This window comes from Sciurus carolinensis, chromosome 9, assembly GCF_902686445.1.
Source record: "Sciurus carolinensis chromosome 9, mSciCar1.2, whole genome shotgun sequence".
Taxonomy (NCBI): Eukaryota; Metazoa; Chordata; class Mammalia; order Rodentia; family Sciuridae; genus Sciurus; species Sciurus carolinensis.
This window is the reverse complement of record NC_062221.1, coordinates 101,029,162-101,101,250: the sequence shown is the minus strand read 5'-3', so window position 1 is coordinate 101,101,250 and position 72,089 is coordinate 101,029,162.

The window sequence follows — 72,089 nt, the reverse complement described above, 5'->3', positions numbered from 1 at the left end:
TGAAGAATGAAGGGATCTTCTCCACCGAAGTGGTCAAAATAGTTGACTAGATCAGTTTATCGATGTCTATGTCCAACGGTCTTTCCAATTTCTTGGTGCATGATAGAGCAAGGGGTAGGGGTTATTGACCCCTTCCTGTTTTTGTGTTGCTCTCTGAGTTCCCAGTTGGAATGGCGTGAGATGGAAGCTGTCTGATATATGACTCAGTTTTCCTTCTCACCAGTATGATGACATGTGATAGGTTAGGAAGTACTGTACATTGGAATTTTGTCCGTTCAGACCAGTTTAGTATACTCCCATGGCTTTCTGAGGGGAGTTCCATCAGGTGGGACTTAATTCCAATCAGAGCTCAGAGCCTTTGTTAGGTGATGTCTGCTCTGGAGAGATTAGATTGATCTTACCCTAGAACTTGAAAGTTGCCTATATCTGCTGTGGGTCTGGTTCCCAGGAGCCTCCCAGGAAGTCCACTCTGAGGGTGGTGGTGATACGCTACACACTGCTGCTCATGAGCACAGCCTTCCTTTTCTTTGTTCTCCAGTGAATTCACCGGTGTGCTCAGCTCCTAGCTTACTTCAGCTGGTCATGTGAGCTGCTAATCTCAAAGGAGAATTGACTCAGGCTCTCCTTAGCCCTTCGAACTCTAATCTCCCTGGGTACCGTCTCCTCCATGACTGTTCCACTCATGCTCTGCCAGGCACAGCTTAGGCCACCTTATTGGCACCTGGTGGGATATTGTGACAAGTTGAGATATAGAGAACACTTTTGAAGCACCAGTGTACAATGCAGCCTCTGGATCAGTTCAGGTTAGGCAGTTTTTTTTTTTTTTTTTTTTTTTTTTTTTTTTGTTCTCAGGATTTTCTGTATCAAATCTGTGTTTTTCTTCCCTCCGTTGTAAATTAGTACCACTATAGCTGCTTTCAGCACCAGTGTGGCACCCTGGTCAGCTCCCATATAGTCTTTCTTCTTTGTTTATTGTACTCAAATATCTGAGTCCCTAAGCTACTTTTAATGTCCAATATTGAATTTTAGTGAATAATATTTGGGACATGAATATTTAAAATATCTTTGGGTTGGACTGTTCCCTTTATTAATATGTAGTGACCTTCTTTGTCTCTTCTAACTAATTTTAGCTTAAAGTCTTTTATGGATATGAGAGTAGAGACTCCTATTTTCTTTCAAGTTTCATTTTCATGGAATATAATTTTTCATGTTTTCACTTTCAGTCTGTGCATGTCTCTACCTATCGGGTGTGTTTCTTGCAGGCAACAAATAGTTGGGTTTTGTTATTTAATGCAATCTGCCTGTTAATGTCTTTTAATTGGAGAACTGAGACCATTTATATTATTTTATTAGAGAGAGGTATATATTATTTCCTGTAATTTTTATTTCTAATGTATTCTTTGACTATTATTTTCATTTTCCTACCTACTTTTTAAATGAAATTTATTCATTCCTGAACTCTTGTTTTCATTATCTTCCATGCATAAGATTTCTGCAAGTATCTTGTGAAATGTTGGCTTAGTGGCCATGAACTTCTTTAATTTATGTTTATCTTGGAATGTTTTTACTTCTCCGATGATTCTGAAGTATGATTTTACTGGATATAGCAATTTTTCAGGGATTAAAATACACTTTTTCAAGAACCCCAGACCTAAGAGTTTCTCCTGTTAATCTGATTGGTTTTCCTTTAAATGTGATCTGGCAACTCTCAGATTTTATTTTTTTTCTTTGTTCTGGATTTTGGGCACTTTAGTTATAATGTGTCATGAAGAGATTCTTTTCTGGTCTGATCTATTTAAATTCTAAAGGCTTCTAATATCTGAATGTTCCACTCATTCCCAAGGTTTGGAAATTTTTCTGCTATTATTTCACTGAATAGGTTAATTAACCTGTATATTTTCTCTTTCTTCAATGCCTAAAGAACCTTAAATCTGGTTCTTAATGCTGTCCCCAAATTATAGTATATTCTTACCATAGCTTCTTTTTTTTCCTTTATTTTTTTTTTCTGATGTACAAGTCTATCCAGCTTCTTCAAGCTCTGAGAATTTCTGAAATTTTGTCTTCTACTTGATCTAATCTATCAGATGTTCAGCTGAGTTTTTTACTTGACTTTTTTGCCTTTTACTTCCAACTTTTCTGTCTGTCTGATTCTTTTCAAAAGTTTTTTTTTTTTTTTTTTTTCATGGTAGGGATTGAACCCAAGTTGCTTAACCACTGACGTAGATCCCCCCTTTTTATTTTTTATTTTGGGACAGGGTCTCACTAAATTGCTTTGGGCTTTCCTAAGTTGCTGAGGCTGACTCTAAACTTGAGATCTTCCTGCCTCAGCCTCCCAAGTCACTAGTTTTATAGGCATGTGCCACCATACTCAGCTCAAAAGTTCTCTTTATTGAAATATTTTTTCATATCTTATATTTTCACCCTTATTTCATTCATTAGGTCTTTTAATTCTTTGATAATTTTTAGCAATCAACATTTTATATTATGTGTCTAAATTTAATCTACTTGGGGTATTACAAACTTTTGGAGGAAACTTCTTGTTTTTTTTTTCCCTCAAATTTTCAGAGGTTCTATATCTGTTGTGATGGATTTGTCTTCTATTATGTGAGGGTCTTTTTTTTTTTTTTTTTCCATCTCTTTACAACTTGCCCTGAGCTGAGAATATATCTTGGCATCATAGTATCCAATAGTGTAACCATAGTGCTAAGTTCAGACACAATTCTTCTTTGAGAAGAGAGAATAACCATAGTAATACCAAGTGACTTAAGAACAAATCGTGTATCAACATGTATTTAAATAAACTTATTACTCACAATCTGTATAAGTCTACTAACCAATAAGAAAAATGGGTGAGAAATATTTCAGAATTGACTGAAAAGTTAAGCAGAAATTATGGTTTACTAAATAAATTAAATTGAAAGAAAAAAGTGTTATGGTTTAGATGTGAAGTGACCCCAAAAGCTCACATGTGAGACAACACAGGAAGGTTCAGAGGAGAAGTAACTGGGTTGTAAGAGTCTTAACCCAATCAGTGAATTAATTCCCTGATAGGAGGTGAGAATTGAGCCATGTCTATAGAGTACACATTTTATATCTGGAGAGTGGAGGTTCTTTCTCTCTCTCTCTGCTTTCTGATGATGCAAGCTGCTTCCCTCTGCCACACTCTTCTGCCATGATGTTCTGCCTCACCTTGCGCCCCAAGGATTGGAGCCAGCCTTCTATGGACTATGACCTCTGAAACTGTGAGTCCTCAAATAAACTTTTCCTCCTTTAAAATTGTTCTGGTCAGATCTTTTAGTCACAGCAGAGAAATAACTGACTAAAACAGAAAGAAAAAGAAAGAATAGAAGGAAAAATTGGGTGGGAGGGCAAACAAGATGAATGAGAGAAATAAGGATGAAAGAGAAGGCAGGGGAATGAAGTTTGGAATGAAGAAAAGAGACAAGAAAATAATTAATTAATTGAAAAAAGTACATAAAATTAGAACTATGAAAAAAACAATAAGGAGAGAAAGAATGAGTTCATTTACACAAAACAGCTAATGCAACAATCACAAAAGTATTTGGTTTTCTTCTTACAGAGGTATTTAAAATTGAGACATCTCTTTTTGGAGCATTGGTTTTAGAATTCCCCAGCTACAGGAAGGTTTGTAGTATTTAATTATTGTGCTGTTTCTTCATTTTCAATCCTGACCCAAACTGGCCAAACTTCTTAGTGGAATCTTTATGCTGCATTCTACTTCTCCATGACTGCGGGCAAGCATTGGTGGAGCTTTGTCTGTTTCAGAGAAGATTTAACCCCCAATATCACTGTGCTTTTGCATCTGGGGGTGGTGGTGTTACTATGGTTCTGACTGGTCTTCTTTCCTGGGTAGTCTGTGGATTGATCCAGATTGTGCCACACCCCTTGTTCCAAGAGTCACAGTCAATGTTCTGTGGGGAGGTGTGTGAGAAGTGCCAAGGACATGTCAACCAATTCTTTAGACATTTCTGGAAATGGGAGAGGTGGTCAGGCCTAGGGGAGAATGCTGCAGAATCCAGAACTGACCCACTTCCATTCCTTGTCATCCTGCTCCTTCTCATGGAGTTCAGATCATCAATTTCAAATGAAAGCATCCTTAGCTTTTCTCTGTTTTGCAGAGCTTGCAGCATGGCCCTTTCTGCTGCCCAGTTTGTCTTAAGTCCCTGCCATAGTCTCATTCCTGTACCAAGATTGACTCACCGATTGAATGCCCACTGATTCAGTGAAAAAGAAGGCATAGTGTGGGTCTTGAGTGCACAAAGAGAAAAATCAAGAATAGGACAAATCAAAACCAAAACCACACACACACACACACACACACACACACACACACAAATAAATAAATAAATAAAATAAAATAAAGGAAAAGGGATTTTGAATCTCCCATGCAATTTAAGCAATGAGGTTTTTAAAACTGATGCTTCTCCCTCACTTTCATTCAATCCACTTGTAAGTGCCTGGACTTTCTTCTGCACTGGATTGCTTTACAATATCTGAGTTCTATTTTGAACAGTTGGAGGTTGTACTGGACAGCAGAATCTGTTTTCCTTAAACTCTGGGAAACTTTCATTCACTGTGCACCTGGTACTGGTTTGGCCTATTCTCTTAATTAATTCTCTATCTATTTTATACAGTAGCATTCCTGAGATTTTCCTTGTTTCTAGCTCTCTTGGTTGACTTCTAGAATTTTGTCACAGGTTTTCTACCTCATTATGGACATGAAGAACAGATGTTTGACTTAATCCCTGAGAATTGTTGTGATATGGTGGGTTCCTCTACTCCCCAATTTTCCTGTCCCTGGTTTGGATTTTAAGTGTCTCCCAAAGGCTGTGTGCTCAAGTCTTGGTCACCAGCTCATGTGACCCTACTGGTAGATGGTGGAATCTTTAGGAGGTAGAGCTTAGAAGAAGGAAATTACATCATTGAGGGAATTCCCTAGGGGTTATTGGACCCCTGGTCTCTTCTTATTTCTCTCTTTGCTTCTTGAAATCAATGAAATGAATAGGTTTGCTCCACCACTTGCTCCCTGCCAAGAAGCAGTGCTTTGCCACAGGTTCAAAAGCTATGGAGCCAACCCAAACAGGGACTGAAATCTCTGAAACTATAAGTCAAGTATTTCCTTCTTTTAAATTGATTATCTTTGGTATTTTGTCATAGTGATGGAAGTCTGCCTTATATAGTAAACCCCATAAAATTTATAATTTTCTTTTATCCACATTAGGAAGTAAGAAGAAATGAATAAATTAATTTTAATAATGTATTTTACCTAACACCATATATATAAAAGTGTTCTATTTCAACATGTTCTCAACTAAGATTGATTTTACTCCCAGGGGTATTTGGCAATATTTGGTAACAGTAGAAATATTAGGATTATGGCACAAAAGCATTTTAAATGTTACTGGATACTGCTAAATTTCTCCTCAAAGTGTTTATATTAATATACATATCCACAAACAATCTATGTGAACTTCTATTGCTCCAATATCTTACCAACACTACCTCATTTTCAAACATTTCAATTCTTGGTTTATATTAATTATATATTATAATAATTATTTCCTTGAACTGTATGCTTAATTTTCACTTCTCTCATTGCTAGTTATTCTCTACATATTTTCATGCTTTCATGTTTTAGGGTTACTCTTGTGTAACTTGCCATTCATTGGCTTTGCCCATTGTTCTATTGAGAACTTTGTCTATTTTGTATTAGTTTGTAGTAATTCTCTATAGTTATATTTCTAACATATACTCCTTAGTTTAACTTGACATTAAATTGACTTTGTACTGTCTCAATGAATGCTACTTGGTCATAATGTGTTGCCATTATACTCTGCAGAATTGCAGAAGTCAATTTCTAAAATTGACTTAAATATTCATGTTCAAAAGTACAGTAGAAATAAGCAAAGACCAACCAAATGAGAACAAGCAAAGTATTTATTCAGAGATTTATGTAGCAAGGGAGCCATCACATGAATTAGGCAGAAACTCAACATTAGGCAGAGGAGTAGGAAGGCTTTCCAGTGGAAAATAGTCAAGGCTTCAGGTCTACTCTGGTTAGACATTGTTACTGAGAAGTATGTAGGAAGAATAAAACGTTAAGTGCATCTTCATATTTAGCTTTATATAAGTGTTCACACATTGAAAGTAGAGATAAAAATTGGGGAAGCTGTCAGTTATTAATCAAGTTCTGGGCTTTTGGAGATAACTGGTATAAGCAATGTGACTTGGATTTCTGGAATTCTAGTGATAGTGGTATAACCTTTTATAAGTCTGACTTATATATAGTATAAGTACTGGTTACTGCAGATTAATGGGTTGATTTCTTGGGCTGCTTATTGGAGATTATGGGTTAGAATCTTATTTTTATATATGATTTGGCCAAGGTCGGTCTGTATATTCAGTGCCTCTTCTTGAGAGCATTGTTATGGAATTATAAATGTATGCATAGTTTTCCTATGTTCACTTTCTTAAAAACTTTGTAATTATATTTTGATAGGAAATGATTTTTGTTTGATTCTTCCATTATTCTTAGCTATATGCAAAGAAAGTAATCTAAATTAATAATTTAGATTAGCATGATACTTAATATAGTGTAAATAATTTTTCTTTGCCTGAATTAATAGATTTTTCCTTTGTCACTTTTAAATTTAGTTTAAATTCATTTTAAAAATTGTTACAGAAAAACATATAGATCTATATATAAGAAAATATAATATTTTGATATATGTATACATTATATAATGTTTAAATTAAAGGCAACATACCTATGTCCCCAAACATTTATCACATATTTTAATGGTAAAATTTTTCAAAATCATTTTTTTTAGCTTTTTGAAATGTGGAGTACATTATTGTTATCTATAATCACCTTACTGTACAATAGCAAAACAGAAGTTCTTGATCCCACTTAACTATGACTTAGTAGCCATTTATTAACTTTTCTTCATCCCTCCCCACCCAGACTCCCAGGTATCAGATAACCTTCTTTCTGCTCTGAACTTTTTTGAGATCAACATTTTCAGATTCCACATATGAGTGAAGTCATGTAGTACTTGTGTTTCTGCACCTGACTTATTTTACTTAGCATAATGATGTCTAGTTCACCCATGTTGCTGCAAATGATAGAATTTTGTAATGTATATGCATCACATTTTTTTCCCATTCATCCATCAGTTGATGGACACTAGGTTATTTCCATTTCCTGGTTTTTGTGAATACTGCTGCAACAAACATAGGAGTGCAACATGCTGATTTCATTTCCTGTAGATACCCAGGAGAAGGATTGCATGATATAGTCATCCTACTTTTAATTTTTTGAGAAAATTTGTACTGTTTTTCATGATGTCTGTAGTAATTCACATTCCCTCCAACAATGTATAACCGTTCTCTTTTCTCCACATCCTCTCTAGCACTTGATGTGTTTTGTCTTTTTTATAATAGATGTTCTTCCTAGAAAGGGGTGATATCTCAATGTGGTTGTGATTTTCATTCCACTGATGATTAGTGATGGTGACTATTTTTTTCATACATCTATTGGCCATTTTTATGTCTTCTTTTGAGAAATAATCTGTTTAAATTTATTGTCCACTTTTAACTGGGTTATTTTTGTTTCATTGCAATTGAGGTTTTGAAATTTCTTATATATTCCAGATATTAGTGCCCTGTCAGATGTATATTTTTGAAATATTTTCTCTGATTCTGTAGGTTTTCTGTTTACTGTGTTTGAATTTTCCTTTATTCTAAAGAACTATTTTAATTTAATGTAATTGTGGTTTCTGTTGTTGTTGTTTGCTTGTTTCCTGTGCTTTTGAGGTCTTATCCCAAAATTCCTTGCCCATTCCAATGTCCACAAGGATTTCACTTATATTTGCCTCCAGTATTTTTGTAGCTTCAGATGTTATATTTAAGTCTTTAATCCATTTTGAGTTGATTTTTGCACCTAGTGAGAGATAGGGGTCTAGTTTCTTTCTTCTGCATGTGGATATACAATTTCCCCAGCAACATTTATTGAAAAAACATTATTTCTCCAATGCATATTATTAGCTCCTTTGTTCAAAATTTGTTGGCTATAGATTCATATGTTTATTTCGTGTCTCTCCATTCTGTTTAGTTGGTCTACATGTTTGTTCTTATTTCAATACCATCTGGTTTTGATGACCAGCTACATTTGTAAGTATGTGGTGTAGTATTTCCTTTTTTTCTTTTTGCTCAAGATTTCTTTGGCTACTCAGGTGTGTGTGTGTGTGTGTGTGTCCTTTCCAAATTCTTTTATCCACATTCTGTAGATTTCATAGTAGATATCTTTTACCTCTTTGGTTAAATTTATACCTAGGTATTATTTGTAACTTTATTTAGAATATAAATAGAATTACTTTATTGAATTGTTTCAGATATTTCACTATTGGTATTTAACAATGCTATTGATTTTTGTAAGTTAATTTTGTGTCCTATAAATTTTCTGACTACAGTTTTAATTCTAATATTGTTTATGTAGAACATTTGGCCTTTTTTCTGATATCATGTACTCTTCAAACAGGGACAGTTTGGAAGCCCTCATGTCTTTCTTTTGCCTAATTCCCTTGGCTAAGGAGTTCTAGTGTTGTATTGAAAAAATAAAGTGGTGAAACTGGGCATCCTTTTCTTGTTCCAGATCCTTGATAGGAAACTTTCAGCTTCTCCCTGTTCAGTATACTGTTAGCTCAAGACTTGTAATAAATGACTCTTATTATGTTGAGGTAAATTCCTTCTTCTATAGATATTTTTTCCAGTTATTATCATAAAGATGGTTAAATTATATTAGAGCTCTTTTTTGCATCTATGATGGTTATCATAAGCGTTTTGCCCTTCATTCTGTGGATGTGTGTATAGCACTTGTTTATATACATATATTGAACCATCCTTGTATTCCTCAAATAATCCCACGTGATCATCGGAGAACAGTCTATATAATGTGCTGCTGAATTCACTTCAAGATAATGTTATTGAGGATTTTTCATTAATATTTACTAAGGATATTGGCCTGTAGATTCCCTTTTAAAATATTTTATTAGTACATTATAGTTACACATAATGTTCGTATTCATTTTGACATAATTACTTATAAATTGAATATAATTTGCTCCATTTCAGTCCCTGTGTTTCCTCTGCACACCTTGTTCCCCCTCCTGTATTCTACTGGTTTTTCTTCTGTTTATTTATTGTTTTTTAAATGGTGCTTTATTGGTATGCATGAAGATGAAATTCACTGTGATATAGTCACATATATATATATATATATATATATACATAGCATAATTTGGGGAAATTTATTCCATAGTTCCTCACTTTTCCCATCCCTCCTCCCTCTCTCTCTATCCCCTTCATCTACTCTACTGCTCTCCCTTCTATTTTGATGGAATCCACTCTTTCATTTTCCTTTATTTTATGTTAGATTTTGCATATGAGAGAAAATATTGAATTCTTGACATTCTGAGTCTGGCTTAATTTCACTTAGCCTGATGTTCTCCATTTTCATCCATTTATCAGCAAATGCCATAATTTCATCCCTCTTTGGAGCTGAGTAAAACTCCGTTGAGTACATATACCACAATTTCTTAATCCATTCATCTCTTGATGGCACTTGGACAGTTTCATAACTTGCCTGTTTGTCATGAATTGTACTGCTATAAACACTGACATCGATGTGCCTGGATCACTATAGTGTCCTGACTTTAGTTCTCTGGGATAAATATCAAGGAGCGTAACTTAGTTTTTGTGTTGTATTTGTGTGTGGTTTTGGTATCAGAATAATGTTGGCCTCATAGACAAAGCTGAAAAGAAATGCCTACTCTTCAATTTTTTTTGAAATAATTTAATTACATTAATAAGGGTCTTTAAATGTTTGATAGAACTCAGTGGTGAAGTCATCTGTTCCTGAACTTTTCTTTGATGGAAGACTTTATTTTCTTTTTGTTGACTGAATTTCGTTTTTTAATTAGTCTATCTAGGTAGGCTGTATCCTCATCGTAAGGAATGTGTGTCCAGGGATTTGTCCGTTTCTTATAAGTTATCAAATTTATTATCATATAGTTGTTGATAATTATCTCTCAAATCCTTTGTGTTTGTGTAGTGTTAGTTGTAATGTTCTTTTTCACTTCTGATTTTACTTAATCTTGTTCTTTTTCTTAGTTACTTTAGCTAAGGGTTTGCAATATTGTTTGTCTTTTGAGAGAAACAGCTGTTCATTGATCTTTTGTACTGTTCTTTTAGTTTTAGTTCATGTATTTCTGCTCTGGTTTTTCTTTCCTTCTACTCATTTTGAGTTTGTTTTGTTCTTATTTTAATAGCTCCTGGGGTTACAATTATAGGTTTCTTCTAAAAAATCTTTTAACTTTCTTTTGATAGAAAAATCATTTAATCAAAACAAGTTTACACATTGACATTTAGGGCTTAACTAGAATAAAATTAGGGTATGCTTATGTGTTATTTGTTTCTTTTATCTTTTAGACTCTCTCTGATCTTACACCTTTGGGAGCTTGAATATAATATTTTATTTGTAGACTTGGTTGAGCTTATTCTGACTGATGACTTTTTGACCTTTCTGTACTTGAATATTTGTATCCTTGTCTAGATTTGAAAAATTTTTTTGTTATGCTCTCTTTGAGTAAGATTTTCACTGTTTTTGTATTTTTTAATTCCTTGAACCCCAGTAACCCAAATATTTGTCCTTTTAATGCTTGCTCACAGATCTTGTAGGCTGTTTTTACTCCTGTTCATTCTTTTTTCCCCTCGGACTATATATTTGCAAATAGCCTGTCTTCACTTCAAGCTTACTGATATTTTTTCTGTTTGATCTGTTTTACTATTGATGATTTCTATCATGTTTTTAATTTTGCTTAAATATATTACTCGAGTAGTTTGCTTTAAAAGAAAAAACTGCTTCCATCTCTTTGTTAGGTTTGTCAGAGTAATAAATTGGTTATATTTGTTCTCTTCAAGGTTTTTTGAATTTCTTTAAGACAACTGTTTTAAATTCTTCATCTTAGAGATTGCCTATTTTGGTTACTATGGGTTCAGTTTTTGGTATTGTGTTTTTTCCATTAGGTGAAGTCATGGTTCCCTAAAATTCTTGATACCTGCTGGTGTGCCCAGACATCATCTGGGCATTGAAAGATTAGGTGTCTTTTCAAGACAGTGTAAACTGTCTTTTCATCTCTTTTTAATAAACATGTACTTTCATTACTTGAGCACTGGATAGCACCCTAATCTATGTTTGCTAAGTCAGCTGTTGGTGTGGCATTGCTATTTCAGCACTGGAAGTTGATCAAACCTTTGCTTGTCCCCAGTCCGTAACTGGTATATTGAGAATGAACCGAGAGAGTATCTTAAGAGGGATGTTTATTCTTGTGAGCTTTTCCCTGGAATCAAGAGAGACCCAGGTGCCTCACTGTTAGTTCTTGGCCTGTGGATAGGCACTGATGGGTTCTGCTGACTCTGGACAGAGTCACTCTGGTGGGAAATGTCTCAGGATCCTAGCGGCAACTTGGTGCCCATCTTCCTTTTATTTTCCTCCAAGAAGACTTTCTGTCTCTATGTTATGCTGCACGGGGTTGCAGAAGTAATGGGGCAGGCAACCTTGTGGACACCAACATGTCACACCCTGAACTGATAGCCTGTAAAGAGCAGCACGACACTGGCCTATGTCCAAGGCATGCACTGCTGTGAGATGCTAACTACTGGTGATGTGGGACAGATGAGACTCAACACCTGAGGAATTGTCAGGAAGCAGGTTTCTCTAAGCTGCAGCAGTCCAGAGGGGCTAATGCCTAAAAAAAAATCTCTGGATCCTGAGTTCAAAAATCTGTTTAGATGTATACTCAGAGGGGTGGTTACATGACAATGGGTGGGTATATAGCACTTACTCTTTGTCCAATATTATTAGGCTTGACAGAGGTTTCACCAGTTTTTACTAAGGAAAACAGAGATAGTATCTTTTGCATAGCAACAAGCTTGATTGTAGACCTAGCTTTTATAAGAAAGAGAAACCTGGCCTTTACAACAAAGAGGAAGCTTCAAACCACACTGAGCTCTCTTTAGAAGTCCTGCTGACATTCTTTGTAAAAATCTTTCTGACAAGAAGAGAAGCTTAATTACGGCAAAGGTCTTTTGGGGACTACTCCATTTCTTTTGACTGTTTGAATTTCTTTAAGACAGCTGTTTTAAATTCTTCATCTTAGAGATTGCCATATAACTCTGCCTTGCACTAGGCCATATAACTCTGCCTTGCACCAGAACTGGTCAAAAGGCTCTCTGTGTGGACAATGACCTCTGGCCATTAGAATCTTTCCATTGTTAGGTCTCAGCATGGCACAGAGATCCAATCCAGAGCCTTGTGCTATCTTATTCTTGGTGAATGCAATCCTTCTCTTGAGGCATCTAAGGCATTGTGTTAAAAAGAGTTGGAGGAGGATGACTTGGCAACTCTTTCCTTCCTGACTTCTTCAATATGTCTTGTTATTATACTAAAACTGGACACTGTGGTCTCTTATCTGGTTTCCTTAGCTCTGATAAAGAGAGTTTGATGCATGAATCACTGTTCGAGTTGTCAAATTGTCTAGAGGTGATTGATGGAAGATCTTGCTCAGTGACCAACTTATTTTAACCTTGGTTAAAATCTTATTTTTTCTTGTCATTATAATATAAGAACATTGCTGGCCAATGCCGTTGGATGTGGTAAGGTTTTTCAGTATGTGCACCAAGTACTTTTATAATCACATTATTTTTGTTTGATCTTTGAAAACTCCTTTGATGCATCTATTCTGGTATCTTCTTCATGACCATCAATTTATTATGTATTGTATATCTTTGATTTTTTAAAAAAATTTTCATCTTATTTCATTGTTGCTCCTTTTGTCTGAATTGTGGAAAATAATCAACTTATTTTTTGCATCATTTACTTTGTTTTATCATTTGTGATCTTAATTGTCTTCCCCTGCAGTTTCCCAACAGTGCTCTTGTATTTTTAGTTTCTTTGTACTTAAAAAAAAAATCAACATCAGGAACACATAATGTTGTTTTTAGATGGGTGTCTTTTCTTTCATATGTTTTATGTAATATTACAAATACATTTTAAAAACTTCTTATATGCTTTTTGACATGGAATATTTATCAAGATTTCTGGTATTTGATATAATGTAAGATTATGATACTTTCAAACCACTATTCTTGCAGGCATTACTAGCCCAGCTCTTTCTTTCTCTCTCTTCATCTTGGAAAAATCAGATATTCCAGCATTGAGTGTACTACACATGCCCTGACACATTATTATTTTTTCTCTTTAGTAAGGAAAACTCTCTTCCTCCTGCTTCTCCTCTTACCATTTTCTTCTTGCAACAGTTACTTTCTATATGTGTATGTTTGGTAGCAGAGATGCTCTAGTCACATAAAATTAGAGTCAACAATATTGTCATTATGACTTTATTTTTCTGGTTGATAGATTCTTGGGATCTCAGAGTTGAGACAAATTTAGAGGTTTAAAGGGAGTCTACCTGCCATCGTTAGGCATTCATTCACTAAATATTCCTTTTAGGTGCTGGAGGAATGATTTAAAGCAAGCTGCCTGGAACTCATGCTCCATTTATTTCTCTAGAAAAGAGAAACTCTTTCCTACCCACCTACGCATAGTTCCCCAAGGAATACAAAAGTCAGTTGCCTCATTCTAATCTCCTTATCAAGTGAAGTTCCCTTTAAACAAATCAATAGTATTTTCTATGAAGAATGATCCTTATTTATAGAATGCCATTAGCAAATTATTGTTGGTCAATTGTTATTCATAGTAAGTCCAGAATCTATAAATTTATGAGGCATAGCTTACCAGTCAATGTCCAGTTGTACAACTTTCTAGGTATAAATGGTGATATTTTATAACTTAAAAACTCTTCACTGTATAAAGTAATATTTCACAAAGCATCACCTGAGAAGCCTGTATTCTTCCAGAATAAGGAACATATGTTAGGGGCAGAAAGGAAGGTCATGGGAGCCTCCTGAAATGTGCAGGTCCTCTGTCTGCTTTGTTTCTGCCCTCAATGACCTGCAGCTTTGAGACCTTTAGGTAAACCTTGATACTGGGCAAGATCTCTGATAGTTTGAATCTGATGTGACAATCTGTTTCTTTGTGTGAGTTCAATTTCCTATTATCTGCCTCTTTCTAATTTTGTGCAGGGAACACAGGTGATTCAACAATACAAAATTCTTATGGACTTTGGCTTTTATTTGACTGTAACTTAGTGGGAAAATATATAAATATCAAGGATATTGAAGGAAAAATATCAGCATAAGGATACAGAGTATAATGAATGGGGCATAATTGTACATGAATTGTAGGCAATCATTCTTCTGTAAAGAACCAGAGTATAACTTTTAATTTTTGTGAGACATAGTCTTGTTGCAACTATTAACTTTACTGTTGTAGCATAAGAAGAAAAGTTGAAAGCATGTAAAATGCATTTTTCTCTCTTCTCAATAAGGTTTTATTTACATCATATAGTAGACAATATAAAGCAGATTAGGTCTCTGATCTGTACTTTGCTAACTCCTGTTCTTGATAGATGCTCTCATGATTGACATTTGTCTCTAAATATGAAATAAATAGGATAAATAGAATCCTTGATAATTGTTTTTCCTCTTTATAATGTGCTCAGTGGTAACAGTTGTTCAAATTTAGTTTTGAGTGTTGAGTTTAATCTTTAACTGAAATTTTAGAGGGTGAAATGATAATGATTAAGTAGGAAATTTAAATTGTTTTGAAATTTAATTCAAAAATTTTAAAAAGTGTTGCTTTTCAATTTAGAAGTGATTACAAAATTGATTTCATTAATTTAAAATTCTGTGAACTTTTTGTTTAATATAGATGAGTAAAATAATAATTAAGGGAAAGAATGTAGACCTGGGTGCCTACGGGACAAGCAAACAAACACAGGAACACATTTCATAAGATTAGAAGAGCTTGGACAAGCTGATCAAGAGAGTCTGCCCCTATATTCTTGGTCTCCATCTGTTTTAATCAGTTTACATTGCTGTGATCAAAATAACTAACAAGAAAATCTTAGAGGATGAAAAGTTTATTTGGCTCACAGTACAAGAGGTTCAGTCCATGGGTAGCTAATTCCATAACTCTGAGCCCAAGGTGAGGCAGAACATCATGGTGAAAGAGTATGACTATCTCCCTGGGCCCTATGTCTATTTCTAAAGAAGTTCTTGATTACTAAAACATAAACAAAGGAAAAAAAAAAACCTTCAGTTCTACAGTTTGGAATTTCTTGGCTATTCAGGATAGGTTATTGAACTGCTAATTCACAAATGTATGCCATTTATTTTCTGCATTATTTGAATTCATGAAACATGTGAGTTTCTAAAAAGAAAAAGAAAAAAAATATGAAAAGAAAGGAAAATCAACCCAAGTTTATTTCTCCTTTCACTGACACAATGTAAAATGTTCATTTTATGTGAGTCACTTCCCAAGGAAACTGCAATCTCTAAAATGTCATTATCCTCTCTGTACCTTACAGTTTTTCCAGAAAAAAAATAAATGAAATTGGCCCAAAAACCCAAAGGCGGAGTGTTCTCTCTGATATGTGGATGCTGACTCACAATAGGGTGGTTGGGGAAGGTTGGGGAAGGTTCATAGGATTGAACAGGGCAGAGTGGGGGGAAGGAAGGAGGGATGGGAATGGGAAAGGCAGTAGAATGAATTGGACATAACTTTCCTAAGTTCATATATGAATACTTGACTAATGTAGCTCCCATCATGTACAACCACAAAAATGGGAAGTTATACTCCATGTATATATGATATGTCACAAAACATTCTACTGTAATGTCTAACTAAAAATAACAAATAAAATAAATTTTAAAACATGGAATTGGATTATATTGTTGGTTCATTTGGACTTCTATAACCAATTAAGATAAGTCAGTGTCTTATAAACAATAGAAACTTATTTTTCACAATTGTGGATGCTACTAAATGCAAGATCAAGATGATAGCAAGTTCTGGTGAGGGTCTACTTTCTGTTATTTGGAGGCGTCATCTTACTACATTCTTATATGGAGGAAGGGGAGTTCTGGACTAATAGTCTCCTATTAAGGGGACCTATTTCATTCAATCTAATCACCTTCCCAAGTCCTTACCTCCTAATGTAATCATATTGGAGATGAGATTTCAGCACAGGATTTTGGGGAAGATTTAAACATTGAGTCCACAACAATTATATTCTCTCTCAGGTCTAAATGTTCATTTCTCTTTCAGATTGAAAACATAAAAGTGCACTTCAATGTTCAGTGATAATGTCTATGTGCTCTGTGCTCTTGTGCTCAGACACTCTCAGACTGTCTCTAACTGCAAACTTTAGCAAGTTAATTACTGTGAAAATCTGTTCCTCCAACAAAAAGAAGGAATATATGTTGAGTATCTGACACACGTGACTATGAAATGAATGGTTATCATTCCTATTACTATTTTATTGAAATTTAAAAATATTTATAATCTACTTTGTGCTATAATAATTACAGTTTTGTTATACAATTTAACCATTTTTAATTATTTAAAATAACATGATATATATATATATATATGAAATGTCAGTTACATGATTCTTTGGCAGTCTCTATTCTGATAAAATAAGTCTCTATTTAATTTTGACCATCACTGCAGTTTTGTCAGCTTTTTTTTTTTGTATCTGTGACCAAAAGACCTGACATGAGAAACATAGAGGAGGAAAAGTTTATTTTGGCTCATGGTTCAGGAGTTCAGTCCGTGGTTGAACTCCATTGCTCTGGACCCAAGATGAGGCAGAGTATCATAGCAGAAGGGTTTGGCTCAGAAAAGCAGCTTAGAGCATTGTGACCAGGAAGCAGAGACAGAACTCCATTCATCAGGGACAAAATAGAAACCCCAAATGCATACTCCCAGTCAACTATTTCCTCCAACCACACTCTAACTTCCTGTACTTACTGCTCCAGTTAATCTATATCATGGATTAATTGACTAATTAAATTATAACTCTCATAATCTAAACATTTTACCTCTGAAAATTCTTGTATTTCTCACATGAACTTTTGGGGGAAACCTCACTTCTAAACATAACAACCACTTATGTTAAATCTGATTATTTCTCATTGAGCAAAGTCTAGACTCCAGCCTGGTAAATAAGTTCCTCCATAATCTTGCACATATCAAAATCTCCTTTACCATTCACTGTTTTCACAATGCACTATGTCCACCATGCACTTCAAACTCTTCCTAATCTTTGACTGTTTCATATCCATATCCAAATACTTCAATATCCTACCCTATTATTTGAACTCAGCAATGTTAAAAATATTACAGTACTCTTTTTTTTTTTTTTTTTTTTTTTTTTTTGGTACTGGGGATTGAATCCAGAGGTGCTTAACCATTGAGTCAATCCCCATGCCTTTTTATTATTATTATTTTTTTATTTTGAGACAAGGTCTTGCTTTGTTGCTTGAGGCCTTGCTAAGTTGATGAGACTGGCCTTGAGCTTGCAATCTTCCTGCCTCCACTTCCTGAGTCACTAGGACTCAGAAGTCCACCCCTACTCCTGAGCAACAACATTATACCAACACTTGTCTCTTACTCTAGACCAAGAATTCTTGCATTGCATTCCTCTGCATCTGCCTTGAATTTCTTTGACTATATTTACACATAGAACTTTTCATCTTATTTATTGACAGTTTCCATTTCACCCATGAGATTTTAAGGGCTCTAAAATCTGAAGAATCTTTTCAGCATTATTTATTTCACTTGTTACTTTCACTGTATAGTGTCTTGTGCTTAACAAATGCCCTGCAGTAAATATTTAAATTAATGTTGGATTCTGGACAGGAAGTAAAGGGAAACAAGCTGAAAGCAATTTCTTTTGTTTAGAGAAATTATTTTCCTAAAGTTATAATCATTCCTTTCAGTGAGAAAAATGGTGTGTCAGGATTACTTTCTGAAATGACTGCCAGCCTTGTCCTACAAAGGAAGAAGTGTATGAAAAGGTCACAATGGCACATTACAATTTTTCACTAAGGAAGTTTTAATTGAAGTAGTTTAGAATTAAGAAAATGAACTGAAGAATAACCACATACTTCTCACTCAACCAAAAAATATGTAATAAGTATATAATAAGTTGTAAATTTTTAAAAAGTTTGACCCCATTTTATATTACTCACAGCAGAAAGAAAGTTATTGTGATCTTTAATAAGAAGTGACACCATGGTTTAGAGCCCTTGGTGTTGTCATTTTTAAAACTTTAAATTAGGTTTTATCCCTCTTAGCTGTTTGCAATTTTCTTGAATTGAATGTTAGAGAAGAATATTAGTTTATTTTTATTCATTTTCAATAATAATAATTACACAACCATTGTTTTGGGGAGAAAAGTCTTTCTTAAACTGGAGATTATATTTTGTTTTCTACTTTGATTCTACACAAATTATCTACATATATTTACCTTAAATCTGTAATTCAGAGTAGATCAGAGCACTGTTTTGGATATAAAAACTTACTGAAAAAAATTATAAGACATTGTTTATAGAGTTAAAAAGACAAACTTACTATGACTATCATTTTTAGGATACCATCTCCCCTAGAGCCATAATATTCTTATGAATTTTAAAGCATATTGTTATCTCAGTTGTACCTGGAAGACTTTAGAAGAATAGTTTACAAAATGGTAAAGTAAATGTTTTTTTTTTTAATTATTAAATATCTAGAACTGTGCTCTCCATTAACCACATATAGTTAAGAACAACTCAAGATGTAGTTACTGACACATCTTAAAAATTTTAGAACTATAAAAGTGGTAAATGTCTGATAAACACAATATTATTACGTTGATAGGCTCATCCTTCAGTATCACACTGATTTCAGACTTATTGTTTTATTGTGGTATATATATTGGAGTGTGTGCCTTATTTCTGTTATTATGCATCAGCATAACATGTCTAGTTGATATCAATGGATTCATTTGACACTAATATTTTTCGTGCACTCATACAATGTTGTAATTTATTTGTTTGAATCTTTTATGTGGACAGTATAAATTGGTAATTAAATTGAAATATGATAGTTTGAATAACATAATTAAATAATAGTTTTAGTTGGCAAATAAGTGTGAACACATTTGAAATTTTAAATGAAAACATGAATTTTAAGATGGTGGACTAGAGGGTGACTGCATTCCATGTCACTCCAGGACTCAGGATTCAAGAAGAGGAGGTATTGAGAGACTCAAGACCAGCTCAGAGATGCTGGTTGAGTCTTCCCCACCGGGCGAGGCTTTCTGGCCAGGGAGGTAGTTCCGGGCGGTAGAGAACTTCTTGAAGGAGAGTTGCCCAGGGAGACTTCCCCACCGGGTGAGTCTTCCCTGCTGGAGGGCGGTAGAACCATAGACCCAGACCCAGGTCCAGACCAGCTGGGCCCCAGCCCGCAGTCTAGTGCTCTTTTGACTGACCATCGGTCAACACATGGAGTCACCTCTTCCCACTAGCAGGGAACATACCCCACCTGGAGGCCACCACTCCTAGAGGGGCAGCTTCCTTTGTGACTCACTGCATTATCAAGTTCCTCTAAGACTTCAAGCTACTGAAGGGTAGGAGGTGAGTTATTGGAAACCTACAGGGACACTATAAGTCAATAGGGGGAAAATTGCAATATCTCAGATTTTCACTACAAGAGGGGAAGATACCTGAGCAATATGAGAAAACAAGGGAAGAAAATATCCCAAACAAATCTAGATTCTACATCAATAAAATCCAACAACGGCATGGCAGAAGAAATATCAGAAAGGGAGTTCAGAATGTACATAATTAAAATGATCAGAGAAGCAAATGATGAGATGAGAGACAAATGCAGGCTTTGAATGACCACACCAATCAACAGTTAAAAGAGCAAATGTGGGAAGCAAAAGATCATTTCAATAAAGAGATAGAGATTCTGAAAAAACACAAACAAACAGAAACCATTGAAATGAAGGAAAGAACAAACCAAATTAAAAACTCCATAGAGCATAACCAATAGGATAGAACATCTGGAAGACAGAACCTCAGACATTGAAGACAAAATATTTAATTTTGAAAACAAAGTTGATCAAACAGAAAAGATGGTAAGAAATCATGAACAGAATCTCCAAGAATTATGGGATATCATGAAAAGGCCAAATTTAAGAATTATTGGGATTGAGGAAGGCACAGAGAAAGAAACCAAAGGAATGAACAATCTATTCAATGAAATAATATAAGACAATTTCCCAAATCTGAACAATGAAATGGAAAATGAAATACAAGAGGCTTATAGGACTCAAAATACACAAAATTACAACACACTCACACCAAGGCACATTATAATGAAAATACCTAATATACAAAATAAAGGAAAAATTTTAAAGGTTGTGAGAGAAAAAAAAAATCAAATTACATTCAGGGGGAAATCAATATGAATATCAACAGATTTTTCAATCCAGAACCTAAAAGCTAGAAGAGCCTGGAACATTTTTCAAGTTCTGAAAGAAAATGGATGCCAACCAAGTATCTTATACCCAGCAAAACTTACCTTCAGATTTGACAATGAAATAAAAGCCTTCCATGATAAACAAAAGCTGAAAGAATTTACAAATAGAAAGTTGGCATTACAGAACATTCTCAGCAAAATATTCCATGAAGAAGAGATGAAAAACAATGATGTAAATCAGCAAAGGGAGGACCTACCCTAAAGAAATAGTCAAATAAAGGAGAAACCAAGTCATGTTAAAAAAAAAAAAAAAAAAAGCCAAATGATCGGGAATACAAATCATATCTCAATAATAACTCTGAATGTTCATGGCCTGAACTCATCAATCCAAAGACATAGATTGGCAGACTGGATTAAAAAGAAAGACCCAACAATATGCTACCTTCAAGAGACTCATCTCATAGAATGAGATACCCACAGACTAAAGGTGAAAGGATGGGAGAAAACATACCATGCACATGGACTCAGCAAAAAAGCCAGAGTATCCATCCTCATATTAGATAATGTGGACTTCAAGCCAAAGTTAGTCAGAAGGGATAAAGAATGACATTTCATACTGCTTAAGGGGAGCAGAAATCAGCAAGACATAACAATCATAAATATCTATGCCCCAAACAGTGGCTCATCCATATACATCAAACAAATCCTTCTCAATTCCAGAAACCAAATAGACCACATCACAATAATACTATGTGACTTTAACACACCTCTCTCACCACTGAACAGATCTTCCAAACAAAAATTGGACAAAGAAACCATAGATCTCAATAACACAATTGATAATTTAGACTTAATGGGGGTATATAGAATATTCCATTCAACAAAGAGCGAATACACTTTCTTCTCAACAGCACATGGATCCTTCCCTAAAATAGACCATATATTATGCCACAAAACTACTGTTAGCAAATACAAGAATATAGAGATACTACCTTGTATTCTATCAGATCATAATGGATTGAAATTAGAAATAAATGACAGAATAAATCACAGAAACTACTCCAACAACTGAAGATTAAATAATACACTATTGAATGATGAATGGATAACAGAAGGCATTGGGGGGACATAAAAAAATTCTTAGAGGTAACGAGAACAAAGACACAACATATCAAAATCTCTAGGACACTATGAAAGCAGTTATAAGAAAATTTATTTCATGGAGTGCATTCAATAAAAGAAGAAAAAATCAACAAATAAACAACTTAACACTACGGCTCAAAGCCCTAGAAAAAGAACCGATTGACACCAAAAGCAGTAGAAGACAGGAAATAGTTAAAATCAGAGCTGAAATTAACAAAATTGAAACAGAAGAAACAATTGAGAAAATTGACAAATAAAAAGTTGGTTCTTTGAAAAAATAAACAAAATTGATAAACCCTTAACCACAATAAAAAAGAGAAGGAGAGAGAAAACTCACATTACTAAAATTCATGATGAAAAAGGAAATATCACGACAGACACTATTGAAATACAAAACATAATTAGAAGCTATTTTGATAATCTGTACTCCAACAAAATAGAAAGTCTCAATGACATCAACAGATTTCTAGAGACATATGATTCACCAAAATGAATCAGGAGGACATACACAATTTAAATAGATCAATTTCAAGTAATGAAATAGAAGTCATTAAAAGCCTACCAACAAAGAAGAGTCTGGGACCAGATGGATTCTAAGCTGATTTCTACAAAACCTTTAAAGAAGAGCTCATTCCAATATTCCTCAAAGTATTCCATGAAATAGAAGAGGAGGGAACACTCCCAAACTCGTTCTATGAAGCCAATATCACCCTGATACCTAAACCAGACAGAGACACATTGAGGAAAGAAAATTTCAGACCAATATCCCTAATGAACATTGATGTAAAAATTCTCAAAAAAATTTTAGCAAATTGCATACAAAAACATATTTAAAAAGATAGTGCATGATGATCAAGTGGGTTTTATCCCAGGGATGCAAGGTTGGTTCGACATCCGGAAATCAATAAATGTAATTCACCATATCAACAGACTTAAAGTCAAATCACATGATTATTTCAATAGATGCAGAAAAAGCATTTGGTAAAATACAGCATCCCTTCATGCTCTAAACACTAGAAAAAATAGGGATAGTGGGAACATTCCTCAACATTGTAAAGGCTATCTATTCTAATCCCATGGCCAATGTCATTCTAAATGGAGAAAAAACAAAAGCATTCCCCCTAAAAACTGGACAAGGTAGGGATGCCCTTTTCACCACTTTTTTGCAATATAATCCTTGAAACTCTAGCCAGAGCAATTAGACAGACCAAAGAAATTAAAGAGATATGAACAGGAAAAGAAGAACTCAAACTATTCCTATTTGCTGATGACATGATTCTATATTTAGAGGAACCAGGAAATTCCACCAGAAAACTTCTGGAACTCATAAATGAATTCAGAAAAGTAGCAGAATATAAAATCAATGGTCATAAATCTAATGTATTTTTATTCATAAGTGAAGAATTCTCAGAAAGAGAATTTAGGAAAACTACCCCATTCACAATAGCCTCAAAAAAAAAAATACTTGGGAATCAATCAAACGAAAGAGCTGAAAGACCTCTACAATGAAAACGACAGAACACCAAAGAAAGAAATTAAAGAAAACCTTAGAAGATGAAACGATCTCCCATGTTCTTGGATAGGCAGAATTAATATTGTCAAAATGGCCATACTACCAAAAGTGCTATACAGATTCAATGCAATTCCAATTAAAATCCCAATGATGTACCTTACAGAAATAGAGCAAGCAATTATGAAATTCATTTGGAAAAATGAGAGACCCAGAATATCTAAAGCAATCCTTAGCAGGAAGAGTGAAGCAGAAGGTATCACAATACCAGAACTTCAATTGTACTACAAAGCAATAGTAACAAAAACAGCATGGTATTGGCTCCAAAATAGACAGGCAGATCAATGGTACAGAATAGAGGATAAGGAGACAAACCCAAATAAATACAGTTTTCTCATACTAGACAAAGGTGCCAAAAACATACAATGGAGAAAAGACAGCCTGTTCAACAAATGGTGCTAGGAAAACTGGAAATCCATATGCAACAGAATGAAACTAAACCCCTATCTCTCACCCTGCACAAAACTCAACTTAAAATGGATCAAATACCTCAGAATCAGATCAGAGACCCTGCGTCTTATAGAAGAAAAAGTAGGACCAAATCTTCATCATGTCAGCTTAGGATCAGACTTCCTTAACATGACTGCAATAGCACAAGAAATAAAAGCAAGAATCAATAACTGGAATAGATTCAAACTAAAAAGATTTTTCTCAGCAAAGTAACCTATCAGCAATGTGAAGAGAGAGCCTGTAGAGTGGGAGAAAACCTTCACCACTCATACTTCATATAGAGCACTAATCTCTAGAATTTATAAAGAACTCCAAAAACATTACACCAAGAATACAAATAACCCAATCAACAAATGGGTTAAGAAAATGAACAGACACTTACAGACACTTCACTGTACAAGCAATCAACAGATATATGAAAAAATGTTAAACATCTCTAGTAATAAGAGAAATGAAAATTAAAACTACCCTAAGATTCCATCTCACCCCAATTAGAATGGCAATTATCAAGAATACAGGCAACAACAGGTATTGGTGGGGATGTGGGGAAAAAGGTACATTCATACATTGCTGGTGGGGTTGCAAATTAATGCAGACAGTCTGGAAAGCAGTGTGGAGATTCCTTAGAAAACTTGAAATGAAACCACCATTTGACCCAGCTATCCCACTCCTTGACCTACCCAAAGGACTTAAAATCAGCATACTATATAGAAGCAGCCACATCAGTGTTCTTAGCTGCTCAAATCACAATAACCAGATTGTGGAACCAACTTAGATGCCCATCAATAGATGAATGAATAAAGAAACTGTGGTATATATACACAATGGGATATTACTCAGCCATAAAAAAGAATAAAATCATGGCATTTGTAGGCAAATGGATGAAGTTGGAGAATATCATACTAAGTGAGATAAACCAATCTCAAAAAAGCAAAGGATGAGTGATCTCACTGATAAGTGGATGATGATACATAATGGGGGGTGAGAGGGAGGCAAGAATGGAGGAAGGATGCACTATTTAGAGGAAAAGAGGGGTGGGGGGTGTGGGGGGAAGGAAAATTAACAGAACGAATCAGACATTATTACCCTTTGTAAACGTATGATTACACAAATGGTATGCCTCTACTTCATGCACAACCAGAGAAACAAGTTGTACCCCATTTGTTTACAATAAAAAAATAAATAAACTCACAAAAATAAATAAATTTAAAAAAGAAAACATTATTATGCTAGATCTTTAATATAACTAAAAATATTAAAAAAGCATGGAAGTTTTGTAAAAATATATGTTGAATGGCAATTGCAATGTGCTGCATCACAGTAACACAAAAACCTTGTTCATTGTGTTAAAAAGAACATATTCAGCAAATACATCAGTCAAAAAGGCAATCATACTGGTTTCCTGAAATCAGAATTAAAAGTGAAAAACATTTTAAAATTATTCTTAAAGTAATTTGAATTTATAATTTAGACACAATCTGAAATGATTTGGATTCTTGCATAAAAAGAAAACCACTTTTGTATGGACTGATGGGAAGTTATTTCAGTTATGGAAACTTGATTACAAAATTATGGGGAAAGACTAAAAATGACATGTTCATATTGTTAAAAAATTAAACCACCAAACATGACTCAGAAGACAAAAATCTTTCTATTAATGTAATCAACTTCGTCAAAATAAAAATTTTCAAAAAGAAAAGAAAAGCTTCATTCATGTATTTTGTGAAAATATGTACTCAATATTTTGAGTTCATTTTTTTCCCCCTTGGAAGTCATCTAAGTTAACAAAGGAAAGTTATTTAGCAGTCTAAAAACAAAGCTCGTAGCTTACTTTTTTAGAATATTTTCATAAACTAAATATCAAAAAACAAATTTTTATCATGATACACAGTGTGTGCTCCAATTCAGTTAATATTCCAGAATTATTAGAATTGAAGTGGTTATTTCTTGTATTGCTTCATTCTAATGTATAATATATGTTAAAAATGTCTGCTTAGTTTTCTGAGATAATTCTAGTAAAAATAATATGTTTAAGGTTGTTAAAACTATTCAGTATATATATGCTAGTGCCATGAATCAGTGTCAGTTTCTGGAACCTTTTGAAAGAAATAGAAGACAATGAACTTAAAGATCTTGTGTACTTCATCAATTATCATTGCTTGAGTTGTGGACAAATGGTATATGGATTTTTTTATAATGTTAAATTCAAAATTTTCTTGAAACAAAAGGAATGTTTGCCAAATATTTAATATTCAATAAAATTGCTGTGTGTGTAATTTACATTTTTTATTGTTACAACTCTGCCTGTGAACAAGTGAAATTCATAGTACCAAAGAAACAAAAATCTTATTTGTAATCTAGTGAGGGAAGTGAAATTTATGCTGAAATGAAAACATTGCAGGAAGCACATCAATAATAATTATTTTACACATTTTCCAACATGATTCAATATGCAGATTTTAAGCCTCATTGACATTATGTGAACTGACCTCAAAACGTACAATAAAAATTTGAAGTCTTCTAATACTGAGTTGACACAAGAGTTACTAAATGCACTTAACTGGAGAGACAGTTTTGAAAGTGATATGATTTTGTTTCAAGGTAAAACACATTCTTCTATAAAAGATAAACCAGTTTTATTAATTTGGATATAAATATTAAAGCAAAATGATTTATGCTATTTGAGTTATCTTTTTAAAAATTTTAAATATATTTGGGTAGCTTGTGCATATCAGTATACTTTTTAAAAATTGTATGTTTATCAAATCTTAATATAGTTTAAGCATACATGATGAAAGTTTTGAATTCAAATCGTGATGTTTTATAAGTTAAATATTACAGGGTTTAAGGATAGTGCAACAAGTACAAAATGATTCATTAATAATATTTATGTTGATTGCACACTGAAATGTTAGTATTTTGAATACATAGAGTTAAGTAAAATAAGTTGTTAGTGTTAATTTTACTTTTTTTTTTAAAAGTATGGCCACTAGAAAAATTTTAAATTACATATGTGGCTCACATATTTCTATTGGAGAGTGCTGACTAAGTTGTAAGCTTTAATCTTGCAAGGATGCTGAAGGTCTTAAAAACTACAATTTTCCCAAGCCCAGGAGAAATTCATCTGGCATCTGTTTGGCAGTTAAAAAATATACTCGAGTGAAAAAAGTTGACATTGTGTTTAGATATGTAAGAGAAATTTTATGGGATGTGCAAGCATCAAAATTTGTCTCACTTTCTGTCTCATTCTCTCCCTTCCTTCCTCCCTTCCAGTCTCCTTTATTTTCTCATCAAAAATTATTGTCATATAAAATTCGTAAGTTAGAAAGTTTACTATTTGTCTTATGATGCCAGTCCTGAGAGAGAACTATTTATTATTAGTAACTTGGTATTGTTCTGAATTGGACACAGCCGTCTTTCTTCTCTCACAATACTTTCTTATATATAACTGGCATAACTTTATGCACACTTTGGTATTACTTGCTTCTCTTTTGCTTTTATAAATTTTGATGGTAGAAATAGTGCATACTTGTTTGAATTCAGACAGTAACTAAATGTATCATACACAAATCCAACATTGTTTCTATCTAAAAAAATAATTTGTAGATTTTTAATACATTTTCTACACAAATGAAAATGTTGTACTTGTTTTAAAAATAGGTAGACTTATGTTACATATATAATGGGCATTTTGCTTCATATCTATCTTCCTTGATATCATAGAAATGATCTCATTTGCTTTTTCAGTTGCTGCCAAAAGTCCATGTTTCTAAAACATTGTCACCATTAGCTATCATGCTTATGGCCCTGGATTTTTTAGCCCTACTTCTTAACTCCACCTCAATTCTGAAGTCACTTTTAAAGTCTTGTGGTATAGCCAATTTTTGACAAAATTTTCTACAACACAAGCTAAGCTCTTCTGTTTTCAGTAAGTTAATTGATTGACTTTTAGGTTTCTCTTAAGGACACTGCAGATGTCAAGTTTTTTCTTACAAGTGATATATACCAGTCTTTCTGTGAGAGGGGTAGATTCACTCTTTGATCAATGTTTTCAAACCATTTTTTATTTCAAATCCCTGACTTCCTTCCCGAGGTTTACATGTCATGATGTCCGGCTGCACTTGAAAGCTATCTATCTATCTATCTATCTATCTATCTATCTATCTATCTATCTATCGATCCATCTATCTATCGTCTGTCATTTTTTGAACGTGGTGCCAGTCTTATTTGAATCCTGATTTACTCTTATCTTCTTCAGTACTACTACTGTCAAAAGTCCTAATATTCTTCCAATATTTCAAATTCTCATTTCCTAGATTTCTTTCCCTTATCTGTACCTCTTCCTCTGAAAATCATGGTCATAATCTGTAGTTTTTACTATTAAATATTCTAAAATCTCACTTAAACACATTTTACTCTTTTCCTTTAGTGCTGACACTCTGATAATATGTTGACCTCTATCAGGGACCACAATCCACTAAACTTTTGTCTCCTGGATGGTTTTCAATGGGAGCTTAATTTTGGTCTTTTGAATTATAATTAGAATTTTCATTGCTTATGATCGTGAATTTCTTGCCACATTCTCCTTTTGTTGCAATTCTCTGGTAAATCATAATCCACCTGTTTGAACCTTGCTCTCCTATAGGTGAACGTGGTTATTACCATAAGGTCATGTTTCCATTGAAACCACAAATGAGCCTTTAATGCTGTCCTGTAGTTAAGGCTGTATTTACCTATGTCCACTGTCTTTTCTACTTTCTTTCCTCAAAATATCAAGTGCCCCTTGATTATTATTCTCAAAAAATAAACTGCTTTCTAGTTAAGCTCTCTCTGCAATGATCTAAACCTAGGAACCTCTCCTTTTGTACACCTGATACCACCTCCTATTAGCTATCCTTGTATAATAATCTACTAAATCTAATTTTCCCCTGTATGATCCATTTTCTTGGCTGGAAATATAGCTCAGAGGTATAGCACTTGCCTAGCATGTGTGACACACCCTGTTTTCAACCCCCAGTACAAAAACAAACCCGCAAATATATTTTTATCTTCCATAATTTACTCCTTATGTTAGTCAACTTTCCATCACTGTGACCAATATCCTTGACAGCAACAACTTAGAAGAGAAAATCTTATTTGGGCTCATGGTTTCCAAAGTTCAGTCTGTGGTCAATCAATTACATTGCTGCGGACCTGAGGTAAGGCAAAACATTATGGAGGAGAAAAGCTTCTCAGCTCATGGCAGATTGGAAGCAGAAAGCAAATCTGAGGAGCCAGGGACAAAATAAATAATCCCCAAGACATACCCCCAGTGACCCACTCCCTCCAGCCATGCCCCGTCTGCCTACAGTTTATACCCAGCTATTCCATTCAAATTATTATTCCATCAATAATTATTCCATACTTAAAATATTTTTTTTTAATTCAGAATAATGATGGTGGTTCCTGGGTGAGAGAAATCAAGATGGTACCTTAGTGGCACCTTGTACATGCCTTCTTCAAGAAGAGATAGAATAATAACAATAGATGTGTAGCTCCTTGCTGAGGTGGTGGCCAGGTGAGAGTGCTAGAATTCAAAAACAGAAAGAAAGAGACCTGGAGAAATTGAGAGATTTTGAATAGTGAAACAGCAGAGTACCTCAGAACCATTTCTCTGCAGGGCAGGGGAAGGGAGAACATATCTTTGGATGGGATATAGATGAAAGAGGGAGAGTCTGGGTAAGCTGCACAATCCAGCAACTTGCAAACATACTGTCTAACAGATACAAGACCTGAGAACTGCATGCTGGCTCTGAAGAAGTTCTCTGTACTTTTCACTATATTCTTATACAACTATAACTGGGAACCATCTTCGGAGGAGTCCTATTTTCTCAGTTTACTGCTCTGGACAGCAGAGGTCCCTACATTTTCCCTTCTCTGGGGTCCCGGACCTCATGACAATTACACTGCACTGGATCAGTGAATAGCCATTTTGGCCCTGGGGAGAGACTCTGAAACAAGAATTTTATATAGTAAGAGACTCGGTTGAAATATGAAGAAAGATGCTTCCCTTTAAAATCAGTGGTTTGAACATCTAGCAGAATTCAGGGAAGTCTATTTTGAATTTTAATTTTCTTTCTCTTTTCCCTCTTTTCCTTTTTCTCCTGCTTTCTTTTTTTAATTTTAATATTTTTTATCTTTTTATTTATTCTTTTTGTTTTCTTTTCTGTTGTGCTATTGTTGCTAATTTTCTTAATCTTCCTTCTTTCTTTTCTTCTTTCCTTTTTTCTTTTTTCAGTGCTGACACTTGGGTGGTTACTCTGCCACTGAGGAAAATTATACCTAGTTGTACTCATGATCTACTTCTGGCTCAAATCTTGATGAATAATTCATTGTCAAGAATAGAGGGAATAAAAGCCCAGAGTCAACAACCCATACTCAAGTGAACACAGTGGTTTGTGGAGGATCTGATGTCCTGCTTCTGGACAGCCACACCCACAGTAACAGCAGAGAGAAATAACACAATTGTTGTCAACACCACACCTACTAGGGTCCTCATCAATTGGTGGCTCCTAAACCCTGTTGTACTGTACATCACTGCTAGCAAAGAATGTGAACGTCACCAAGAGGAAGTTGTTATCCTGGTCTTTGCATTTTGTAGTTCCAGAAATCAAGGAAGTGCTAAAAATAAGAAAAAACAAAACAGAAAGTGTAGGAGCCCAGGATGTGGAAAACTCCCAATGGCCAAAACTAAAACAAAACAAAACAAATTTAAACAACTGAAAAAAAATAACTATGGTATTGGATTATTATACAAATAAAAAAACAGCAAATTTATGCAGATATAAATATATAACTAAATGACTAGAGAAGTAGATTGGACTCTTCCTTATAAAATAATTCTTATTAATAAATTTGTATGAAATAAGCAAAATAGAAGCTCACCATGCTAATAATACCTGGAGGTAAGATCTACAGAAGATATTAAAATGAAGGTAAAGGTTAAATGGAAACTATGTGCACCTACTCAACATATCTCTTCCTAATAGTAATTTCTAAAGGGTAATGAACTTGACAGTGTAGAGAACTGGAAGACACCATTAAGATTATGATGCCATATAAGTGTACTTAGGGACGTTATGTATCCAGAAAGGGTGCACGGAGGAGAGCAAACCAGAACACATCTCCTCTGTCCTATTCTTCCCAATAATACATTGCTTCAAATGAGAGAAACATCAAGCAATCCTCGTTTGAAAGACATTCTACCAAAGCAACAACAAGAAGCACCTGACAAATAACCTTTTCCTGGACAAAGAAAGACTAAAGAACTGTTTGGAGAAGACTAAAACAAGATGACTACGTAGTGGAATCTTGAATTGTATTCTGGAACAGAAGAAGGACTTTAGTGAAAAACGGGTAAAATTCAAACAAACTGTAGTTTAATGGTATTGCCTCAAGGTTCATTTCTTACTTGTGATAATGTTCTATGGTTGTGTGTGATACTAACGAAAGAAAACTGGATAAAGGATACATTATTCTTGAAAGTTTTATATTGTTCTAAATTATCTAAAATATTAAACGTCATGTGTGCATTTTGTTAAGATAATATTGTAAGGCCATGTTTTGCCAACTCCTCTTACCCTCTAAGCCCATAAAAATGATAGTAAAAACATAAAAAGTAAACTTGTAAATGATAATGTCAGGTTCCCAAAATATAAACATCTCTTCATGGATCAGAAACACGATCAGACAAAGGTTCTGAAGCTGTGTCCTACTGAATGCAGGATGTAGAAACAGACGTGGGAGTCTGAGCCAGGGGAATGGAAAACAGAATCCAGTCCTAGTAAAGCAGGAACAGGAGAGAAGAGAGAGAGAAACTGATTACAGGCTAAATGTTGAACCATCTCCACAAACCTCCTGCCCCTTGGTGGTTTTGCACTTCAAGTTATGTAAATCAAACTAGTGGACTGCTCAGTCTCCCGTAGAGCTAGATTGTGAGTCCTTTCCAGTCACTGATAGTGTTAGTTGTGGGTGAGGGCTTCTTGGCCCACATGTCACAGGAAAATCCTTGGGGCATTCCTATTATATCTGCCTGAAAAAGTAACATGATATCTGGAGATACAGCTGTCATATTGAGACCATAAGGATAAAACCCCTCATTATGGATGACAGAGCATGAAGACAGATACAAACAGATTCCTTGATTTCATCCTTGAGCTGCTACAGCAATCCTGGCTTCTTCCCTCTATGCATCTTGTCATGTGAGAAAACAAATCAAAACACCCAAATAAACAAACAAAAAACCACAAAACATTCTTCATTTTCTTAGGCTTTACTTCATACAAAACACAACTTTAACTAGGTCAGAGAAAAGCAAAAATTATTCTACTCAAAGTAAGTATTGCAGGATAATTCTAAGACATATGAACATAACTTAATAAGGAAAAAAATAAAACATCGCTCTAGAGGAGATGAAGAGATGAAAAATTTGGGACAATTTGAAAAACTCTAGAATAATTGTGTTTAAAAACTCAAAGTTGTAACTGTAGTTATAACATCCATAAAATAAAATAAGAACAAAATAAAAAATACAGAACTAAAGAAACTGTAGGTTTAAAGAAAAAAATCATGGAGAAAGTTAATGATATGAAACCTTAGCTTATTAAGAGGAGAGGGGAAGTTTCTTAATTTCATAAGACAGTATAAGAAAACCTTATGGAAAACATCATACTCTATGATGAAATGTTAGAAATGTTTTATACAAATGTGAATTTGGAAGACATGGATCTATATATTCAATTAAATTTGGAATCTCTTAGAAATTGACCAATTAAAAATGTATAAGGAAGAGTTGGATCAACAAAAACTAAAGTATTTTGAAAAAAATTGGGAATATCATTTATGAAATATCAGTATTTATTTTAAACCTATAATTACTAAATCATTGTGTTGCTATTGTAGGAATAGGTAAAAAGATCAATACATATAGGAAAATTTGGCAGATGAAAGAGATGCCAAGACAAATTAGCTGTTAAATTATAAACACTACAATAAATTTTGTCAGACAATTGGGTCTCTGAATGGGGGAAAATGTGATTCTCACTTTATATACTAAGTATTCAAAAGACTTATGGTGTCATTAAGGAACAAACTATAAAAATTAACTTTATTTAAATTATTTTTATATTAATTTTTTAAAAATTTATTTATTTTTTATTGTAAACAAATGGAATACATCTTGTTTCTCAGTACATGAAGTGGAGGCATACCATTTGTGTAATCATCATTTACATGGGGTAATGGTGCTTGATTCATTCTGTTATTTTTTCCTTCTCCCCTACCCCTCCCACCCCTCTTTTCCCTCTATACAGTCCCTCCTTCCTCTATTCTTGCCTCCCTCCCACCCCCCATTATGTAACATCATCTTATCAGCAAGATCATTCGTATTTTGTTGTCCCTACAGGTGTCTTTTTTATTATTAATACATAATCATTGTAAGAGTCAGTGGGTTACCATCTAACACTTTTTTAAGTCAAATAATGTAGCATTTCTTGAACAAGTTGCCAAAATCGTAAGTGTTGATATGTGAATTTTATTGGTTGATCAGAGGGAAAAAATCTAGCTTTGTTAAAAGAAAATAAAAATCTTTAATGACTTCACATCAAACTCTACTTAGAAATAATAAAATTAAAGTTGCAAAGGTGAGGCTCTGTTGGGGAATAAATTCAAATATTTGGACAGTTCTAGTTTAGTGTATCAAAAAAAGTTCATTTGGATACCAGAAGAGAGTAGAAAGCTACAGAAAACTCTTACGTCTCTAGTTATAACTATTCATCACTTTTTATATGCTATCTCAGCTATTATGAGAATGTAATCTTAATGTTCCAGGTTAGGTAAGTAAAACTGTAACTACAAGAAAGAGTAAGAGAAGAATGAGAACTGAGAAAAGAACTTCAATATTTATTAGCAATTGGTATTTATTAGCAATTGGATAACCATTTATTTATAATGTTTTAATCCACGTTTTAGTGTTTAAAGTGTTCACATGATATATGCATACATATATATTATTTATAAAGAGTATAATTAACTTTGTAATCACTATTCAAATATCTGCAGTTGTCTATTTAATTGAATATATACATTTGTGACATTAATCATGCCATACTGTGTATGGTTTTGATAAATGATATTTGAAAATTAATAGGTATTAGATAATCTTCAAATGGACATGAACAGATAGAAGAAATAGTCAAATAATTGAACACACTAAAATTGAAACTTCTATATGTGTATCATAAATATAAGAAAATCCAGCTTATTTTTTTAAAAATTTGAGGTAAAAAGGATACAAAAGAACATATATGCATCAGTGAAAAACTGTAATTAATAAAAGAATATATTGTTTGTTGAATTCTAATAAACATATAGAAATCAATAGTCTTCCTATATGCAATATGGAAGCATTCAAAAATAAGATAAATAGTCTCACAAATTTCCACAAAAGATAATAATAAAAATAAACTTAAGATGAAAAATTGAAAAATAAATATTTGAAAAATACTGAGGGGCAAAAAAATAATATATGAAGTAGCATGCTTAATTCATATGCTTATGTTGTAAAATTATAAAGATGTTAATTATATCTAAATATGTCTATACTGTTAAATATATCCACATAAATGATTAAGATTTTGTTGGACATTGCCAAATTGTCCAAGTTTAAAATTGTTAATGATGGTGGATAAAACTATAACAATATATTAGCAGTTTACCAACCCCATGAAAATTTTAAAATTATTATTTTTCTATGGCATTTTTAATATATATAGGCAACAAATAGATAAATAGAGAATTCAAACATTGAACCTAATGGTTTAGTTCAAAGTATGAAATTGCACATAGGTTGAAAAAGAAGTATAATTCAATAAATAAAACTGATATTACTGGCTAGCCAAATGGAAGGGGGAACAACTTGAATTACAACTTTATTTCTTATGGGGAAATAATTTTCAAATGCCTCGTAATTGTAAAAAAAGAAGCTATAAAGATAAATAATAGAAAGCATATGACACTTTTTATGATCTTGAAATGTGATAACCTCTGTAAACAAAAGTAAACTGAAGTCATAAAAGAAATAAGTGCTATATAGGAGTGTGCAAAAATTAAAATTGTGAGTTTATAGAACACGTCTAAAACCTAGTCAAAAGAAAACACATGGACTATTTTATTCCCTTTAATGAATGCCCATAAATCCATGAACTCCTGATAAAATTATATGTAAAAGACTATTCAAACAGAAAAAAATTGATTTTTAAATGTGTAAAATATGTCAAAATTCAATCATAACAAAAGAAAAATTAAAACAACATAATTTTATCCACACTATATGGATGAGAATCTTTGAAAACACTCATTCTCATACACTATGTAGGGAATTAGAAGAGTATCTTGAGAGATTAAATTTGGCAAAATACATCAACATAAAAATACATATCCTCTTCTATTTGGCAATTGTAATCTAGGACTTTATCCAAGAATTTTATTTTGCAACCTAAAAATATATGTATGCCAGTGTATTTATTGCAGAATTATTTGTCATAGCAAAATAATAGAAACAGCATGACTATCCATTAAGCTAGTTAAATAAACCATGTCCCAAACATGGGGCAGTTGTACAATCAAATGGCATGTAGTCAAGTAAAATTATTTTCTATGGGACTGAATGATATTTGAAATGTATTGTTAAGTGAAAGAAGCAAAGTAGAAAAGCATTCATCTTTAATACATTTTAGGCACTGTGGTAGGTATTGGTGACATAAAGAATAAAAAGAAAAGTAAGTAGTCCCTGCCTTCAAATTGCTTATAATCCAGTAGTAGAACACAAACCACAAAGATACAAACAACTCAATTAATTAATTTGAAAGGATAATCTCAAACATTGAGAATTACCATACAGAAGATCAAGCAAAGCAATGTTAAAGTGGTAAGAGATGGGTATCCATGCTGATTTAGCTGGGTTGGGGGCAGTGAATGAGGAGAAGTGTTTTATTCAAGGTTTTGTATCAAGGTTTGGTTAAGTATAGCAAGATTTCTGATACACAATCTTTTCATATGTATGTGAATTCGCTACTTGTATTTGTTAAAAGTCTATCTTCTGTTCACATTGATTCATTATTTATGTTTTCCTAAATTATCTCTGGAAAAATAAAATAATCAACTTCTAGCAATGGTTACCTCTGGAAAAATGAAGTTCTGGAGTGTAGAAAATAATTTTTTCCTACATTTCCATGGTACTTTTGAAATTTTTGAAATGACTTTGTATATATATAAAATCCACTAGATGGCAATAATTTTAATGAGGCAAAAAAAAGAAATATTTCTATTTCAATGGTATAAGTAAGTGTGCCCTTTGAAAAATGTATTGATATCAAGTTTCATATAAGATATTTCTTTATACTAAAACATCTTGAAAGGGATATTATTTGCATGTGGGAATTTTGTTGGATTTGAAAAATCAAAATTATATCTGATTTTAGAAATTATTGAATACATTATCTTTGTCTATTTTGTATCATGTGTTTAATGATACAGACAAATGAGTACTGTGAAGGATATAATGGAAAGGAGTTACTTCTCATATATGTCCTCCATATCTAAAGACAATACCAACCCAAAACTATCATGTCTAAGAAAGCCCCCTAGGAATTTTATCAATCGTTAGAAGTAGTATAGTGAGAAAGAAGGTTGATTTTCTTTCTTCCAAAGCTATTCCATACTTTAAAAACATTTTAGTTATAATCTGTAAGCAGAGAAAATTTTTATTTTTATTTGTAACCCTGATAATGCATCCACTAAGACCTCAATATAAAATGCTTAACTTAGTTTCAACATAATGTCAAAATATAACTATATTAACAATTCTGTGAAAAAGCTAATGTATACATTGCTTGTCTCTTCTCAAAACTTTTCTAAAGGATAAAGGATTTCTGAAAAGCACAAAGTAAAACTTTGTAGATTTTTTAAAAAATAGCTATTTTTGAAAGGAAACAGAAAATGAGATAATTCATTCCTATTATATTTTCCTTGGTTGAAACTTTAGCAGACTGGTGAAATATCTATTAGAAAATTTACTGGCACATAAACAATTTACCATAGAAATCTTTCTGAAGTACTCTTTCAAATGTACCATGAAGTTCTCATTTTCAATTTCAGATATTTAAATATAAAAATATTCTCCTAGGATAACTCTTACTTCAAAGTTGGAAGTCAGGTAAAACTTTTAAGTGAGTTTCATCAAAAGGCTAAATATATTTTGTTATTAAAATATTATGATATAATTAGCAATCACCAGGAAGAGTTTATAAATTAAGGCTATGCAGGTGCAAACTTATTTTATATTCTGTGCTATATGGTATGACACTTATCTGTCTTTAACTGTTGTGTTTATTTTAATTGAGAGTCTTAAACTGATTTTACTTTATTTGGAAATTTCATTTCACTTACAGCATCACACACAAATAGAAATTCACACCATTTGAATTGTGTCTCAGTCTCATTCTTTGTTTCTCTCTGCTTCCTTTCTCTCACTCTCCACCCACCCTCTGTAGAGATATAGATAATTACATATATTTATAATTTTCCCCATGCCATAAAGAAAGTACACAAAATTTTAATAAAGAAAACAAGGCAAATATATCCTAGTTTATGCCATGTCTTAATACAAAATGAAATCATCAAGTCCCTGAACCTAGACTTTTTAGATCTTCTTTTCATTTGCCACCCCATCTCTATGCTCTTTTTGGAGAAACCGAATAGTGAATTTGAGTTCTTTGCATTTTCTTACCTCCAGTTTTGTACTATCTGAAACTTTTTTTTTTTTCTAAAAATGATGCTTGACCCCAGAAACTCATTTCAGTCCTTAACTTCAGTATTTAATAAAGAAACTATTATTTCCCCCATTTTTATAGTAGTTTATTTATCTGGTTTCTGAATAGTAAGTTTTCTTGACTTTACATAGTCATGGCCTGCATTTAACAGAAAAAAAAAAAAAAAACCTAGAAAAATGGATATTTTGTTCTCATATAAAATCACCCTGGGATCAGGAATTCCAGGCTGTCTGACAGCTTTGGGTTATCATTGCAGATCCAGGATTTCATTTTTCTTGCCATTCCTCCAGATCATCCTGGGTTCAATGTGATTCCTGGAGCTCCAGCTATTATTTTTATATTAATGGCCAGAAGAAGACAGATGGAAGGGGAAATGTGGTGGTTTTTCCAAGTGTGCAACTTCTCTGTGACTTCTCTTTATTCTCTATTCTTACTAGCTTTGGAAGCCCAGATAAGTGACAAATCTCTTCATTTCCCAGATTTCTCCCTGCTTAAAATGACTGTAACAGTAGTTAGCAACTCCCAGATTTGTTGGGATGGTTAAACTGGTTAATATTTATAATACATTTAGCACATTGTTCTGGTACCTGGAGTGTGTTGCATTATTTAGAGTAATGCTACTAAACATATTTGGATCCACCATTAACAATCCAACCCACTCAGTATGTGAATCTGAATTCTGGGCTCTTCTACAGAGAACATCTGTCTTCACCAGCACTTTGGCCAAAAGATACAGATTCACTAGCTTCCAAGCTTAGAACTGCCTCTCCTCTAACATCTTTCAGATCAAGTTTGTTTCCCATCTCATTTTCATCAGTCAGCAAAACTGTGTAAGTCCTTCTAAAACAGTGTCACCTAAATATTTAATTGTACCTGAACCAGCTCCCAACTCCAACCTATTATCTCACTGCAGAAATCCTTTCACTGTGCTCACTAGAACCGCAAATTATCCTTAATTTGAAAACTTTCCTGAGAGTGTTTCCTATTGTCTTTGTCTTAAGTGAAACTCTTTCCCTCATGAGAAAATTTATCTGGCACGATGTTCTCAAGACATGACTGTTTCTTTTCTCAAACCTCAAGAACATGAGGTAAGAAAAGTATTGTTGCTATTACTTATTGCTATTTCTAGATCACTATCATTCAGTCTCTTGTTAAAAAAAAAGCAATCTGGATAAGACCTTCATATACATCACCTAATGCCTTCTTGTTCTTGTCATTTGATAACACCCATGATAATTCCCTCTGATATATCAAAGATGTTGACACATTTTATAGATTTTCCTTAAGAACAGAAATGCTGCCATCTTCCAGTATCATTTCAACACTCAGGTAGTCTAAGTCTATGTGTAGTTCTTGACCTTCTTCCCTCCAGAGTCATCCACAATGCTTCTTTTCCGATTTCCCACTTCCTCTTCTCTCCCAGCATCTTCAGCTTCCCACACCTGCCATGAATACTTCTCATACTTTGTTTATTTATTACCCCCACTGTGATCACTTATATTGTTCTCAGCCTCCAGTCTATTGATTGGTTTATTCTAATACATTGTCAATCTCCTTTTACTTTTATTTTTGGCAGTACCAGAGATAGAACCCAGGGGCTGGCACATGCTAAGCAAACACTCTACCACTGAGTTGCATCTTATGTCCAGTCATCTTCTTTTAAAATTCCTTGTTATTCAGCTTAGATAAATCAACTCATTATTTTAAAAATTATCTTTCCAATATCACAAACTTCCCTAACTCCTAATCTATTCCTAATATATTGAGATTATCATGTTTTATTCTTTTTTTTTCTCATAATGTGGTATATCTCATTGTCTTGCATAAAAATGTGAACTATTCTTGTATAGTGGAGATAAATTCTACTTGGTTAAAGTACATAAACTTTCTTGTGTTCTTGAAATCTGTTTGCTAGTATTTTCTTGAGGATTTTTGCATCTATGTTAATCAGGGGTTATTTGACTATAGTTTTCTTTCTTTCTATTGCTTTTGTCTAAATATGGTATCAGGGTAATGCTAAACTTAAATGAATTTAGAAGCATTCCCTATTTTATTTTTTGAAATAGTTGAAGAAGGATTAAAAATCCTTAGTCTTTTAATATCTGTCAGAATTTGCCTATAAGAACATCAACTTGACTTTTCTTTCTTCAAATGTTTTGATTACAGATTCATTCTTCTTTTTTTTTATTTTTTTTATTTTTTTACATTTACATAGGGTAATGATGTTTATTTTATTTTTCCCCTCCCCCCCTCCCACCCCTCTTTTCCCTCTACACAGTCCTTCTTTCCTTCATTCTTACCGCTCTCCTTAGCCTAACTCTAAACCTAACCCTAAACCTAATGCTAGCCCCTCCCACCCCCTATTATATGTCCTCATCCGCTTATCAGCGAGATCATTCATCCTTCAGTTTTTTGAGATTGGCTTATCTCACTTAGCATGATATTCTCCAATTTCGACCATTTGCCTACAAATGCCATAATTTTATCATTCTTCATTGCGGAGTAATATTCCATTGTATAAATATGCCACAGTTTCTTTATCCATTCATCAACTGAAGGGCATCTAGGTTGGTTCCACAATCTGGCTATGGTGAATTGAGCAGCAATGAACATTGATGTGGCTGTATCTCTGTAGTATGCTGATTTTAAGTCCTTTGGGTATAGGCCAAGGAGTGGGATACTGGGTCAAATGGTGTTTCCATTCCAAGCTTTCTGAGGAATCTCCACACTGCTTTCCAGAGTGGCTGCACTAATTTGCAACCCCACCAGCAATGTATGAGTGTTCCTTTTTCACCACATCCTCGCCAACACCTATTGTTGCTTGTATTCTTGATAATCGCCATTCTAATTGGGGTGAGATGAAATCTTAGGGTAGTTTTGATTTGCCGATTCATTCTTCTTATGTACTATTTTTTTTAAACTTTCTGTTTCTTCATAATTCATTCTTGGTAGACTGAATGTTGTTGGGATTTGTCCATATCTTCTGACTAATCTGATTTGTTGGTGTATAATTGTTCATAATAATCCCTATGATCCCTTTTATTTATAACACATTCAATATAGTTCCTGCCCGTTCACTTTTGGATTATTTATTTGAGTCTTATTTTTTCTTAGTTAATTTAACTAAGGATATGTTGATTTTCTTTTATCTTTTCAAAGAACCAACTCACATTATTTGATTGTTTTCTGTTTTTGATTTATTTTGGTTCTAATTTTTATTATTTTCTCCCCTCTGCTAATTTTGCATTTAGTTTGTTCTTTTTCTAGCTTTTTAACATGTAAAGTTAATTTTTTAAAGTTTAAAATCTTGTTCTTTTTAATGTAAACATTTATACAATAAAACTTCCCTCATAGTACTACTTTTGCTGTATGTATCTCATACATTTTGGTAAGTTTTGTACATTTTTCATTTGTTTTGAAAATTTTTAAAAATATTTCTTTTTGTTTTCTTTTTGAATCAATTGTTCCAGGGCAGTTGTTTGGTTTCCATGTATTTATGAATTTTCCTGTTTTCTTATTGTTACTGACATATTTTTATTGCATTATGTTTTTAAAAGATACTTGAAATTATTTTAATCTTCTTAAATATAATAAGACTTTTTTGTAACCTAGAATTTAATTTATTTCAGAGAATATTCTGTGTGCACTTTGAAGAATGTGTATTATTCTGCTATTGAATGGAAACTTCTGCATATGTTTGCTAGGTCCATTGGTCTATAGTTTTGTTCCAGTTAATTTCTTACTGATTTCCAATTTTGATGTTCTATTCATTATTTAATGTGCAGTATTAAAGTTTCTTACTATTATTGTCTTGATATCAAACTCTCCCTTCAGATCTGTCAATATTTTCTGTCTTATATATTTAAGTTTTCTGATGTTGAACTGCATTTACTTATAATTTTTATCCTTCCTGTTGAATTGACCTTTATATCATATTATGCTTCCTTTGTTTCTAGAAAGTTTTTGATTAAAATCCATTTCATCATATGTAATTATAGCCCCAATCCTGCTTTATTTTACTTTTGCATGTAATATCTCTTTTTGTCTTTTCACTTTCAGCTTATGTGTCCTTAAATCTAGGGGGTCTCTTTTAGATAGTATTGAAGTCAAACCCTGGAGCAGTGATGCAGTGGCCTGGGCAGGCTCGAGCAGAGGCAGTGGCTGTACAGAACCTGCTATGACAATGTGGGCCTAGGCACTGTGAGCCAGGGTATGGTGACCTGTCACCCTATGGTGTTCTCTCCCAGTCCCCATATGCAGAAAGAAAATGGATAGTGGGGATAGACCTTAACAGAGGAAAGTTTGGACTCAAGAGCTAGCCAATAGAGTTGTTACTTTTCTAAAACTTTATTAGCATAAATTTGGACCAATAGTGTTAACCTAAGAGCTACATAAACCCCTAGAGAAACACATGCATGCAACTGCCTACTGTTGGGCCCCACTTGCTCTGTGAGAGTTCTATCTCTTTGTTCTCACTTGAATAAATCCTACTGCTTTCACTCTTGCCTTCCATTATTGTCTGTGGATTTCATTCTTCAAATCCATGAGACAAGTACCCATAAAGAAATTGGCAGTAAGCTGCTGAGGTCTGCTGCAAAAGTCAAGGGCATAACCTATCATTAAGAGCTATGACATGCCACTCTCTGGCTTTGCCAACTGGGACTCTCAGAGCTGGTATGAAGCATTCCCTGTTGTGATTAGTTACTAACACTAAAATGGGCTTTATTGGCTGTAGAGGTCTGAAGCTTATGAAGAAGTGAAGAATCTAGTTGTTTTAATTTGCTTTTTCACTGCTGTGATCAAAAGACATGACAAGAACAATTAGAGGAGAAAATGTTTATTTGTGGGCTCATAGTTTCAGAGGTTGTAGTCCACAGATGACCATCTTCATTCCTTGTGGTCTCAGCTAAGGCAGAACATCATGGTGGAAGTGTGTGGGAGAAGAAAGCAGATCAGGACATGGCCACCAAGAAAAAAGAGTGAGCTTCTCTCATCAGGACAAAACATCTATCCCAAAGGTGTGTCCCCAGGGACCCATCTTATCCAGCCACACCCCACCTGACTAGTTACCACACAGTTAATCCCTATCAGGATTAATGCACTGATTAGGTTAAGATTATCAGAACCCAGTCATTTCACCTCTAAACTTTCTTGCTTTGCCTCACTCATGAGTTTTTGGGGAACACTTCATATCTAAACCATAACACTAGGATCATCTCAAATTTTGGTTTCAAATCTGTGGAATTTAAAAACTGATTAATCCATTCATTTTCTCTAGATTTCTAGAATGGAAAGTTTAATACACTTAGATATGAAGTGATTATTTCTCACAGTTCCAGGGGCTGGGTAGTCCAAGATCAAGGCTTTGGTAAGGTAGGTTTATTCTAAGTAATCTTATTTTGCTTATAGGAGGTTACCACATCTGTGTTTTCATGTGATTTCCCTCAATGTATGCATACAAGGAGAATGAGAGATTTGCCTTTTTCTTCTTCTTATCAAGTTATCTATTTTATCATTGGGACCCCTTTTAACTTGTAGGTTCTTTATCTAAGTAGAGTCACATTAGGAGTTAGAGATTCTTTGTATGGATATTTGGGGGTGGCACATTTCAATCCATAGCACATCCTCATATGCAGACATCCATCTTGAAGAATGTAGAAGGGCAATTTGATATACTAGAATAAAAGGAACACATTGATATAACTAAGAACTTACTGAAAAATGGGGACATTAACAGACTCCTTTAGTTAAATTTCAATTCACCATCTTTTCTAATTTACTTTCAATATCATAGATCAGTTTTCTCTGTATTCATGTTCTATGGGCTTACTTTGTGATTAGATTAATATATGTTGTTTCTGAAACAATACTATGTTATTTTACAATGCTATTTAGCAATCTACCATTATAATAAGAAAAATGACCTAAGTATAATTTTGAATTTATTGTGTGATTTGATCAATATTACCATTCATCCACTCTCAGACTGTTGAACTTTATGATAACAACCATATCTAATTTTACTTATTTTATCCCTAGATATTGGTATTTTGATATTTAGTTGATGGTCAATGAGTGTTTAGAAAATGAAAAAGTAGCTATCTTTGGGAAATATGATGCAGTTCTGTGACTTTAATTATTAGAAACATATATATTCCTGTCTGCTTCAATCTTCCTCTTGTCCAATGAGAAACAAACTCCAAGCGAAATGCTAAAGGGTTTGGGGAGGCCTGTAATACTGTAGACTTCCATACATTCCTTAGACCATGCATAGGCAATATTCTAGCAGTCAGACTCTGTGCTACTAGAGCAGGAAGGGGAAGAATTAGAAAGAGGTGGAAGGATGAAGAGAAGGGCATGTTGTCCAGCAATGTACATTCTCACCATTATCTGAGGCCAGCATAGGATAGTTTCCTCTGGATCAAGGAAATGACAAAAGAAATACAAACTTCTGTCTTCATAATCATAGCACATCAGAATATTTCCTAGGGTATCAAGAGGAACTAGAAGATACTGCAGAACTGAACCAAGAGAGGTGGAGTCATATTTGAAGTTCATCTCAGAGTTTTTGCATGTAATTCAAAGGTGACAACAACAGGCTTTTGGATACCTGACTTTCACAGAAGTTGGTAATGAGCTGGTGGTGAAGCAGTAATGACAAATCAGGGAGTAAAAAATAATTCTGTAACCCTGGAAAATAGGATCTTAGAGCGGGTGGATGTGGATCAGAGTGATATTATGATCAATTCATCTATATCCAAGCAACCATAGGTCATAGCAAGCCTTGGGTTTGCAATTAAAGTTTCAAACTGAACTAAAATTTTAATAATTGTCTGAATTCAAAATAGTGTAGATAATTCCCCAGGCAATAGGGATGAGAAAGAAGAGATCCAGAAATAATGGTTGAAAATCAAGGACTTGAAAAATATTTTGGAATATTATTCTGATTTTAAACTTTTCAATAAATAAGTTACACCATAATGCACATTCATGTTTAAAATTACTATCATACATGTATTCTTTCACTTGATCTTCAAAAGAATTCCAAGAAATAGGCTAGATATCTTGGGGTAAAAAATAAGGTCAAGGGCTGAGGTCATTGGGTCAGTCATCTGGGCTAAATAAAATTTTGTGCTAATGAGACTGACTATAAGAAATCAAAAATTTCCAGAGAAAATTCATTTTCATAATCAACTACTATTACACCATTAGAGACATATTTGAGATGTAGTGATCATGTTAATGAAAATAGACTATCATACTTTATTTCTGAAATTCAAATTCAAAATTATTTACTTAGAAACATCTTTATGTTATTGTCAGGAAATATTTACCTCAAAACAGAGTATGTAGAATATATCTAAAGCATAAATCTCAATGAAATTATCTCAAAGTAAAGTAGAAGCCAGGTGACTTGGCTTTAAATTGTTCAGACTAATAAAAAAACCACATACTAGTCATCTTGACAAAAGGATGTATCTCTTAAAGAAAATAAGATGTTATATTTATTTTTAATATTAATGTCCTCAGAAATTTTGATTTTGGAGTTAGTTTACAAGGATATTATTGGAAAAAAAAAGTATCAGATTTTTTTCTTCACTATGCAAAAAAAGTTGGTGGAGTTCCAAGAGAAAAGCCCAGATACCCTTTAGGAAAATGTGGATTTTTACCATTTAAGAAATATTGTAGTTTCCTAGATTTAACTTCATATTAACATTTGGAGGAAATAATTGTACTAACATACAATTCTAAATTCAGTATTGGTCAAACCTCAAACTTAACATATAAATTCTGCCCAGGCAGGTAAGAAATTGTACTGTTATAGATGCACATGGACAATTAACATGATTTTTACGGAAAGAGGATAAGTTATTCATATATTATATCTTATTTTTTATTGTCTTTGAGTCCCTAACTCTGGTTTAGAAGTATTTCCTCTACGATATTATAGGAGCTGTGCTTTCCGTACTGCAGTACTTGTCAAACCATATTATAATTTTCAGTTCATTTTTTATAGAATTCTTACTATATTTTAAGTTCTATACAGGAACAGACTGTATTCAATATTGTGCTCAATATTGTATTCCCAGCAAATGAGCACAGATTTTGGCACAAGTTAAGTTCTTATTTACACATAGAGCAGAATTAAGAGAAGTGCCTTAGGAGCATAAAGGAAAATGTGAAATGAGAAATGAATATAGATTTTAGGAATATTTTTAAAAATTCTTGTCTCTTATAGTCAAGTCCTTTCCTCATTATAAACATGAGTAAATATAGAAGTTAATTGGGAAACTAAGTTAGGGTGAATACATATGACAGAAGAAAGAGTTTGTATCATCGTGATTTAAATAAAATCAGCTATAGATTTCTGCATGATTATAGACTTAAGAACAGATGTAATGTTTGAACTCTATTTCTCATATTTTTCTTATTTTCTAATGCTTGTTTTAGTTAATATTCAATTCAATACTTTACTATTAATATTTAAAAATTAATGAAGTTGATATTTATTACTTTAAGTTGGAATTCTGGTATACAAACAACACTTAATAAGTCAATATTTTATTAAATTGTAGAGTCAAACTGCAGAGGCCAAATGCAAAAAATAAATAAAAATAAAATGAATCAAGAAAATAGTAGGTTATTATAATTCAAAAGATTTGTTTCATTAATATACAATCTTTCTTGTGAAATGAGATGTTAGATAATCCTAAAATAATAATGATAAAATTGAATATGAAAATTATCTTTAGATTACATGTGGAGTAAAACATTATAATTTGATTTTCATCTTCTAAAAAACTCAAAAGAAACAATAGAAAACAAATAAAAATAACACAGAGAAAAATATAGTCTTCAACGAAACAAAAAAACATATCTATAACCTTGGCTTCTAAACTCTGAAGAATATGTGCCAAATACAGAAAATTGGGGCCAAACTGAGGAATAAGAAGTATGAAGAAACAACAGATTTCTCTTCAGATCTTTGGCTAAGTTCTACTTTGTGTGATAGCTCTGAAGTTTTCCCACATACCATTTCTCCATTCTTCTCTATGAATATGCCCTGAAGAGAGCATGAGTTGACTTAGAAGAACTTTCTGTTAACTTACTAAATCACACTTCCCTTCTGCCTTTCTTAATCTGAACATTTTGGTTCACTTCATGTAATTACCATTCTGGTATTTAAATGTACTTATTTTTTTCATGCAACATGGTCTCAAAATGCAAGCCAATATTTCATCTGGTGCTCCAGGAAGCAAAAATCTTTTTCAATACTGAAGAAAAAAATAGTTTTATTGAATTTATTGAGAAATTTCATACTGGGCTTAAAGTGAAACATTCCCAGAAGATTTTCCTAGACTAATTTTCCTATTCCAAATTTTTGCCCCCTAAAATAAATAATAATGAGATTTTCTTATAGATAAACTGCTTCCTAATTTGGCAAAAACTGGAATGCCAAAATACACAGAATTATAGTTCAGAATGGGTAAACTTAACAAGAGCAGAGGAATTTGAAAAAACAAATTTGCTGAGTTCTATACAATTTATAAATGCTTTTGAAATATGTAATTTCCTAAAGAAATAAAAATGACCATGTTGATCCATGTAGAAATTTTTAAAAATCAATAGAGCAGAAACTATAGAATGAAACAAAAAATTTTTAGACAGTTAAACATGTGAAAAATAATAGATGGCTCCAGATGGATACACAGATGATATCTTTACAATTCCAAGGAATAATAGGAATGAATTAAAATTCTCTCAAACCAAAGGACAAGAAAGTAACTTATCCAAAATACTTTATGCAAAGCTAGAATAATACTGCTTCCAAAACTTGAAGCAAATATCATATGGCCCCACACAAACACACTTCAGAATGGCTTCGGTATTTCATGACTGATGTAGAAATATCAAACAATTTTCAAAACCTGTAATACACTAAATAATTTTATGAATTAAGTATAGGAATTTTATACCAGAAATGCAAGGATGGTTCAGTACAACATCCCTTTATAAATTCACTCTGTAGACATGGATACAATTTCCAGATAGAATGCCAATAGTGCTGATTTATGTGTCTCTATAGGACAAAAATAAGTATTTATGCAGAATGTAGAGAAAATATTTCTAATCTAAGTTAGAAATAAAAGTTAAGATTTATTTTCTTTGGAAAATAAATGTGTTATTCTCAGATTTTCCAGGCATCAAAAGGCTATCAAAGAAATACTTTCAATGAAGAGATCAAGTCTATGATATGCAAACAAAGAAATGTAAATTCAGGTATAAAGTTTGATGATACAATACTTTTTGTTAGTGCCTCAGAATGATTTAAGATGCTGTTTATCAGTCTCTCTGCTAGTAAACAGAATTTCAAAGATTCTTAAGGGTGTGGTCCATAGTAATTTGACACTTGGTCCAAGGTAGAAAGGGGCCTGATTGGAAAAGATAAATAGGTGTGACTATTGCATACTGGAGTAGATTGCTCTGATACACAAGAAACTTGCAAAAGTCTTTCAAGGAAATATAACAGCATTCTCTGGAAGGGGAACTAACCAACCAACCACAAAATTATCCTATAAACCCCAAATAAATCTCTTAAGACAGGACGCACACTGAAAATCTGAGCTATACAACTGCTTACGTTTGTCATTTCTTAAAGAAAAAAGAAATGACCAAGATGTAGCCTCTAAAAGCCAGAGTGTAGAAACATGAGCCACAGAGAACCACTCTCAGGAGTAAGACTAAACTCTAATCAAGGCATTGATACATGCCTACCTAGATTTCAGAATTCCCATGGACTAGTGACTACCATGTACCTTTTGTTTTGCCCCATCTTTTTTTGTTGTCGTTGTTGCTCATTTATTTTATTTTATTTATTTTAGTGCTGGGAATTCACACAGGGTCTCACGTACCCTAAGCATATCTGTACCAGTAATCTATACCCCCTCCTTATTTTTAAAAACCAATACACTTTCTTCTCTCTCTCTCTCTCTTTAGTTTCAAAGCCCTTGATTAGTAGGAGTGGTAGTTTTTTAAATTAATCACTTTATTTTTTGGAAGAGTTTTAGATATTCTGAAAATTTAAGTAAAGAGTATATAGCTCCTGTATATCTCCTGCCCACTCCCCACATTTTCTCCTATGATTAACATCTTGTATTAGTGTGGCACATTTATGATAATTAATGAAACACTACTGATAAATTATAATTAACTGAAGTTCACAATTTACATTAGGGTTGACTGTTTGTGTTGTAACAATCTGTGAATTTTTGACAAATACATAATAAATCTATATATCCTTCTCCCCTTCTCCCTTCTACCTGACAACCACTGATCTTTTTTTGAATATCAAACTTTTAAAAATTTGTTCTTTTTAGATATACATGACAGTAGAGTGTGAAATAATTTTGACATATTATATATACTTGGAGTATAACTTATTCTAATTATAATTCCACTCTTGAGGTTGCACATGATGTGGAGTTTTACTGGTTGTGTTACTGGTTCATATATGAGCATAGGAAAGTAATGTCCGATTCGTTCTACTGTCTTTCCTATTCCCTTCATTCCCCCTTGTCTAATCCAATGAACTTCTCTTCTCCTCCCCACCCCTTATTGAGTTAGTATCCACATATCAAAGAGAACATTTGGCCTTTGGTTTTGGGGGGACTTGTTTTGCCACATCTTTTAAATGGAAGTGTAAGTTTAGTTCCCTTATCATTGTATTCTGGGTATGTGGGGGGAAAACAAAACTACTTTAATTCTAAAAATTTTACTTTAAGAGTAACAATTCTTAAGGAACTTTAAATACCTTCACATCTAATTCTTGAAAGTAGACCATATGATAGAAATTTTAAGAGTTTTGGAAAAGGTTAAATGTACCTTACATGGGAGGCAAATTTGAATAATTGCAAATGATTACAAGTGACCTGTATTAACCAATTTTTCGTCACTATAAGGGAATACCTGAGTCAGCTAATTTTACAAAGTAAAGAGGTTTATTTAGATCACAGTTTTGGAGTTTCAAACTCATGGCACTTGTATCTACTCAGTCCTGGTGAGGACCCTCTTGCACATCATGGCAGATGGTAATGGCTGAGTCATGGGTGGGTAAAAAGGATCACATCACAAACAGGATGCATGAAGCAAGGCTGAAACTTTTACAATGATCCTATTTTAATAACTAACCAGAGTCCTATGAGGATCCTCTTAATCCCTTTTGAGGGCACACTTTCAATGGATCTAAAGACCTCCTACTACGGCCCATCTCTGAAAATTCCACTAACTCCCATATCTGGTACTCTGAGGACCAAGATTTCAATACATGGGTATGGGGGCACTCAAGCCATATCCAGATAATAGCAGTAAGGCTTTACAAAAGCCTCATTTTCTCATCAAGAGGTAGGTTTTATTTCCTGATCCTTGAACTTGGGTTGATTTAGTGACTACTTAAACAATCAAGGTTTAAGTGATTTTCAGAGATGTCCATGCTTAAACTTATATAAATCTTGGCTATTTTTATTTTTGGAGAGTTTTGAGTTGCCTTCTGAGAAGTGTAACTTCACTCTAATAGAGAATATATTTAGAGAAAGAGCATTGGGAAGACCTAGACAATACAGGGAGACAAAGGATGCCCAGCTATTACAATATTCCTATCAGATCTCCAGGTGAATATGAGGGCAACTGCAAGAACGAACTTAAGAATTTTCAAGTTATGCCCAGTAAGCTTGAGTAAAAATAAATTGGAATTGTTGAAAAACTGAATTTTAGTGTAGTTTATTGTATAAAAATAGAAAAGTGGAACACTCTATCACTATTATTATTTAACATTTTGAAAAATTCTCATCAGTGCGAACTGTCAAGAGAAAGATATAATAAATACCAAAATGGGAAGGAAAATGCAAAAGTCTTATTCATGTTGCACATAATATGATTGTATGACTGGCATTCAAAAGAAAAGATAAATTCTTGGTAAAGTCTCAAAATTATTATTGAAAATTATAGCTTCTCTATTTGAATACAACCATTTAGAAATGCAAAAGAACGATGTTTTTCACTAAAGTATTTAAGAAATTAAATGGCTAGGCATAAGTTTAATAAGAAATTCAAAATGTTGGAAGCAGGAAGATTAGAGAAAGGGTGTACTCCCCAACATTTCCCCAGCTAAAGATTTATAAAGCAGGAAGACTGCTCCTCAACAAGGTGGATGAATAAGGGAGTTCACTGAAATTCAACATTGTACTGTTAAATAATCATAGAGACACCAGAAAGTTAAAACCTTTGAACATAATACAGTTGAGACATTACAGTTTCACTGGCAGTATTGTTGGCATGAAAAACACCAACCCACTTCTTAGGGGAAGGAGAAATCAGGCAGACAGAGAGAGAGAGAGAGAGAGAGAGAGAGAGAGAGAGAGAGAGAGAAACAAATAAAATTGCCTTGGGGGAACCTGTGGAATAGAGAGGGAAACTGATCTGAACTGAACCAGAGATGGTGGAGAAGTTGCTGAGTGAAAAGTAATTAAAAGTACTCAACCAAGTGTGAAGATTCTGGCTGAAATTAGAATTGTAGTGGTGGGAACACTTTTTGAGTGGTCCCATGGAAGTGAGAGGAGGCTGGAAATCAAGAATTCATTAAGAAAGTTGTCACCTAACCCAGCGGTCTGCTATTTTGGGGTCCAGATTGTGTCTGGGTCAGCATAATTAAAACATACACAGAGGGGACTGTGCCTATGGCAGTATATCCTAGGGATACCAAGGAAAGAGAGGTTCCTTTGGTGCTAGTGTCCCATATGAATATCTGGGAAGACGCAAGTGACTGGTCAGACAGGGTGTCTGTACTCCAAGTCTGATCCTGGACAATTCACATCCACGGAGGTGAAATATGTGAAGCCTAATGAGGTTTAGACTCCTTACCCTAAAAGTGAATTTGGAGCAGGCTCCTGAGACCCAGATGTCTAGCATAGATTGGCATCTCCCCAGAAACAAGAGATGTGAATCAAATAAAACAGAGTTCCAAATACCAGCCAGGACTAAACCCCAGCTTCCGGAACTTCCAATTAAGATCTCTGCACCAGACATGCTACAGAGTACACCACTTGTCAGCACTCTTCAGTCTATCCATCATATGGAACACTGAGAGTTACTACAATCAGCTTTGGCTTTTGGTCACAACAGCTGGCACTTTGGTGAGAAACACAAAAATGGAACTTAGCAAACCTCAGTTCTTGAACCAAGGGTTACAAAGCTCTAAAAATAAATACAAAGAATGGCATAACAGCATAAACAATGGATATTTATCCTTGCCAACAGTTTTGAATACCTCAGTGGTAAAAAAGAACTTTATTTCTAACAATTTTTCCCTATTCTCACCACTTTTGTTCTTTCTCTAATTTACATTTTATTTTTATTTGATTTTTATCTTTTTCATTCCCTGTGATTGTGTTTTCATTTCATATATTATATGAGATTATATGAATACATACATAAATATTCATATTCTTCTTTCATTTTAATTGCTTTCTTTCACACCCACTTATTATTTAGCCTTGTTTTAACTTTGGTGGGTAAATTTTGACATGGTTTTGATCTTATATTTGTTTGTTTATATTGTTTGTACTTTGGTTTCATTATCTCTTCTTACCCTTTTCACCACACAAATAGTCAAATTTTTCTGTTTCCTCTTACTCTTTATTTTATCACTTTTGGTTATTTTTACTCTTCCATCTTTATAGCTATCATCTTCTATCTATGTCCTGTGTCTCTCTGTTCTATTTTTAAATATGTCAAACTTTATCTTGCTTTCCTACCATACTTTGTCTTCATTTAAAGGACAGTAAGTCCATTATTGCATAGAATTATATAGATTATATAATTCCTACCCCATTCATACTGTTGTTATTAATAATATAGTGGATGATGTAGTAGTTATATGTGGTTTAATGTCTGATGTGGTTCATGGCTGTTTATTGTTGATACCAATGTTAAATGCTTAGCCCACTCTTTTCTACATGTTAGAGTTGTAGATGTCAAAGTTGACACTGACATTTATTTTCAGACTGTACATTGATTGCTAACGCAATTGGTAGCTCTTGATGCCCTGTTCTCAAAGAGGGGTTGCAAAACAATTGGAAATCTTCAAATTTTCAAAGTAGAGATACTACTGCTGAGTTACACAACTCAAGACAAGTAATAATGATCCTCACTCCTCACATGAATTAATCCCACTGGAGCCTCAACAATAACTTAACATATTGAGTAGGGGAGAGAAAATCCCTAAACAAACAAGTCCCCAAGTATGAACAGCTACAGGAGGGTCCTCAGGTTCCTCTCATAGACACCTATTCATATAGGAAAAACAGAAAGAGAAGTCTCTAAAACAAAAAAATATAGCTATATAGCAAAGGATACATGTTATAAAAGAGAATAGGAATTTATCTCAACTGATTTGCAAGATCAAGTCCTCTGAAACATAAGGAAACAGGCAAAAAATATCAGCCATCCCCAAATTCACAATCCCCTAACAAAAGATATAGATATATTCTATATATTCTACAGATATAGAAGTGGATGAAATTTCAGAGAAAGACTATAAAAATAATTGTTAAAATGTTCAAAGAACTAAAAGAAGGTCTAAAGAATGAATTAAGAGAATAAATACATGAGGTGAAAGAATAAAGAAAAAGAGATATTGAAAATAAAGCAATCAGAGCTCCTAAAAATGAAAGACACAATGAATAAAATTAAAAATTCAGTTGAAGTACCACTAACAGAACCGATTGCATAAAAAATAGAACTTCAGGCCTCAGTGAAGAACTTCAGGCATGGAAGACATGAATACTCAATTTACAACAAAGGAAAGAAAAGTAAAAGGCCATGACCAGAATATATAAAACCTCTGGGACCACATCAAGAGAATAAACCTGAGTCATTGGGATAGAAGAGAACTAGAAGATACAAACTGAAGACATTAAGAACCACTTTAGAGACATACTAGCAGAAAAAAAAAAATTCCTCACTTTGGAAATTAGATATTCACATACAGGAGTCATATAGAAACCCAATAGACAAGATAATAAAGAACCTCTCCAAGATATATCATAATCAGAATTCATAAAAAGCAAGAAAAGAATATTAAAAGATGCAAGAGAAAAATGTTGGATCATATTCAGTGGCAAACCATTAAGGTTCAATTCTGACTTCTCAAATCATACCATAAAATCAAGGAGGGACTGGAGTGAATTCTCCAAGTTCTATAAGAAAACGTCCTACAGTCAAAATTGCTATATCCAGTAAAATTATCTTTCAGAATCAAAAAGAAATAAAAAATTTCTGTGATAAGGAAAAACAAAATATAACCACTAAGCCAGCACTACAAGGAACACTTAAATATATACTGCACACAGAAAAACCCAAAAACAAACCACGAAGCTCCCAAATATATGAGGCTCACTAAAAAAGCAATAACTTTCAATAAAATCAAGACTGTACAAATCAAATCAAAATGGCAAGAAATAAATATCTGGTCATAACACTGAAAGTAAATGGTCTTGATTCACCAATTAAATGATATAGACTAGCAGAATCTTTACAAAATAAGATCCAACTATATACTGACTGCAAGAAAAACTCATTTCATTGGCAAAGATCACCCACAGTTTAAAAGTAAACAAATGTAAAAAATAACCCATGCAAATAGAGTCCACAAACAAATAGGAGAAGCTATTTTCATACCTGACAAAGTGGATTTCAATCAAAAGTCAATCAGAAGAGAAAAAGAAGACCAGTTACTACATACTGGTAAATGAAACAATCCAACAAGTAGATACAATAGTAAATATTTATGCTCCAAATGTCCATACAGCAAATTACATTAAGAAATACTTCTTGATATTAAACTCCAGATAGATCCCAATTCAATGACATTGGGTGATTTCAACATACCCTTATCACCAATAGATAAATAATCCAAACATAAAATCAATAAAATACTTATGACCTAAATAATGCAATAAATCAAATGGATTTAATAGATATCTACAAAATATTTCACACCAAAACAGTTGAAATCAATTTCATCTCAGCAACTCATGGAAACCTTTTGAATACAGATATATTTCAGATCACACTATAAGTTATATCAAACATCAAATTTGAGACAACCCTGTGCATTCTACCAGATCAAATGAAATGAAACTAGAAATCAACAGCAAGAAAAATTATAGACATAACATAACACATGAAGTTTGAAAACTACTTTGTTTAATGAGAAATGGATCATAAAAGAAATGAGGGAAGAAATCAGGAAATTATGAGAAGCAAATGAAAACAGACAACATATTAAAACCTCTGGGACAGTATGAAGGTGTTCTAAAGGAAAGTTTATAGCATTGATGCCTACATTAAAAGAGTAGATAGAACTATGTAATGTTACACCTCAAAGTCTTAGAAAAGGAAGAACAAACTAATTCCAAATTCAGTAGAAGACATGAAATCTTTAAGATCAGAGCCAAAATTAATGAAATTGAGAATAAAAAAATCAATACACAGGATCAGTGCAACAAGTGGTTGGTTCTTTGAAAAGATAAACAAGATTGATAAGCCCTTAGCCAAACTAACCAAAAGAAAAAGACTTAAATAAACAGATAATGTGAACTTCAAGCCAATGTGAGTCAGAAGGGATAAAGAAGGACATTTCATACTGCTTAAGGGAAGCATAAATCAGCAAGATATAACAATCATAAACATCTATGCCCCAAACAGTGGCTCATCCACGTACGTCAAACAAATCCTTCTCAATTTTAGAAATCAAATAGACCACAACACAATAATACTAGGTGATTTTAACACGCCTCTCTCACCACTGGACAGATCTTCCAAACAAAAATTGAACAAAGAAACCATAGATCTCAATAACACAATCAATAATTTAGACTTAACAGACATTTATAGAATATACCATCCAACCAAGAGCGAATACACTTTCTTCTCAGGAGCACATGGATTCTTCTCTAAAATAGACCATATATTATGCCACAAAGTTAATGTTAGCAAATACAAGAAGATAGAGACACTACCTTGTATTCTATCAGATCATAATGGATTGAAGTTAGAAATAAATGAAAGAGTAAAAAACAGAAACTACTCCAACACCTGGAGATTGAACAATATGCTATTATATGATGAATGGATAACAGAAGATATTAGGAAGGAAATTAAAAAATTCTTAGAGGTAAATGAGAACAAAGAAACATCATATCAAAATCTCTGGGATACTATGAAAGCAGTACTTAGAGGAAAATTTATTTCATGGAGTGCATTTAATAAAAGAAGTAAAACTCAACAAATAAACGACCTAACACTACAGCTCAAAGCCCTAGAAAAAGAAGAACAGAACAACACCAAAAGTAGTAGAAGACAGGAAATAGTTAAACTCAGAGCTGAAATCAACGAAATTGAAACGAAAGAAACAATACAAAAAATTGACAAAATAAATAGTTGGTTCTTCAAAAAAATAAACAAAATTGATAAACCTTTAGCCACACTAACAAAAAGAAGACGAGAGAAAACCCAATCACTAAAATTCGGAATGAACAAGGAAATATCACAACAGACACGACTGAAATACAAAACATAATTAGAAGCTATTTTGAAAATCTATACTCCAACAAAATAGAAAATTTCGAAGACATCAACAGGTTTCTAGAGACATACGAATTGCCTAAACTGAACGAGGAGAACATACACAATTTAAATAGACCAATTTCAAGTAATGAAATAGATGAAGTCATCAAAAGCCTACCAACAAAGAAAAGTCCAGGACCAGATGGGTTTTCAGCCGAGTTCTACAAAACCTTTAAAGAAGAGCTCATTCCAATACTTCTCAAAGTATTCCTAAAATAGAAGAGGAGGGAACCCTCGCAAACTCATTCTATGAAACCAATATCACCCTGATCCCTAAACCAGACAGAGACACATCGAGGAAAGAAAATTTCAGACCAATATCCTTAATGAACATCGATGCAAAAATTCTCAACAAAATTTTAGCAAATCGCATACAAATATATATTAAAAAGATAGTGTACCATGATCAAGTGGGTTTCATCCCAGGGATGCAAGGTTGGTTCAACATCAGGAAATCAGTAAATGTCATTCACCATATCAATAGACTTAAAGTCAAGAATCACATGATTATTTTGATAGATGCAGAAAAAGCATTTGATAAAATACAGCACCCCTTCATGCTCAAAACACTAGAAAAAATAGGGATAGTGGGAACATTCCTTAACATTGTAAAGGCCATCTACGCTAAGCCCATGGCTAATATCATTCTAAATGGTGAAAAACTGAAAGTATTCCCCTTTAAAACTGGAACAAGGCAGGGATGCCCTCTTTCAACACTTCTTTTCAATATCATCCTTGAAACTCTAACCAGAGCAATTAGACAGACCAAAGAAATTAAAGGAATACGAATAGGAAAAGAAGAACTCAAACTATCCCTGTTTGCTGATGATATGATTATATACTTAGAGGAACCAGGAAATTCCACCAGAAAACTTTTAGGTCTCATAAGTGATTTCAGTAAAGTAGCGGGATATAAGATCAATCCACATAAATCTAAGGCATTTTTATACATAAGTGATGATCTTCAGAAAGAGAAATTAGGAAAACTATCCCATTCACAATAGCATCAAAAAAAATAAAATACTTGGGAATAAATCTCACAAAAGAGGTGAAAGACCTCTACAATGAGAACTACAGAACACTAAAGAAAGAAATTAAAGAAAACCTCAGAAGATGGAAAGATCTCCCATGTTCTTGGATAGGAAGAATTAATATTGTCAAAATGGCCGTACTACCAAAAGTGCTATTCAGATTCAATGCAATTCCAGTGAAAATCCCAATGATGTACCTTACAGAAATAGAGCAAGCAATTATGAAATTCATCTGGAAGAATAAAACCCAGAATAGCTAAAGCAATCCTCAGTAGAAAGAGTGAAGCAGACGGTATCGCAATACCAGATTTTCAACTCTACTACAAAGCAATATTAACAAAAACGGCATGGTATTGGTACCAAAATAGAAAGGTGGATCAATGGTACAGAATAGAGGACACGGACACAAACCCAAATAAATACAATTTTCTCATACTAGACAAAGGGGCCAAAAATATGCAATGGAAAAAAGATAGCCTCTTCAACAAATGGTGCTGGGAGAATTGGAAATCCATATGCAACAGAATGAAACTAAACCCATATCTCTCACCATGCACGAAAGTAAACTCAAAATGGATTAAGTATGTTGGAATCAGACCAGAGACCGTGCATCTTATAGAAGAAAAATTAGGTCCAGAGCTTCAACATGTCGGCTTAGGACCAGACTTCCTCAACAGGATCTCCATAGCACAAGAAATAAAAGCAAGAATCAATAACTGGGATAGATTCAAACTAAAAAGCTTTCTCTCAGCAAAGGAAGCTATCAGCCATGCAAAGAAAGAGCCTACAGAGTGGGAGAAAATCTTTGCCAATCATACTTCAGATAGAGCACTAATCTCCAGAATCTATAAAGAACTCAAAAAACTCTACACCAAGAATGCAAATAATCCAATCAACAAATGGGCTAAGGAAATGAATAGACACTTCACAGAAGAAGATCTACAAGCAATCAACAAACATATGGAAAAATGTTCAACATCTCTAGTAATAAGAGAAGTGCAAATCAAAACCACCCTAAGATTCCATCTCACCCCAATTAGAATGGCAATTATCAAGAATACAACCAACAACAGGTGTTGGCGAGGATGTGGGGAGAAAGGTACACTCAAACATTGCTGGTGGGGCTGCAAATTAGTGCAGCCACTCTGGAAAGCAGTGTGGAGACTCCTTAGAAAACTTGGAATGGAACCACCATTTGACCCAGCTATCCCACTCCTTGGCCTATACCCAAAGGACTTAAAATCAGCATATTACAGAGATACAGCCACATCAATGTTCATAGCTGCTCAGTTCACAATAGCCAGATTGTGGAACCAACCTAGATATCCTTCAATTGATGAATGGATAAAGAAACTGTGGTATATATATACAATGGAATATTACTTAGCCATAAAGAATGATAAAATTATGGCATTTGCAGGCAAATGGATGAAATTGGAGAATATCATGCTAAGTGAGATAAGCCAATCTCAAAAAAACAAAGGACGAATGATATCGCTAATAAGTGGATGATGACACATAATGGGAGGTGGGAGGGGTTAGTGTTAGGGTTAGAGTTAGGATTAGGGAGGGGGGCAAGAATGGAGGAAGGAAGGACTGTATAGAGGGAAAAGAGGGGTGGGAGGGGTGGTGGGGAAGGGAAAAATAACAGAATGAATCAAACAGCATTACCCTATGTAAATTTATGATTACACAAATGGTATGCCTTTACGCCATGTACAGAGAAACAGCATGTATCCCATTTGTTTACAATAAAAAAAAATTTATATGCACAAAAAAAACCAAAAAACAAAAACAACAACAAAAAAAGAAACAACAATGAAAAAATTTCCAAAAAAGCAAAGTCCAGAACCAGATGAATTCTTAGCTGAGTTCTACCAAACCTTTACAGAAGAGCAAACATGAGTCTTCCAAAAATTATTCCATGAAATTGAAAAGGAGGAACACTTCCAAATACGTTCTATGAAGCCAATATAACCCTGATACTAAAAACAAACAAAGAAATATCAAGGAAATAAAACTACAGACCATTATCCCTGATGAATACAGATGTAAAAATCCTTAGTAAAATACTAGCAAACCATGCTAAAAACACATTAAGAAGATAGTACACCATGATCAAGTGGGCGTCATCCCAGGGATACAAAATTGATTCAGCACATGCAAATCAATAAAGATAATTCACCACTTAATCAGAATTAAGGACAAGAATCATATGATCATTTTTATAGATACATAAAAAGTCTTATAAAATCCAGCACCTATTCATGTTAAAAATGCTCAAGAAACTAGGGGTAAGAGGAATGATGTCAACATTATAAAGTTATACAAAGTCATTATTATACCAAAGGGAGAAAAACTGAAAGTATTTTATCTAAAATCAGGAAGAAGACAAGGATGTTCTCACTCACTACTGCCATTCAAAACAGTCTTTGAAACTAGTCAGGCTAGAGAAGAAAATCCAAGGGATACAAATAGGAATAGAAGAAGTCTAATTATTTCTGTTTGCTGATGACAAAAATCAGGAAAATTAACTCATTCACAATAATCTTAAAGACAAAAAATGTACTTGAGAATTAATTCAACCAAGGCAGTAAAAGAACTCTGCAATGAAAACTAGAACACTAAAAATAACAAGAAATTCCTTAGAAGAAGGAAAGACCTCCCTTGTTTTTGGAAAGACAGAATTAATGTTGTCAAAGTGTCAGATTACCAAAAGCAACATACAGATTCAAGGTAATACTCATGAATATACCAATGACATTCCTCACCTAACTATAAAAATACAGTCCTACAATTTGTTTGGAGGAACAAAAGACCTTGATTAATCAAAGCAATACTGGACAAGAAGAGCAAACCTGGAGACATCACAATACTTTACATCAAATAATACTATAGAACTATAGTGATAAATACAGCATGGTATTGGCATCAAAATAAGCAGGATGACCAATGGAACAGAATAGAAGACACAAACAAAAACCCACATAGAGAAACTCATCTGATACTTGACAAATGTGCCAAAAATGTATCTTGGAGAACAGATAGTCTTTTTAACAAATGATAATGGGCAAACTAAATATCCATGTGTAGAAGAACAAAACTGTATTCCTATTTTTCACCCTGCACAAAAGATAAATGAAAATAGATCAAAGACTTAGGAATTATACCAGAAGACTTATAACTGCTAGAAGAAGAAAACATAGGGTCAAAACTACATCAATGTTTATAGAAGTATAATTCATCACAGCTAAATATTCAACATCTGTAAAAATCAGCGCAATGCAAACTAAAACTACATTGACTTTTCATCTCACTCCAGTCAGAATGGCAATTACCAAGAACACAGATAATAATAAATGCTGGCAAGGATGTGGGGAAATAGGTGCATTCATACATTGTTGGTGGAACTGCAAGTTAGTACAACCACTGTGGAAAGCAATATGAAGAGTCCTCATAAAGTTAAACCATCATATGACCCAGATCTCACATGGCTTGATATTTATCCAAAACAACTAAAATCACTCTATAGTGATACAGCCATCTCAAGAAATGTTTCTAGCACCATAATTCACCATAGTCAAATTATGGAATGGATAAGAAGATGTGGTATATATATACTCATTGTGTGTGTGTGTGTGTGTGTGTGTGTGTGTTTGTATATATATACAATGTGTGTGTTTGTACACACACATTGTGTGTGTGTGTGTGTATATATATATATACACAATGAGTTATACTCAGCCATAAAGAAGAATGAAACTATTGCATATTGCAACTTGGCAACTTGCTGGTAAAAGGATGAAAATGGGGAGAATGTCAAACTAAGTGAAATAAGTCAGTCTCAGAAAATCAAGTGGTCAAATGTTTCCTCTAGCATGTAGAAGGTAGAAAAAGTAAGGGAAATGAGTGTGTGTGGAGGGACCTGATATTATAAAGACGGGGGAATATTAGTGGGGGGTAGAATGTTGAGGGGAAGAGAGGAGGGACAAGAAAGGTGAGAAAATGCAGAATGAACTTGACAAATTTATGCTGTATGCATTTATGAATATACCACAGTGAATCCCTCCTTTATGTGTATATACAAAGCACCAATTAAAATTAAATAAATGAGTGGAAAGTAGACAAGTAGGGGTAAAAGAAGGGGAGTAAGGAAAAGAGGAGGGAAAGGAAAGGGGGATCACCAGGCACTGAAATGGAGTAAATTAAATTCTATGCATACATGATTATGTGAAAATGAACCCAACCATTATGTAGAATTATAATTCACTAATTAAAGCAAAAAAATCAAAATGTTTATTTGAAAAGAATTTAGTTCCAATTCTTCATATAATAATAAGTAGATTCTGATCCATATAAAGATACTAATACAAATATTTTCTCAAAATTGATAAAAGTACACTATATCTATCTGGAAAAGCAGTCACGAGAAAATATAAAGGGAAACTATACAAAGTAACATATTTTGAAGGGTGACTAGAGCAATTACATTAAAAACATAAATGAAATTTCAGTGTTAAGTTTTTGCTATGAAAAGGAAAGACCATCAGTGAGAGATTAAAATACCGAGAAAATATGGCAGGTAGCAAGTGTGAGAAAACATTTTTAGTATCTGGTATTACAGCAACTGGCTAACCAAGTGAAAAAATATCCCACTCCTCTCCTTATACTACAATAGATTTCAGGTGGCTCAGACATATGAAGATAAGAAGAGATACTATTAATATGTTAGGGAATAAAAGAATTTTCTACAAATTTTTTATTTATTTTATTTTATTTTATTTACTCTTTTGATACCATGGATTGAACTCATATTATTAACCAATAAGCCACATCCTCAATACTTCCCCTCTCACCTTGCTTAGGGCCTAGCCAAGTTGCTGATACTGGCTTTGAATTTTCCATCTTCCTACCTCAGCCTCCTGAACTGCTGGGATTATGCACGTGCACCACAGAGCCTGTCTCAAATTTTTTGAATAAAATGATCTCTCTGAATTTGAAAAAAAGTCTAGGGAGGAGTTTGGCTAAATCTTTCAAAGTTAAAATTCACATTAATCTTCAATAAATATGAAAAACACAGTTGTGTTTTATAAGTTTGCAAAAAGGTAACATATTCCTTATAGCATTATTTTCAAAGGAAACAAATTAAAACAACCTGAATGTCCCCTGTTATGGTTTAGAAATGAGGTATCCTCCTGAAAAGTTCATGAGTTAGGCAGTGCAAGAATTTTAAGAGGTTATGAGAGTCTTAACCCAATCAGTGCATTAAAGGACTGATGGGGATTAACTGGGTAGTTACTTTGGGCAGGTGGGGTGTGACTGGAGGAAGTAGGTCACTGGGGTCATGCCTTTGAAGTATTTTGTCCTTCGTGAGTGGAGATCTCTCTGCTCCCTTGTTGCTATATGCTGAGCTGCTTTCCTCCTTTGTACCCTTCAGTCTTGATATTCTGCTTCATCTTGCACCCAGAGCAGTAGTATTGGCCATCTTTGGATTGAGACTTCTGAAACATGTGAGCCCCAAATAAACTTTTTCTTCTTGTATGCTGTTCTTGTCAGGTCTTTTGGTCAAAACAAAGAAAAACGCTTACCAAAACATCCATCATAATGGGAAATATTAAATAAATTTCATTTGTTTATCTAGAGAAGTATAACAGATATCTGAATATGTATATTCAATAAATATGTATATTCAGATAGAGAATATGTGAAGGATATGCTTATGATATGTTAAAAACTAGGCACAGAAAATTCTATAAAATATAACTGTGGTACAAAAAGCATATATAATATACCAGTACATGAAGAATATATTTCTAGGAGGATTAATAAGAAATAGTTTAATTGTGGAACACTACTAGTCTGCAGATTTTTATTTTATTTTAATTTTCGTATCTTTCATTTCTGTGTCCCTAATCACATTACCTTCCACTACATTTCCAACTTTTTCTTAATTTACAGAAGTACTATATATTCTGAAATTCTTCCTTCAATATAATGTTTTTCAAATTGACCCAGATTGATGAATACAGTTCATTCCTTTTTCATTCTTATAAATTTTAATTATTTGAAAGTTTCACATTTATTTAATAGTTTATGAATTTATATTGATTTTCCATCAATATTATTTTAGTAGTAAAATAACACAGCAATACCATCCACCTGATGGGTACTTATTCAATACTATGAGAAAAATCTTTCAAAGTGTAATGTGGGAGTAGAGTGCCAGGCTGAGGTGCTTATTCACGTCTGATTCATGTTTCCAAGCATTTCAGAATGTCAGTATCACCACAGTGTACAAAGTATGCTTGTCATTAAATCCTCACTAACTATGGAGAGCAGTAACAGAGGATGGGATAGCAATGAATGAGACTGGGGGTCTCTGATGACCTCATGACTGTGGTATGCGGGGTGCCTGGGACTGTTTCTGTGCAAGGGCACAGAATGCTTAGCTGTTGTGGCAGTGCCCTGTATGAGGAGGCTCTGTGCAAGAGTCCTATCAGCTCTGACCTTAATCTCAGGCCCACAGCTCCCAGGAAGGAAGGAACTCTTATGCTAGACAGCCACAATGTTTCACCAGCTCTGCTTCCCTGGTTCCTGTTTGCTTTACAGCAACATTAAACAATGGACTTTCTTTAGAGCTACACAAAGTTCCTGACATTGCACTTTGTAACTGTGGATTGCAACTGTGGAAAAGATACATAGATGTCCTAGTTTCTGTAACTTTCCTGAATACAAAGAATAATGGTTGCATATTCTTTAACCTGATAATGAGACATATATAAATACAGATTGCTGGTGTAACTTTTAGATCTGCATCTCCATCAGAGAGCAGGCTCCACCTGATCCGAGCTTAATCTTCAAGATTTGTGTATGTGAATCTTTATTTTCCAATCCCCCTTCACCTCTCGTCAGACCTGAGAATTTGGTCAAGCTGGTCGTGGCAACTAACTCCTGCTTATAATTGACGTTTAAATTTTGCTCGTCTGATGATACAAATAAACATCCTTACATTTTCATCTTTTCACTTCTGATTTAAAAAAAATTATTTCTGTAGTACAGTATCCTCTCATATGCTCTTATCCTAGGTTCCATTTTCTGTTCTGAGAATCTATCTGTTCTTGTGCCTACATATATTGCTATAGTAACATTGAAATTTTTATATTGATGACACATTGATCAGTTTCCTTTTTGTACCCCAAAATTATCTTAACTACCAAAGGCTTTTTTACTTTAGAAATCATTATCCAAATTCCTAAAATTAGTGTCAGAATACATATAATTTAGAGATTATTGCAAAAATTATAAATTTATGATTGCCAAATTTCTATCAACATAATACAAATATAACTTATACACATCTTTTTTTGTGCCCTATAAAACATTTTGAAATTATCTACATAATTTTTGTGTATATGTGACTATGTTAATGTCTATGAACACTTTTTTTTGTGGCAATTGTAAGTTCTATCTAGAGGTGTATTTTCTGTTATATTCTCTAGCTATTTTATTATACTGGAAAAATCATGCTTATTCCTGTTGATATTATACTTGATATCTTTCTGAATTTTGTTTAATTTAAATGTTATTTCTCTATATAGTATGTGTAAAGCATTGCAAAATTGGAAGATAATGAAAAAAATTTTTTTTTCTTCTTTCAGTACTCCTGTTACTTTTTATCTTCCTGTGTAATGTCCTTGACCAGGGCTTAAATTCAAAGTTGTGTAGTGACACATATAATAGATATCTGATTTTATCCTAATTTTAAGGAAATATCTCTAAAGTTTAAAATTGTACTAAATGTACATTTACTGTAAGTTTTTGAGAAATAGTCCTTTGTAGGAAAAAATATTCCTAGATTTTTTCAGATTTTCTAAGATATTTTAACATACATAGGTATAGACCATTTAAAAAGCTTATGTTTCCTCTATTTAATTTCTGTACACAAATTTTCTTTTTTGGTCAAATTAGGATAAATTTTGTTAATTGAATTTTATTATGTTATACTATCCTTACATTCCTGGAATAAACTCTATTTAGACATAGTTAATTAGATTTTAATGAATGGAAATATTTGGTTGGTTATTATCATATGATAATTTTTACAACCTAATTTTATAAATTAATTTTCAAAAATTGAATGACCCCTATGAACAAATGTTGTCAGTCTATACTAGCCTTACTAAGGATACTAGCTTTATCAATGACTTATCAATGATAAGGTTTATCAATGATAAGAGTATATTAGCTTTACCAATGATACTGCCAGTAATGCGCATTCCTAATTTATTATATCATATTTTCCCTCATCAAGGTGTCAAAACTTATGAATACTATTATGTTTGCCTTAAATTATACAATGATATTGTCATGCTTTCATTTCCTTATGACCTTTACATTTCTATTCAGATATTTGTGATTTATTTTCCTGATATTTCTTGCATTTAGTCCATGGGAGGAAGTCAGGAATTTGAACTTTGGTCTTCAATTAGTGAAAACTAGGAAAAGATGAAATTAGTCAAAAGTATAACTTGAATTGTCAAGTGAAATTATAATTACTTTATCATTATACATGCATTTAAATTTTATTTAAAAAATTCATAATACTTTACACAAAAATTATAACTCATATAAAATACTTTAAAATGATTTAGATATAGAACATTTGAATGCCTTTTCCATATGTTTCAAGGCATATTTTCATGAGAAATTTATGCGTAAGGAATCTTAGTTGCATTCCAATGAGTATTGTTCCTTCATCCATATGCATATTTAGTTTTCTCCACACTTGTGTAGGAGAAATTAGACAAACTAGCAATTCATATGACCTTGAACACTCAATTAAAATTATGCATATGTCAAAATCAACCAAACTGTTAATCTCCATGTTATTATATAATATTTCATATTGGCTTTATAGGACACAAACTAAGTGATTCACATGAGTGAATCTTTAATTAGACAGTGCTCAGGCATGACAAGCAAAAGCATTTTTTCCAGTAGGAGCATTACTTTTTGAAAGATTGACAGTCTCTGTAATGGAAGCTTCTAATCAATATTTGAAAATCTTTAGCAACATAGTGATTATATAGTTTTCAAGAGAAAAATTTTATGTACTAATGAATCTGAAAAAATTTAGGTTTCTCACTCACAGAAAGATAACAGGTATTAAAGCTGCCAAATGTTAACTAAATCACAATCTTATATAGTTATATGTAAAAATATAATTATATGCTAAGTAATAGGCACTAAAACTTAACCTAAAAGTAATCCATGATACTAGGAGACAAATATAGAAATACTGACAAATTCACCTAGAAGAATGTTTAAAATACTCATTGAATTGGGTGATAAATATGAAATGACTTTGTTTGGAATTTCATTTTGCCTATGATTTGCAACACACTGATCTCTAATTTCCCTTTCACAGACATTAGTAAATTTTCTTTGGTTTTAAAAAGATTTAGGAAATTTTCACCTATTTAAGTTCTTTTATTTTCAGGTACTTTTCCTTTGGCTATTGATTTATTGAATTGTGGTTGATTAATTAATTGGCAAAGAAGAGTAAAAGAATAAAAAAATCATACCCCAGCTGGAGAAATAAGATTTCTCAAGTGAAATATAATTTTTACTCCTTTTGCATATAACTGAGCCAGTTAAGTTGGATAAGTATATAGCTTTACTCTTTTTTATATCCACTCACACCACATACTTATATAATGAAGATCTGAAATGATAATTTACCCATGCTAAGAATACTTAATAAATATTTTATCATGAGGAAGTAAATATATCCCAAAGGCGACTCAGTTTTAATTGAATCAGAAATCTACATTTTAAAATAAAAAACAAGTGGGAAAATCTTGGTATTATATTAAAAGAAGCACCTCTTCTCTGAAAGGCATGCTTTGGAAATGTAAACCTTATATCACCAAGTTCTCAAACAGTTTCATGTGATACTCATTAATCTCTAGTATGCTATTAAATTGTTCAGTTAGAAAACAAAATGAGGTAAATACATGGAAAAATATTTTAGGAAAATAGTTGATTGATTGATTTTCTTGAAATTCTCTTAGGTGAATGCATCTATTAAAAAAATCAACTCGTAATAGCAGTTCTATTTCTTAAAAATTTGTGGAAACTACTAATAAAAATTACATATTACGTCCTGTGTGGGTAAGTTAAATACTTCTTAAATGTACTTTTGGATATTCCTCTTGCACTAGCTGGCTATAAAATTTACTCATTTAATATCCTTTCTTCGCTAAATGTTTTTTAAAAATCCATGTGGTTTTTCTATCTGCAAGGTTAACTGAATCTGCCATTAGGCTTTATGTATAATAATCTTTCAGAAATCTCAGTCATCTAAAATGAAAAAAATAAGAATACCACTTTTCATTCTAAATAATATAGGTACTTGTAGACATTTTAGATGTAACTGGATATATACTCATTTTTGCCAGAATGTCCCTAAATTCTGAAAATTAGGAATAAAAACTCATAAATCCAAATCTCACAAATAATCTAAATGTATAAGCAATGATCATCTTTATAAAGAGAGATATTTGTAAGTATGATTATTTTAAAACACAACTGTTCCTGATGGAAATGCTTACGTCTCCATAAGACACATTAAAATTGATGTAATTTATTCAAATGCTCATTTTATACCACCTCACCATTTTTCATGTGATTTAAACTGGGAGAAAAAAACATGCTATAACTACTGATAAAACTAGATACATAGATACAAATCAGAACTGTGAAAGGTAAATATTAGTGGCAATAATAAATTCATAGACTGATGTCATTATGAATCTTTTATAGCCCACCAAGCACTTATCTCTGAACAAATGCCTGTATTTCTTCAAGTTTTCCAGAGGAGGTCCAGATTAAGTATTTCTGGATGCCTGACAATTTTCTATACTGAATGTTATTTTTGTCACATTATCCAGTAAAATAAAGAAAAGAAATGAATTTCACATAAAGGAGAGTGTGGGATTTGAATTAGAGTGTAACTGTTGACTAATATAGTATTTACTAAGATGAACTGTGTGAATTTATGTGACAACTTAGGTGGGCCATGGTGCTGTGATATGTGATCAGACATTATTCTGGATGTTTCTGTGAGACTATTTTTGATAAGATTAACACTTAAATCAGTAGATTTTGATATTGTACATTATATGGGTGGACTTTACCCAATTAGTTACATGTCCAGGCAGAACAAAATCCTGATTCCTTTGGGCAGGAAGGCCTTCTGCAAGCAACTGGCCTTCAGACTTGAACTGTAGCATTGGTCTTTACTAGGTTCCTAGCCTGCTGGGCCATCCTTGTCAGTCTCCAAAATCATGTGAGCCAATTCCTTAAATTAAACCTCTTTCCATTAAACACATCCTGTTGGTTCTGCTTCTGTGGGGACTCTCAACCAATATGAGTTTCTTACTGGTCACTTGGAATGCTTACTGGTCCTAGACACTATCTGGCTGTATGAAAGCATTAGGCTCGAAGAAAAGGAGCTTCAAGAGCACCATCTTTTCAGGAGACTTACTTGGAGGTTCTGTGTAATTGTAGATCACAGTTAATTTGTTCTTCACACTCTGGTTCTGATGATGGTTTAAAGGTACATTTTAATGCTTAAGTATACACAGCTAGAGATCTTCACTACCTTTTGTCTTCATGCTACCTCTTGCCCTTACCTGTAACTTCCTGCCCCATGACATTATTTTAGCTACTTCCCTCCTTTACTTCCTTAGCTTTGTAGAAAGCTTCAAGTGCCTATGAGAGTCTGGTAGGTGGAGCAAATGGGTGAAGATGCTTCAGTCCACAAACGTTAAACAAAAGGCATGTTTACTCCACTTTCATAAGTCATATAACCCTTTACTTCTCTTTTTTTCTCTTTTGAGAGAAGTATGAATATAGATCATATTCTTTCTTTTAAAAGAAATAGTAAAAAAAAAAAACCTAGTATAAATATAATGATGAAAGATAACTTTCTTTGATCTCAAGTGAGATAGTAGGTGGTGATGAGTACAATGGGGAACTGAAAATACAATGCCATTTGATAATTTGAGTCACTTAACTACTAGAGTTAGTTTTAAATTTATAAAATTGTAAATTACATAGAAATTTATACTTTCTTAAACTGTTCACAAGATTTCATGCCTTCTATTTTTAACAAATTACTTAGATCATACCATAAGATTAGTAGTAATGCATCATATTGTCAGAAGACTTTGATTAATACTGCTATATCAGGTGGACTTTGGAAACCTTAATTAATCATTGGATTTTTCAGTAAATTGAAACAGACCCAGATTATGTTCCTCAGCCATCTCCTACAGCAGTAACAAGGCCCTTGTTTTTCCTTTTCTATTTTTTTTTTTTTTTTTTTTTAATGAGCAGGTTTCTTGCCTATCTCCAACAGTTACTTTTCATCTGGCATGTCTGTTTTTTAAAAACTCAAATCTTTCCTTAATCTTTAAATAAATAATAATTTCAGGCATTTTACAAAGAGTTGATATCCCAAACTTTATAAAAGTGTGATTCTAATAAGTAGTTTCAATTGATAAATATTTGAAGCAGTTTCATTCCATATGGTACTGAAAAAAAAAAAAAACTGCTTATTATGGCATATGTTTTGGCTTGAAATGATTTCATTTGGAGAATTTGATATTAGCATGTTTCTGCACTGAAGGATATCTTAAGACCTAAGATTATTCAAATGCATTACTGAATTCATCATGAATTCAGAGATGTCATTGAGAATATTTATAAATGCTCATTGGAAAATGGTCTAAATATTAAGTAGTATGGGAGTCATTTTGGCCCTGCTCTTCCCCTTTTCTCCCTTCTCCTGCCCCTTCTCCTGTCCTGTGAGATCACTTCCTCTCCTCCCTCTCCTCTTCCTTCTTATTTTTCCATCAGTATTCACTTGTGTTCTACTCTCCGCATTGTAAATTGTCTATTTCCTCTCTCATGATTGGTTCTTAAGCTCAAAGCCAAATCTGTGTTCTAACATATACAATGTGAACTTTTCCTTTTTAGTTTTCCCTAATTTTACCACTTTTATTGCAGAATATAGACATACATATTTATATTTTAAAAAGTCCTCAATCCTGGGGAAAGGTGTAAATTAAGGTTCCAAACTCTAAAGAGGGGACTTTAACATGCAAACACCACAATATAAAAAAAATAAGAAAGGCCTCACGTGAGCATCAAAGTACTGCTTTGTTCAAAGATATTCAATTTCAAATTATTTTAAAAACTTTATTTTAGAATTCCAAATAAGTAGACACCGTCCTTGAAAGAAACTGACACTGTAAATTCAAAATGTAAATGTGTGTGTGATACGTGAGCAAACACAACAAATCAATACATAAATAGATGAATAAATATTCTATAACTACTTAAAATTTGTTTTTTTCTTCTGATTATTTCCTTTATGTTGAAAATTCTACCACTGTAATTAAAAGTGGAATAGTTATAAATTACAATAAAATAATCAATTTTCTCCAGCCTCTAATTTATCTAATCCTTTTCATATACTGATGCCATCTTAATTTCAGTTCCTTAGCATCACACAAAAAGTTAATTACATACTCTTTTGAACTTTTTCTCAACAAATTTGTTTCTCCAGTTATCTTCCGTGATAGCATTGATGATGTCTTACTTTTCTTATTTCTTTGTTTTAAACATCCAATCTCACCCAATTCTTTTTTTTTTTTTTTTTTTTCTTTGAAATAGATCCAGAATCAAGTCTACCCTCTGTTATCTGGAACATCGCAATAGCATCCTAACTGGCTCTTTGCTGTCTAGTTTGTTTCTTACAACTTTTTCTCCAGTAGCAGCAGTCAGAGGATTTGTTTTGCAAAAGAGTAAATTTTGTTTGGAAAAGCTTAAATATTTATCCTTTTCCAATGTGCAGAAAAACATTTGGTGAAAAGTTGATCTTTCATTGTTCTATTTCTCATTCCCTCCTCATAGGTATTATTCTTAGATTTTGTGTGTTCTTCAAAACTTAGTTCCTGAATTTCTGTGATTTTATTATTATTATTATTTTGCATAATATCACACTAGTTAGCAATGAAATTGTACTTGCAAAAAAATCTCCTATTCTGACATGTAGTATACCATCCTTCATCTTTTACACCTGTTTTGCATTAGTTGCATGGCTATAATGTAATTTACATATCCTCTCCCTTATTGATGTACATTTAGTATGTTGCCACATCTGCTGTTATACATAATGCTCCAATCCTGAAATATGTGTAACACTAAAAAATATTGATTCTGTTTCAAAGGCATTATTATCTAAAATTTCCATGAATGTGGTTCTTGACCTCTTTGGAAATGTTATTGACTTACCCTCCATAATGGATCAGGGTGCCTCTTTCCTCACACACTCACCGACAGAGTGTATTATCCAGTTTTTGCATTGTTGTTATGTAATGTCTTACAGAGTGTATTGTAGGTGACAGGCACTCAAAGTGCTTTGGGTTAAATTGACAGATACACCTGTCAAGATTTGCTTCAGAAAGGTCAGCTCCTATTGGATTATTAAGTTTCCTCTATATATTATGCCAACATGTAAGAGTACACAGGTAATGAAGGGAACACCAAAATGTGTGGGATAATGGAGAATGAAGATTATTTAAATCTATATATTTTTGACAAAAGGACTGCCCTTAATTGGTCCAGGCTTATAAATTTGAAGATAGCAAAATTAGTTCTATCTTTAATCAATTTCATACTGATAGCAGAAAAAAACAAAAGGATCAAGGATGTGGGGATAAAAAGACCTGGATTTACTTTTGAGAGAACTAATATATCAA